This window comes from Haemaphysalis longicornis, unplaced genomic scaffold, assembly GCF_048455015.1.
Source record: "Haemaphysalis longicornis isolate Haplotype H1 unplaced genomic scaffold, Haemaphysalis longicornis Haplotype H1 scaffold_3, whole genome shotgun sequence".
NCBI classification, from domain to species: domain Eukaryota; kingdom Metazoa; phylum Arthropoda; class Arachnida; order Ixodida; family Ixodidae; genus Haemaphysalis; species Haemaphysalis longicornis.
In genome coordinates this window covers 2,612,398-2,680,083 of record NW_027526335.1, presented here as the reverse complement: position 1 = coordinate 2,680,083, position 67,686 = coordinate 2,612,398, and the positions used below count along the sequence as shown (strand labels likewise).

General features: G+C 50.0%; 2 protein-coding genes across 5 annotated transcripts in view; one reads left to right on the top strand and one right to left on the bottom strand.

The window, feature by feature from the left end:
* Positions 1-8,118: 8,118 nt before the first annotated feature.
* LOC144173851 (major facilitator superfamily domain-containing protein 6-like) lies at positions 8,119-45,946 on the top strand. Its single transcript, XM_077702128.1, has 4 exons — positions 8,119-8,630; positions 37,877-39,382; positions 42,634-42,846; positions 43,847-45,946. Exons 1-4 carry the CDS (start codon positions 8,543-8,545, stop codon positions 44,038-44,040), a joined length of 2,001 nt encoding a protein of 666 aa, XP_077558254.1. The 5' UTR covers positions 8,119-8,542; the 3' UTR covers positions 44,041-45,946.
* Positions 45,947-62,450: 16,504 nt separating this feature from the next.
* The window catches only part of LOC144173849 (uncharacterized), a 131,881-nt gene continuing 126,645 nt past the window's right edge, over positions 62,451-67,686 (bottom strand). For all 4 annotated transcript variants that reach the window (XM_077702125.1, XM_077702124.1, XM_077702126.1 and 1 more), the window contains 2 exons: positions 67,679-67,686; positions 62,451-62,590 (listed from right to left, as the gene is read on the bottom strand). The exon at positions 67,679-67,686 is cut by the window's right edge and continues 171 nt beyond it. The gene's annotated coding sequence lies outside the window, so the exon portion shown is untranslated. The remainder of the gene's footprint in view (positions 62,591-67,678) is intronic.

Below are 67,686 nucleotides of genomic sequence, written 5' to 3'. Positions count from 1 at the left end.
AACATTTATAAGGCTACAAAAACTAGCATGGTTATCAGAGAACGGATTGCAGAACGCGGGAAGACATGGCAAACAGGCAGAGAAGCTCTTATCCAGCATGCGCGCGAAGATATAGGCGAAACGTGAGCTCCTCTTATCCGGCCAGATGTGCGATTTCCTTATCCAGCAAAGCCACCGATGGTGTGCTCACGCATGACGATCCTCTGCTGTGAATGAGGAATGCCTCGCATATTTCACGCGTGCGCTGGCCTCTATACCTTTTCAGGACACGGCAGGCTTCAAAATCAGGCACGCACGAATTGCAAGTTTTCACATGCTGGACAAGCATGCATGCTGCCAGTCCCGGTTTTCAGCGAGTTGGCATATTCGCGCAGCCTGTCATTGAGGCATCGTCCCGTCTGGCCGATGTACGACTTTTTACAAGACAACGGTACTTCGTAAACGACCCCTTCTTCGCATTGGACGAAGGACGTGGCGTGGCTCCTAGTGCAGTGCTTGCGGGCTTCCTCCTGGTTGACTCTCTTGCAAAGCCCGCCCAGCTTGTTGGGCGCTGAAAACAGGAGAGCCACACCTGAGCGGCCGACGATCTTCTTCAGGTTATGACTTACGCCGTGCACGTAGGGAATGACAGCTCTCTTCTTATGCTCGTCTTGCGGGACCTTCTTTGTGGCCGTGTTGCGCAGATCGCCCATAATTCTGTTGGCTACGCTGTGTAGGAGCTGTTCTGGATACCCGGCGGAGCGGAGACGCTGGATTTGAGTTTGAAAACTAATTTCAACTGTGTGCTCACAGGACCTGAAGAGGGAACTCTTAAGAGCAGAGGTGGCTACCGCTCTCTTCACCAACTTGGAGTGGGCCGATGAGTGCGGTAGGAGGGCCTTCTTTGATCGAGGAGCGTACGTCCAGCAGACGTGCTGACGGTCTTGGCGCAGCCGTACATCGAGGAATTGAAGCTCACCATTTGTCGGTTCCTCTTTGGCCAGGTCGAATTCTCCGAGCACACCACAAAAAATCTTGTACAACTCCCGCACTTTCTGGGCACTGCTCCCGATGGCTGCTCGGAACATGATTATAAAATCGTCCACGAAGCGGAATACCTTCTGAAAAGCGGACTCCTTGAGTGCCTCCTGCAGCTTCCTGTCGAGTTGTGCCAACACCAAGTCGCTGAGGAGGGTGGCGAGGTACGAGCCAATACACACTCCCTTCTTCTGGACGAATAGATTATCTCTGAAGCGAACAAAGGTGGACTGCAGGTAGAACTCGAGCAATTCCAAAAAGCCGCCAATGCTTACGCCACAGGCATTCTGGAATTTGGTCGCACAGTACGAATCAATGCCGTCTCGTACTGCTTCAAAAGTAGTTTCGTGGGGCAACGATTAGTATAGGTCTCGGACATCGACAGAGAAGGCGTGTACTTGGGCTCTCTACCCTCAGAAAGTCTGACACTTCTTGCGGACGTCTCACGAGGAAGGGATCCTCTATGGCTAGTACGGAGAGTGACTTTTGTAGAAAGGTGCCTATGCACCGCATACATGTTCCCCTTTCTGACACAATTGCCCTGAAGGGGCAATCTGTTTTGTGGGTCTCGGCAGTGAAGAAAATGCTCAGGCTGGAGGCCTTGCTGCTCCTAACCGAGGCACCCAACTTCTCAAGGCCCATATTCTCACAAAGCTTGAGGGCCTGCTTCTTTACTTTGGATTCTTTCACGTTTTGGATTAGCTTAAAATTGCTCTGAATTGTGGCTTCTGCCTTCTGGTAGTAAATAATGTCCGGGGCCAACACAGCCCGCCTTCCTTGTCGGACTGCAGCAGTTCGAGGTTGTCCTGCCGCAGAAACTTGACAACGATATCGGTCCGCATACCTTTGTTGCTCTGCAGGGAGGATGTCGACGCCTTCGTTAACGCACCTGTCGACGTCTTGTGCAGTTGCCCTCGAAGCTGTGCTCCTCACCAGAGACAACAGTTCGTTCTTGTCCATCCTAGGCTGAACGCAGAACTTCGGTCCATGCTGCAGAATACTTTTTACACGATCCGGTACCTCAGCGCTGCCCAGCACGACTAGGGTGTGCGTGGTGGGTGGTGGACGCGTCTTTCTTGGGAGAGAGCACAGCAGCCTTTGCCAAGCGAACTCGGTGGCCTGTGATGCAATGCGAAGTTCTCGGGAGAAGCTCCGAAGGCCCCCACCAGCAGGGGCCTCTCGGAAGCATGCCACCCGCAGGCACTCCTTGAAGAACCTTATTTGGTGGTGGGTCTCGGAATGAATAATGCGACATATGCGTGGGCCGTGTCCTTGCGACGGCGCCAGAGGTCCAATCAGTTGCGCTACCACTGGAGGAATCAGGTGGTTCTTGATGCTGTAGCTAAACATCCGCGCTCGGCATGTAGAAGAAACAAGCAGATCTATACACTTATTGATGTCTTGAAGAAAAGGTGAAAGAATAGGGCCCGATGTGCGAGAAAGGAACTGTAGGAGGGGTTGTAACTGGGCTAGTTGGTTCTTTACATAAAGTTGAACAGCCGAGGGATGGGACTAAGGGCGGAGACGACAAACACCCTTATAAATGTTCTTTTCTTCCAAAAATAAACAGTTGTAAGTCAGCGCCCGTGTTTGTCGTCTCTGCACTTAGTCCCGTCCCTGCGCTGTTAAACTTCATGGTTTCTTAGACATTGTGACGGCAGGCATGTGCACTGCTCCGATACGTATACGCACATCAGTGTTTAAGATTGGAGTAGCCAGTTTTTTTTTCTTTTTCTTTTTTTTCTTTTTTTGCAGTAGTGCACGCCGCGATCCGTGGATGCACTAGACGTACTGCAAAGTACATTGACTTGTCAGGGCAGTCAATGTCAGTCAGAGATGCCATCGGTTCCAGACTGACGGCGTCAACGACTCGAATATCTTGCAGTAAACAAGCCCTCAACAACCCTGCTTGTCAGTTTTTTTTTTTTTTTGCGTTCCTTTATTTTCTGGCCTTTCTTAGCCACCTGTCACTGTTCTTTGCTGTGGAGAGCAATTCGGTTGGAATGAAGGATACACTTTGAAGGTCTTCTTATCTTTCAATATTTCAAAACGCAGCTCCTGCAAAAGAAAGCGTACTCCACCGATAATATATATAAAAAAAGAAAGAAATCCCGCATCGCCTCATGTCTTTGCTCGTAGAGCTGTCCCTTGTCTCCAACCTGTCTTTGTTCTGGGTCGAGTCCACGCGTTTCCTGTGCTCTCCATCAAAACATTCCCATTCCATGCTAAGACTATACGGCGCGGCCGCTCAGATAAGGCGGCCGTATCTCTGTACACTCCGGCGGTAGAAGGATGCCCCCCTTCTCGAGTTTTCTCGCTCCTTTCCGCGCAAGCACTATGAAAAATGCGATGACTTCAATGGAATGAAAACCGTTTCTGCGCTGTTTGGCAACCCCACATTAATATCCCCTAATATCCCCCTCGTACTGCAGAGAAAAGTGCCACCTCACCTCCCCCACCCCTCCTCCACACTCTCCATCCTATGCCAAATACAGTGAAATCGCCATTAGTCAGCAATTCGATGTGAACTGCAGTAGGTGGGACATGGTTGAGTTTACACCTCTAGCTTCACGGTATAGCGACAGTGATTATATATCTGTGCTAAAAACGTCGCCGCAGTGCTAATCATAATAGTAACAATACTTAATCGGCCAAAATTATATTCTGCCGTCGTCGTATTCAGACGTATAAAGGCCAGTTCACACTTGCGACGACAGCGAGCGAAAGTGACGGGAATCACGTCGCTTTGTCGCGCGACGGTCATTTTTGTCGAATGGTTGGGACCAATTTTCTTCGCAGCGATACAAAGCGCCCAGAATTCCCGTTGCTTTCGCTCGCTTTCGTCGCAACTGTGAACGGGCCTTAAAGGAGCCATGAAGACAAAATACAAGTTGGCTTTATTAGAAAGACTGCTTAGTCCCGATAGCAATGATACCAATATCATCGCAATCTTCGAACAAATAACGGAGATATTAAAGAAAACGTTTGAAGCAGTCGCGACCCCCTAGCCAATTTCTCGCAACTTTTCTATGACGTCACGGAACCTTGTTTGTGCGATTGGCGGCCGCCTAGGAGACCTGTCACTACGACACGTGACTGGACGTCTGTAATGGGGCCTCTAGTTCCATTTGACCGCATCACTTGAATGCTAGCGTGCAGTTAACGCACTGAAAATTGTGTTTTATTGTTGGCCCGTATGACGTCATTCTTGCTCATAACACGTCACTGTGGGGCAAAATTTGAAAGTTTTTAAATACCTCTTGCTTTTTTTTCGTTAAAAAAAACATATTTTGTGGCTCTAATGGAGCGAAGTGAGATACTGAATCTTAAACGAAGTTGTATTTTCTCTTCATGGCTCCTTTAAGTCAGCATTCCGAGGCATGACTGGGTGGCAGCTGCCGAAGGGTTGAAAAGGAAGTGGTTCCGGAGAGGCTGATGAGGACGAAAGTGGAGGAGGAGGGAATGCAATTACTTCTCATTCCCAGTGCCTGTTTGGAACTCTCGGTTGATTGCAGGGTTTAACGCGCCGACGCAACGCAGGCGACGAGGCGCGCCGTAGTGGAGGGCTCCGGATTAATTTTGACTACCTGGGGGTCTTTAACGTCTGTTTGTAACTCTCATATATAGGGCTGGGCACAAGTAATAAATTGGCAAGGAGAATATAAAGCCACCGAAGGAACTGGCGCTCAGGCACGCGCACGCGCACACGCACAAAAAGTGTCGAGATGGCTTTTTTTTAAACAGGAACAGCGGAAGCTATGCTCTGCTGGTGACCTGTCTTTTTCAGCCAAGGCTTCCAAGTCTGCGAATGTAATCTCACTAGAAACGCCACGGGCGGGGGAGGGAAATGGGTGGTAGCTTTTTTATTTGCCAACTTGACAACAAAAAATACTTTGGGTAAGAGCGTTTGAGGGATGGCCACATCGCTCACGCTCGGGCACCACAATAAGCACTGCGGCGTCACATTTGGTAAAACATTTTGAGATAATTGAGAATTGTTAATCCAATTGGTTGAAGGGTGGCTGACGTGTTGCGGCAAGTACATCGAAAAAAATCAGAAGTAGCGACGACGATGGTTGAGATGCGACGCTTTTTGTGCGTGCGAAAATTAAATGACGGTGTGCCAAATTCAAAGCCGCTGCAATCAAAGTCAAAGCGTCTACGATCAAAGTTGGCAATGCCTGCGAGTCAAAGTCCAAACTCAGACGACAGCAAACGAATGCCTCGTGAGTAAGCTGAGCGCACCTCCGTTATCGTCCAAAATCCGAACTTCCGAAGTCCAACGCAAAAGTCCACCTCAACTCAACCAAAGTCCAAATCCAAAGCCCACGCAAATAATCCAAGGCAAATGCTCAGCGACCCGAAAGCGGAAATGGCGCAGTCGCATAGACGTAGAATTCATAACACGGCGGATGCAGGTTCAATTCCTGCAAAGGTGGATGAGGAGGAGTGAAACTTTATTTTTGATCAGAATAAAAGGGAGTTAGGGCGTGTGGCCGCCCGCACAGGTGCAGTCCCTGTTCCGGGGCCCCGTTGGTCAAGGCCGCCGCTCTCACGCGTTGAGCCAGAGCCCTTTGAGACTCCAGCCCCGAGCAACTGAGCAGGGCTGCCTCCCATGCCTCTCTGGTAGGGGAAGGGTTGGGGGATAACGCAGGGTTGCGCTGGCATGCCCACACCATGTGGAAGGTGTCGGACACCTCCCCCCAGTGCAGACACCGCCCATCTGTTTTAGGGTCGAAATGCGTTGCTACTGCAGGGCACATAAATCTGTTCGTCTGCAGGCGCCGCAGTATTCGCTCATCGGCCTTGCTCAGACCCTTTGCAGGGGCTGGGTAAAGCCGGCGGTTATCGCAGTAATGTTTTACGATTTCTCTAAACCGCAGAAGTGGTTTGCTAATCTCCGAGCCGGGTGAGCATGGGTGAGACGCCCGGTGGGTAAGCGCTCGGGCAGCCGCGTGCGCGGCCTCGTTACCTCTCAGACCCTGATGCTCCGGAGACCGCACAATTTATTTAGGTGCGGGGTCTACGAACCGCATCACTCGTTTTGAAATACTGTAGGCCATCGGTGGCACCTTGCCGGCTAAATAGCTTTCACAGGCTCGTCGAGAGTCCGTGATTATAGTCCTCGATTTCGGGTCTGAGGCGGCAAGTGCAATGGCTATCGCCTCGGCTTGCGTGGAGGTAGGAGTCCGGTATAGGAGAGCCCATATCTATAGACTTGCTGGTTCCTGTGAATTACCGCGGCAGTGAAAAACCCTAGAGGCGACGGTCCTGCCACATCGACGTAGAACACGCCTCGCCCATTTCCGTGCTTCCATTCCAGGGTGCTTCCAGCGCGTGCTTCCCTCCTGCCTTCGTGGGTGCGCTTTTCCGTGTTACGCGGAAGTGGATGCACCCGGAGCCTGTGCCGCCGCAGCTCTGGCAGCTTGCATGTCTCCTCTGGAGTGCACTCGTGTTTGATTTGAAGGCGATCGAGCAAGTGGCGCGCCGACGCCGTCTGTGCGAGTCTCGTGTACTGATTTGTCGCATGGGCCTCTTTCAGCTCTTGATATGAATTGAGCACCCACGCGGATTCTCCGAAGCGCCACCTCCTACAAGCTCGACTTGCCTACTCAGTCTGATTAGCCGGCGACGATGAAAGCCGCCACCAGAAGGGAGGGAGGAAGCAAACTTCATTTTTTCGAGGGCGCCAAGGCTTCCTTCTTTTGCCCTGAACGTCAGCAGCTGCGTCGCTGCACCGGGGTCGGCCAGCTTTGCCTCTAGCTAGCATGGACTCATGACCGATTCACCGATTGCCACTGCCAGTGACGTCAACACAGCGACCCGCACATTCGCTTTCACAGCTCCACAAGAAGTGACGCTCACTCACGCAGCAGTCACGCTCACATCGTAAGGGCAAGGAATCGGGCGCCCCCGTAACTTTTCGGCAACAAACTGGGCGCCTTTTTAGGAAATTCCCAAAAGCTTTATCCGAAAAGGGCCATCGTCTGTGTTGTTGAGGGGGATGTACAATTGCCGCTCATTTATTTCATTTTTAGTTTTCAAATTAAGACTCTTTTTGTTGTTGTTGTTACTAGTGCAGTATATTGTCGGGAGTGCAGGACACGCGTTCGTGCTGGCAGCAGTTCATGACATTGTAAATATAGAGTACTCGTACCTTTTTTCTGTCTGCCCATCTCCCTGGCTCAAATTCATTCTATTCTATTATTAGCAGCGAGCTTTCTTATGGTAGTTATAGGTATTTTGGTTGGATATTTACTTCGTAATGGGTAGGTCTATGCTCCGCATTTGACTCTTGATCACCATAATGTCTGAACCACGATAAGTCGTACCTGGTGTATTACACCATTTTCCGCAGTTGGATGGTCGATGACTGAATACAACGTTCCATTCAACTGACCTAAAGCGAGGAAAAAGTTTTTTTCAGCAATATAGTAATCCGGAGTATAATTTCTGAAGATTAGAGTTGTAGATTTTTTGGCCACAAATGTACAACAGAACCTGCCGGCTATTGTTTATTGAATACGGCAGACACACGCTTCGCGCTAGCATGTCTATGAGGAACGTGTCATCAATTTAATTGGATTCTCTGAAAAATTACCTAACAATGCCTTGATAGTGTAGCTCATAGACCGATCGAAATTTGAGTGCAACTGCGCTAATATAATTTCGGTAGCACGGTTCATTCACGCATCGTTTCAGATTCAGTTTCAATTTATTAAGTTTTAGTGATCGATATGGTACATGAAAATACAGAAAGAGATACAGAGCTATTCGCTGTGGGTCGATTACGTGCTGATGAGTGCACACGACTAGTAAAGAATAGGCAATCGAAATAAATAAATACAAACACAATTGCCTAATCCCTGGTCGAAACAACACTGATTTGTACCGCATTGAGCGAAGCCTGTATCTGTGCGCGTGGCGCTGAGTGACTGCACCTCCCTGTTTCCAGGCCGCAGTATCCTCATGCCACAGAAGGATGGTCTGCGCCGTACTCTCACACTCCTTCGCGCCAAGCTGGCGCGCGCGCGACTCTCACAATCGATGACGACGGCGAGGGAAGCCACTTGAAGACAATACGCGCTCACCAGCGCGTCGCGCTGCTGCCAGAAGAGCGAGAGATAAACGCGACACGGGCCGGTCACGTGGAGTCCAGCGCGCGCCCTCGACTCCTGCTGCCGAATCCCCCCCACTCGCCGAAGCCACGGCCTCTCAGTCCGTGGGCCGCGCGGAGTTCTTGCCCAGTTGCCCCTGTCCTGGCCCCGAGCCCCGATGGACGACGCCGCACCTGGCAGCGCAGTAGCAGCTCGACGCCTTGTGATCCCTTCTTCGCGGCCGTCCCGGCGGCGCTGCTGAGCGAAAGACGGAAATAAGCGCGCCTCGGCGGAAGAGCCGGAACGGACACCTATGCGGCGGCATCGCGGTGGCGATATGACGACGGACAGCGGCTGAGCGCGCGAGTGGCGGCAAGTGTGGGTGTTCGGTCGGACTCCGGTGGCCATCTCGCCCCGCTGGTGGCAGCATGGCCGGCTCCGACGACGAAGCGGAGGCATGCAAGGCCAACACGGAGCTGGTGCCGCTCAAGATTGTGCTCTTCCTCTGGTACGGAGGTGGGTACGCGCACTGGAACTCCTCCCTCTAAAGTTGATGCTGCACCTCTCACACGGGGCTGCTGCTGTCATTCACCGGCCATCTGTCGTGTATGACTTCGCTTAGCAGAACCCGTTGAACAAACACCAACCAAAACATCGTTGACCTACGGATAAGGTTTCCTTTCCTGACAGGCACTGGAAAATTTCCTCTATCTTATATCTGAGGGGCCTCGAAAGTTTTGTTTAGATTTGATTTTGTAGCAAGGTCGCTGTGTACTCAGTATGTAGGTATGTTCAAACAGTAGCAAAGTTAGATTTTTAGAGAAGGGCGAATGTTTTCTCACTCGATTTGACAGCCACAAGTAACGAGCGTTTCATGTTATAAAATGAGCCGCTCTGTAAAGTGAAAATTTCATAAAATGGCTGGAAACGATAAGTTATTTCGGATGCCTCGAGACAATTTTACTCGCCGTGAAGCGCTTCGTTCCGCCGTTCTCCAAGAAACCTCCGGTCTATCGTTAAGGAACCATGAATTTAATATAAAGTTCCCACTTCTCCTTGACGCCACGAAGCATAGGGTGATAACTGTGCTTGAAGTGTGACTGAAAACTCAGCGTATGTGCGACATGCTGAATGGCGGATTTTTAAAGCGCAAACGTCCAAAGCGGCGCATAACTTGTTTTGTAGTGAAGAGGACGACAGACAGACAGACAGACAGACAGACAGACAGATAGATAGATAGATAGATAGATAGATAGATAGATAGATAGACAGACAGACAGACAGACAGATAGATAGATAGATAGATAGATAGATAGATAGATAGATAGATAGATAGATAGATAGATAGATAGATAGATAGATAGATAGATAGATAGATAGATAGATAGATAGATAGATAGATAGATAGATAGATAGATAGATAGATAGATAGATAGATAGATAGATATTTGAAGATAGAGAAAGAAAGGAATGAAGGAAGGAAGGCAAAAACACGAGTACGGAGTGATTCCGATAGAAGGAGGGGGCAGCAGAGCGGAAAGAGATAAACAACCTGTTACGTGAAGCGAAAACAATGAAAATATAATAATTACAGAAACGACCTTTCAAGGCGTGCGAGCTGTTGCCACATTTTCGCAATAATTCCGCGCTTTTCTTGCTGACAAATCCGCTGAAACCTATACGCGCGATTTATGTAAACTAAATGACCAAAATTGGAGCTTTTCTTTTGACTAGGAACAGCGAACGAATTGGTTTTCCGCGCTTTATTCCTGTATAACATATTCGAAGAGAAACGTGGAGCTCCTTACGTATGTCGTAGGCGGTAGCCTTATGTGTTTACTTGAAACAATGAGTGCGCCCATCATAATAAATCAGCGATGAGCTTCTAAGGGCAGGCGTCATCGTCACTGGCCGGTTACGTGGCAATCGAGGGTAAGGGAAAGTCATGACGGGGCAGCGAAATGGGAAATCGCGAATCGGCCGGGGGCTTCTGATCCCAGCTGTCATCGTCACCAGCCAAACCACCTGGGTGGGTGCATATGTTGACGTCTCAGCCAATAGAATTTCTGTTGCCCCCCCGTAGGCACGACGTCGGATTTTCGCATAACAGCCCATGTGAGGCCACCGCCTCAGAATCGAAACTTTCGTTGTGCACCTTGCGAAAGGCACGCCCCCTTTTCTGAACTTGTTTTCTCGCTTCAGTTCTTTCGACTTACTCTTCCTTGGGCCTCTGGGCGACTGTGCACTCCGACAAGCATTAGAACAAAAAGAAAGATCTTGCTCTCCGCTTATCAATCTCGTTTTGTACAACAAATGCCTCATGTCCAATTAGTTCACCTCACCGGTCGTCAGAAAACTGCCCCTAAAACAAAGAATATTATAAAAAAAAAGATCTTTCCTTCGAAAAAAACAACTGAGAAGTGTTTTAATGTAGTGAACTTTTATTCCATGTTTTCTTATACAACGGCAGCATTACTGCGTAACTGATCCTCTAGCGAGGCAAAATGTGTTTCCAAGTGGCGTAAAACTAAGTTTTCAATAGGTAATTAAAATGGGTCAAAATTGTTTTAATATTCCGGATGGTGCGAAACCTGAGCATGTCTAGGGAAACACTGCGACCAAACTTCTTTAGAGTAAATTTTGCGTGATCACGTTGTCAATTTTCAATTTCATAAAAAGCGTTATGACTTTTTCTGAGATGGCAGAGGTGGAATTCGTATCAACCGCCATTTTTTCACTTTACCTGGAAACAAAAATGGGGAAGAATGAGCGAACACGGGTGATTGCCACCGCATTGAACATAACAGCGCCGCAAAAGGAGAAAACTAGAAATCTTCGACGAAGAAGACATTGCTACAAAAATAATTGTCCAAAGAAATAGATCCAACACAATTTTTACGATAACCCTGCTTCAATAGTTTTTATCAAGGAAAACGGAACATCCAGGAATCATAACGGAAAAAGTACACATTCATCAGTGTACAGGCGTCCCAACTATCATGCAAGAATATTTAAAAAAAAAGAAATGGCGTTACTCGAGGAGAACCTACGGCATAATGTTCCCAGTATAGTTTGGTAGCGGCCAGTAATTTTTTCGTTAGTGGGATTTAAGTCGGTAATTGTAATTAATTATCTAACTCGAGAACTAACCTGCCGCGGTGACTCAGTGGCTAAGGCGTTGTACTGCCGAGCACGAGGACTCGGGTTCGATTCCCGGCCGCGGCGGCCGCTTTTCTGATGGAGGCAAAAAGCAAAAACGCCCGTGTGTACGAGATTTCGGCGGACGTTAAAGATCCCCAGGTGGTCAAAACTAATCCGTAGCCCCCCAATGCGGCGCGCCTCATCGCCTGCGTTGCGTTCGCGCGTTAAGCCCTACTATCAAATCAACTCTAGAACTACTGCTCCAATCGTTAACGTTCAAGGAGGCACTTGGAGGTGCCCACAAAGGACTGCGGCGTTTTCAGCAACGTCCTCATTGCGTACTAATTTCTTTTGACTGACGTAGAAATTCCACGGAATGTGAAACATACCCCGTGACGGCGCTCCCACCGGCATCATAATTAGCAGTTCCCTCGAACAGGCTTCGCCTGAGTTAGACAGAATAAAATAAAGGAAAGAAAGGAAGGAGAGAGAGACAGAAAACTTTATTCGTCATCTATGGAAAGAAAGAAAGAAAGAAAGAAAGAAAGAAAGAAAGAAAGAAAGAAAGAAAGAAAGGAGAGAGAGACAGAAAACTTTATTCGTCATCTATGGAAAGAAAGAAAGAAAGAAAGAAAGAAAGAAAGAAAGAAAGAAAGAAAGAAAGAGAGAAAGAAAGAAAGGAAGGAAAAATCGCGACCAAGTTTGGGCTTTATCTGTCACATGCGCCCTGCGAAACTTGCGGTTGCACCTCCTTCCATGCATTCCATTATAAAGGTGATGCGCTGTCTCTTCGGGTGTGTGACAGGCAGAGCAGCTGCTCTCCATTAGCTTATTTGACGGCGTTGCTTTATGATGCGGATGGGTACGCCGGCACGTAGTGTTTTCCGCATTTCGCTGGGTTTCTTAATCAGTCAGTGAAAATGAGTACGCAGTTAGTACGCCGCTGAAAATACCGCAGTTAGATGCCTCTCGTGGGTACCTCCAGGTGCTTTATTGACAATTTAATGGCTGGGGAGCACTTCTAGAGCTATATAATTAATTATAACTAATAACTGGGTCTCATTAACGAGAAAAAATAGTGGTGGCTTTACTGGTGGCTACTGCACCGGAAGCATTATGCATTAAGTTTTCTTTGCTCTTTTTTAAAAAAACCTTGATGCATGATTGTTTGGAAACCCTGTATATGCACAGTAATACCGTGCATACATGTTGGCTTCGAGCCGATTCGCTGAGAGTGATGAGGGAGCCTAACAAAATATAGCGGAGGCCGACAGAAATGAGTGTTCTATGGAGCCTAAAAAAAGGCAACGGAGACTTTACGTCCCGTGGAGGTTGTTCCGAAGATTAAAAAAAGATGAACTAAAAGGGTACAGAGAATCTGGACCGGTGGAGCGGTGTCGCTTACATTGGCACAGTTCCTACGCAAGCGCTTCCGAGCTGTGGGAAGCAAGGCGACACCGAAAGGCCCCCTCCTCCCGCTCACTTACCAAGTTTTTCGTTTTTTTTTTTTTTTTTTCCATGGGCTTTCGCCCATGTGGCGAGAAGCGAGAAGGGGCGAGAAGCGTAACTTGTGGTTTTATCCTTCGGGGAAAAGTGACTAACCACGCGGAGCAGACGAGGGCGAAGTTTGTACCAAATATAGCGCTTTCACCAGAGAAGTCGAGTGAAGGAACCCGCTAAAAAAGCAATGGCCGTTGCCCTTGTTTTGACTTCGGCCACCGTTCGTTCCTGGATTATTTCTCCCTCTCTCTCTCTCAAAAAGAAAAAAAAAGGCGGCATTTAGTGGATATCCTTCTCTAGAATTCTAAAGATTCGACTGAAACCGCAGGGGGAGATTTTTTTTTTATGTACAAAGGCCGTGCAATGAAATTCGTATACTTAGTGGCAGACAACATTTACACTAACGCAGGCTGGTGATCAGGGACTCCGTAATTTGTTGTAGCAAACTGACAGTAAGATAAGCAATAATTGCCATCCCTCTTTTTTTCTTTTTTCACTCCGTCGTGAGCAGTATAAGCCACGGTTAGTTCTCGCTTCTGAAGCTCCGTGTCGCTCCGTCTCTGCCGAGCGCGCGTCGCACAAATAACATTTCCGGTTCTGTTCATTTTGCTTCATTTTGTTCAATTCATTTCTAGTGAGCCCGAAAAACGCTTTCAAAAATCATTTTTTGCTTTTCCAGCACTATTTAGTTAGCTCATATGTGTATTTCAGAGACAAGTTCCGCTACCTTTCTGCGGTTTTGAAGGCACGTTTTACGGCACAGCCGGACTTGAAACTTTTCCTAATTCTGGCAGAATAAAAATGGCGCGTAAATAACAGGTATTAAGACATAGCTCAGTACTCCTCATGACATACCAAAATAAGAAGCAGAATAAGACTCCAACTTGCAATTTCTGTCCATTTCATTAACGGTACCACTAACTAGACGTTCTGTTTTCCCCTACGTGTTTTCGAGCTTTAAGTCTTCCGATTTCCAGCAATACACCACGACGCAATAAACCTGTTCGTAAATCTCATCGAGACGTTTATACGCACCGTGAGGAGGGGCGTCGTACGGGGTCGTGTACAGCTGAAGGCCGCCGCCGTAAACGATCCGAATGTAGGGAGAAAAAATTTCGCCATCTTCCCGTAGGGGAATATGCGAAGCAGCCATGGGGTCGACTGAAGTTCCCATTAGTTTTCAGTTCGTCGTTTCCGTTGACGTTCAGCTTCGCGTGCCGTCGTTGTATCAGTAGCTTCTTGACGAAGTTTGAATGAGTGAAGGACATAAGGCGCGTTCGTAGCACATGCTCCCGTCGCGGTTTGTAGCGCAGTGGGAAGAGCGCCACGTACCTCCCGTTGCGGCCAGAGAGTCGTGGGATCGAAACTGGGCACGGCCTAACTATTTCTTTTTATAGTGGACTGCGCTGACGTCCGCCCAGACGCTGACGGGGCTGAAGGCACGCGCATGCGCAGTACAGCGCGGATGGGGGACAACGACAACGAGGGAGGGAGGAGCCCCGAGCATGAGATGTTTCGCATCTAAAACGTAAACAGGAACAAATATACCCTCCAGCTGTTCAAAGTGACGCGTTAATGCAGCCCCGCACTCTCAGACAATCATGCGATTCATGTACGCCACAATGCACTCGACTGACCAATCCATGCAGCGAGAAGCGAGATTTCCGCGAGTGACGGTGTCGAGAAGGACCCAAAAGTTCGTTTCTGCGCTGTGGCACGACGCAATGCAAGCATGACGTCCTGCACTGCGCACTGCCTGAGCGCAGACGACGTTTTGAGTCATGTGGTGTGCATTCTCCGAATTTGCTTTTATAGCGAAAGCTTTCTTAGTGGGACCGGTGGCGTTCTGTCGAAAAACTGGTGCATTTCCCCACAGGTCGACCGAAAAGCTCCGATAAGATCTTGTGACACGCGGCGGCGCGTGCGTAAAACCAGGCTTCTATTGCGTCGAAACGGTTACTGGAAAATCGCGAAAAAGGAAAGCTTCTAGATAAGACAGCACACACGCATCGATGGTGAAGAAGGAGTGCAATTGTACACCTTTGTCTCATAAACCAAGTATCGGTGTACATTTAGATCGTTCGCCGGTGCGTTTGCTTAGGGCGTGAAAAATGGTCGTGTTCGTTCTTCGTTTGCCACATTTGGGTCTTTGAAGGGTTGACCATCGATTGGACGCACTTCCGGCGAAGGCTGGACGCAGTTTTAGTTTTCGCCCTTCTCTCGGCCTTCTTTGGGAAGGGATGGGGAGTTTCGTCAGCAGCACGCACAGTTCGCCCGAGCGCATTGTGGTGAAGCTGAACCACGAGATCGCTTCGAAGCGCCGCTACTTGGTTTCTGCCGCAAGTGGAAACTTGCGTCGTAATTGAGAGTTTTAGCATAGCGGCTCCCGTACGCTACGCTAAGGTTAGCGGGTAGCGGGACCGGACTGCGCATGCGCGCGCGGGGAGTGCGAGGAGGTTGCCCCTCAGCAGAAGGAAAGAGCGGGCATGGCGAAGGCAGGCCGCGCGGAACTAATCCACCCCACCGTGACGAATTTGCTCTTTCACGGTGGGGTGGATTAGTTCCGCGCGGCCTGCCTTTGCCATGCCCGCTCTTTCCCTCCGCTGAGGGGCAACCTCCTCGCACTCCCCGCGCGCGCATGCGCAGTCCGCTCCCGCTACCCGCTAACCTTTGCGTAGCGTACGGGAGCCGCTATGCTAAAACTCTCTATTATGCCTTGTACGTGCGGAATTTCCCCGATTCCACTACGCTACGCGCCGTCTGTGATGGTGCGACGCGGGCGATTTCACCCGTGTCATCCGGGGGAGGCTGACGCCGGCACACGGAGGAGGAAAGCTTGACGTTCGCGGTCAACTGTGCGCTCTCGCGTATAGCTTTTCCGGTGATGCGTGGCTCTGCACGCGTGATTGACTCATAGATGAGTGCCAGAAAAGCCTCAGGAGCTGCGTTGTATATGGCCTCGAAATCTGCAGAAAAAATGCGGGCATAGATAGCGTGGTATTGCGTTTTCTTAAAAATGAAGAATGGCTTGGTATTCCAGGCCAAACGTGGCAGATTCGGAGTGCCCTTGCCCTTCCGCATTTATACCAGTTCGGTGCACAGCCTTTCCTCTCCCCCGTTCTCCCATCCATGAATAAGAATTTCATGTTCCCGACTTAGTCGTAATTATCAACTCCTTCCAGTGTGCTACTTCGCCGGCTGTTGACTGCGTCCTATTGAGCGTGCGTGTCAAGACCAGCACGAGAACACTACGGTATTCTTTATCGTTTTACAGAAAATAATCGACACGAGTTTACGCATATCGTAAAGACCACAAGAGTCAGGTTAGTCAAGCTACGACACACGTTAAAAATCCCCTGGTGGTTAGTATTAATACCCGCCTCGGTGGCTCAGTGGCTAAGGCGTTGCGCTGCTGAGCACGAGGTCGCGGGTTCGGTTCCCGCCCGCGGCGGCCGCTTTTCTTATGGAGGCGAAAAGGAAAAACGCCCGTGTGTACGAGGTTTCGGAATCGGCGCACGTTAAAGAGCCCCAGGTGGTCGAATTTAATCCGGAGCCCTCCAATGCGGCGCGCCCTTCTTACTCCGTGGGCGCGCCTCATCGCCTGCGTTTCGTCGGCGCGTTAAACCCTACAATCAATCAATCAATCAATCAATCAATCAATCAATCAATCAATGGTAAGAATTAATCCGTAGCTTTCCGCTACGGCGCGCCTCATATCCCAGGTGCAGCTTCGGTGTGTCAAGCACCCGATTATATATCGACGTAGGCCGCACTCTCGTTGAGCTCCGATGGGTCAATGAGCTGCCGCCTCGCGGCGCGGATCTCGGGGAAAACACCTGTCCTCCGGGCGTTTGCAACGACTGCTGGGCGCTCGTACGGCACGCTGCTTATCGCAGCCTCGGCGGCAGTCCGCTGCGCTCTGGATATTGTCGGGCCGTCGCTGCCCGCTTTATCAGGAACGCATTCGCAGTGTCGCCAGTGGCTCAGCTGCGTCCTCGGGCGACAGTTGGCAGGTAGTAGCTGATAGCAATGCGTCGGGCCGTCTGCCGCGCTCACCGACCGGGGTTCCCGGAAGTGGGCAATTCGGGAATTGCGCTCCCAGAATGCCCCTAGCGATCGCCGTGTTGGTATATTCTCATGGAGCAAGGCCCGAGAAAATAAAGATAGCAACCCGAGGCTGACGGAGTACTTGCAAACGTTTGTGCAGAGCAAACGTCGGAGCTATCTGGAGTATGGAGACGCTCACTTCACTTGAGTGCTTGGTTAGATGCTCGATAAACCGAAACTAGATTCCTTCGCTAGCTGTTCGCCGTTTACAAATGCACGAGGGAGCTGAAGCCTATATGTGCAGTTCCTTGTTGGGCTAGTTGGTACCGCTTAAGTGAGGGTTAAAAAGCGAGACTGAAGACAAAGGACGTGCGCGAACCGAGTGAAATGTTCAACTGACTGACTTCTCGAAAAGAACACATACGTGTACCACCATGAAGGCACCCGCAATTGGCATTGAAAAGCGAGCCATGCAAAGCATCAGCTTTCAAGTGGTTAGAACAGCTGAATCGCACCCAAACATATCGGATACTTAGCGGCCGCCTCCCGAAACAACTTGAGGTGCAATCGAGAGGCACGCGTTAAGGAACGTATTTGTCCCGACTTTAGGAGCTTGCTTGTCGCTAATTCATGACTGCCACGGCTTATGGTTGCACCAGCTAGAGGGCATTTCTCGCACAGGCCGGTAACATTCCAGGTCAGCCTCGCAGCAGCTTTCCCCTCATCAGACTGCAGTTTCTCCTTTTCTCGGTGTCCTGCACTGATCTGAAGCCTCTGGACGCGTCCCCGATGCGGGAGATTTTCCGCTTTTGATTGCTCGAGATTGCTCAGAATCACTTGAGCAATGACAGCTACAAAGCGGACTGTTCGCGTAACTATGTTGTTATCGACAAAGGCTTACTATTTTTTTAGTGCGGAGCATTCTTAGCCGAGCACCCCCACAGCCAGGACCGTGTAACGCCCTGCATTTCCACAAAAATGCAGATTTGGCAAAAGTAACACCTATGATCGTTGTAATAGCGTAAATGGAGATAATTGGTCGGACAGAATGTTGAAAAACGAGAAATCAAGAAAAATAGAAAAGATAAAATTTTCACAAAAATGATCTGACCAGATCAAAAATATGCTTCTGATACATCTTCACCCAAAGCCGAAGAATAAGCAAAAAAGGTCCGCAAAAGAACGTTGGGAACGCGCATAAAAACAGGGTACATGGGCCAACTCCACAATACGCTTTGCATCTTCGGAAAGGAAACATACTTGGCGAAGTAAAGGAACTTCATCGCTATAATCGTATGTATTTACATCATTGGTGAAAAGAAACAGAAGAAAACTTAAAAATAATGAAATAATCCAACGTCTTTCATCAGTCACCGACACATTTGGCTGTAAAGAACTCACACTTTAGACAAGCGGCATAAGAATGCTACGCATCAGTAGACAATTCTCTGAATTTCTGCAGATATATATATTTTTTCAATAGATATAGCGAGCGGCGGTTCCTTGGCCCCGAATCTTGCACGTACACACAATCGCGCCTTTCTTTTTATTTCCTGCGTTCCCGCTTTTTCACAAAACGTTACGCGTTTTCGTACATGTCTAAACGAGACCTATTTTTATTAGGTGCTCCGCGTTTGCACAATACTCTTAGTTCCAAGTAGTCCTCCGGTGTCAAGGGCCATGAGGCACCCTGAAAGGCAACGCCCCCCTGCCTCCTAACGTATAACGCGAGGCATTTGCTTTGATGTCGACACTCAAAGCGGGGCAAGCGGCGAGGGTATGGTAGCAAACACTGACGATAACAGAAAAGTGCTTGCATCGGCCCGATTGCGCTCTCCTGCTCGCGTAGTTACTTCCAGCGCGGCCATTAAAAGCAATACGGAATGCGGCACAGAAGCGGAAAATTCTTGGATTCCACTACCGCCTTCCCGGAGCTTCCAGCGCGCCGCGTGCACGCACGGCCCTGCAGGGACACCGCGAGTGTTACTATGCACGTCTTGGTGGACAGGCTGCCCACAGCGATGCGCCTCCGGGGCGCCAATGAGGAAGTGGCCGGGGCCTCCGAAGAAGGTTCGATGCATTCGGCCGGCCTTCGTCACCAATCGACGGCGATGGCGCCGACAGCCGAGGAGACAACAGCCCGCTTGCCCAAGCGTCTCCCCGGGCCGAGGACAGCGGATGCCCTGCAGCTTCTTTTATCTTCGAGCCTGTGCACGCGACGCTCTCGCCCGGGAAAGATTGTGGGAAACTGCAAAGGCGCTATTCGATGTTGGCGATATGACCGCACACATTCGGTTGCTGGAGCTGCCGCCACAGTTGGTGCCGGAGGAGCTGCAGACGTAGCTGAGCTGGGTAGCCGCACAAGCGGCCGGACTGCGAAGCTATGCGCGGCGCGCGCTGAGGTCACGGGTTCTCTCATCATCAAAGCACAACTTTAAGCCTAACGTTGGTCCCAGCGTTATGTGCAATGGCGTCATCGTTGCTAAGGGCCTAGCCGAACCGCAGTGATAGGGAAAGGGACGCGGGTTTGTGCCGGCCTGGCGTTAGGCCAGCAGCGACCTCTCGAGGAACTTCGAAAAACAAGGTTCCTAACATGGGACTTCGTCATATCTCGGCAATATGAGCTGGATGTTTCTGTGGTCGAAATTGAAACGAACCCCGCAAGAACAGCGAAGTGCACTCAGGCTTACGCATCAACGCAGACGTCCTCCGCAATTTTTTTTTTTTTTTTGAGGCGCGGCGCCTGCTTGAAGCCACATGACGCGTTACAGGCATCATGTGGCTTCATAAGCCAGCTATATGTCTTCCCAACTTTTTTATAGAGAAGCTGTGCAGACCCTTTGCAAAATGGCTTGAGCACTAGCGGAGCACCAGTAAGCCACTCCGGCAGCACTGTGTACCGCCATCGTGAAGGAACCTTCGAGGCAGCAAACGAGAAAACAGCAAACCGTCCGCCGCGCATAACTGGGCGGGAAAATGATCTTGCTGCTCTTTCTTTGTTTGAAGAGCAGCGTACTCTGGACTTTTATTCGACGAGGTCGTCTACGGACAGTCCCTACGAGATCCAACAATTTCAGAGTGGAATACCGCCGTCTATGATGACGAACAGCAGCAAACGAATGCAGGATTTGTTACTAACAACAAATAGCCTTACTGCTGCCTACTTGCTATAGGTCGTCGAGTAGTATTTTTTTTTTTCAGTGCGCCCTTGCCCCGTGGCAGCAGCGTCTGGCTGCTATTGGAACGGACTATAAAAGACCAGTTCTTTGCTGAGCGCTCACTTTGCCACTGTTCAAACTTTCTAAACCATTGACGGAAAGGACAAAAGCATACATAAAGACAATGCTCTTGTATCTACGAAATGTTCCGAGCAAGATTTCGTTGCCTTGCACACAGTAAAATATTGTCCTTCATCTCTCTTGATTGCGGCGATCCACCTTTATTTCATCTGTGTGTCGGTGGGAAACTCCTGATATGACACCTGCGATTAAGTTATGCAAGTCATAAACATTTGATGCATCTTTCACCTATATCGGATAAACAAAATGCAAACAAGTGATCAGTTGTCATGACTATTTGATGCTTATTTCACCTGTATCGCATGAGCACTATAATTCGTACGTTGTGCAACAAACGTTATGTCCGTACATACATAGAAAATCAGGTTTCTGGTTTAGTTGGAGTACGGCTCGGTAGCTGCATAATACGCACCGTTAACGTCGCGGTAGAACAGAAAATAAAGTGCTAGTTCCCGTTCCCGGTCTACTGTCGCCGAAATGTCGAAACAAGCAAAGTGAAACACGCCTGCAAGCTCGAAGTTTTGGCTGCACCGACGCAACTCTCCTGCCCGAATGTTCGGCGTTAAACTTGCGGCACTCGTCACCCGCGCGTGAAGTACCACAAAACAGCTCTTCGCAAAGAAAAAAAAAAACAGGCGAGCGCGTTTGCAGTTCGCAGATGTCGAAACGTCCGTCAGCGCGGGCAGAGCGATGCACGTCAGCGTTTCGTCACTGCTGAAGTACTGATGTATGCCGACGACACCTGTACAATAATTACTGCCGACACCCTTAATGAACTTGAAACCATGGCAAACAAAGAATTGGACTCAGTGTTTAAGTGGATGATAACTAATAGGTCCACTATTAATGCCAAGAAAACCAAGTTCATCACCTTTCACTCCCGAAAAATACCTGTTGCCGCCAATTGTATTAATCTGTATATAAATAACCAAAAGCTAGAACAAGCTGTATCATTTAAATATCTCGGAGTTACTCTTGATAATCGTTTACACTGGCAGGACCACATTCATATCATCTGTCAGAAACTCGCTTCAGGTTGCCACGCCCTGCTACAGGCTCGAGATTATTTTGACCAAAATATACTGCGTATGTTGTACTTCGCCTTTATTCAGAGCCATATTTCTTATCGTATTGAATCTTGGGGGAGAACGTACAAAACATATTTGGATCCCATAAGGCAACTTCAGAAACGTTCGTTGAAAATTATAAACCATTCCGATTACTACGAATCCTGCAGACCACTCTTCCGAAAAATGAATGTTCTGCCTTTCGACCGCTTGTTGTGTTTGTAAATATCTATCTGTGTGCACAATGTTTTAACGTACAATCGGCCCTTTGATGCGTCTATGTTTCATCACCCGTTGCGTAACACCAGAAGTCTCTCGCTGGAGAACTTGAACCTTGCGCCAGTTTTCAATGTGTATGGAGAGCGGCTACTGCAGCTTAGCGGCGTTAAGACATGGAATGATGTACCGTACTTTGTCAATCTGTCTCCCCATTTTTCTCGAACCCCGAAAAAAACATTTATTAGATGAAGAATAAGGACTGTTTGAATGTCATTGTCTGTTTCTCGACAATTTCATATATAAGTGTGTTAATGCCTAAGCAACATGTTGTGAATTTGTGAACGTGTTGGCATTGCTCCATACGTATTCCCATGCATGTTTATTTTATTTCTTTATTTATTTATTCGAGTACCTACAGCGCCCAAATTTGGGCATTACAGTAGGGGGAAGGAGACATAAGACTTGAAATTTGATAAAGGGTATGAATACCGATAACAAAACAAGTAAGCATGCTCAGCTTATACAGTGCGTACACATTCTTGCGAACACGAGGCAATCAAGGAAAAGTAAAACACAAACAGAAATGCAGACAGAAATTGGCATCTTTCATTTCAACAAAAAATGTGATAGAGCATTTTGAAATGAGGGTGGCGGGGTGGATGCAATATATTCCGGTAGGTTGTTCCATTCGTGTGTGGTTTTCGGGAAGAAAGAGTTTTTGTAAGTATTTATACGACATCGGTATTCACGAACTTTGTGGGAGTGATCTAGGCGAGAGGATACATAAGTGGGATCTTTAAAGGGGCCGTGAAGACAAAATACAAGTTGGGTTTATTAGAAAGACTGCTTAGTCCCGATAACAATGATACCAATATCATCGCAATCTTCGAAAAAATAATGGAGATATTAAAGAAAACGTGTGAAGCAGTCGCGACCCCCTAGCCAATTTCCCGCAACTTTTCTATGACGTCACAGAACCTTGTTTGTGCGATTGGCGGCCGCCTAACTGACCTGTCGCGACGACACATGACTGGACGTCTGTAATGGGGCCTCTAGTTCTATTTGACCGCATCACTTGAATGCTAACGTGCACTTAACGCAATGAAAATTATGTTTTATTGTTGGCCCGTATGACGTCATTCTTGCTCATAACACGTCACTGTGGCGCAAAATTTGAAAGTTTTTAAATACTCCTTGCTTTTTTTTGTTAAAAAAACATCTTTTGTGGCTGTAATGGAGCTGAGTGAGATACTGAATCCTAGTTCTTTCAAATTAAACGAATTTGTATTTTCTCTTCACGGCTCCTTTAATGTACACGTCTTTATTTAAACCAGTGCTACCAATATAAATATTATGAAATAGATTTAATCTTAAGAATTTGCGTCTGTCCTGCAGGAGAGGCCAACCCAAATGTTTGCGAATACACGAAGAGCGGTTAGTGAAATCATAGTTACCAGACACAAATCGCGCTGCTCGTTTCTGAACCCTTTCTAGCGCATTAGTACATATTTTACGTGGTACACATGCATTAGAATGTGTACCACGTATAATGCTGTACTATCTTAAGTTATATATTACTAATATTTCAATATTCAGCATTATTTTTCTGTTAAAAATTCACCTCTATGTATTTACTTCGTTCGGACCCGAGACTAGCCTATGGCTATGGGTCCGCGCAGTGTTATGCGAATTTTTTTTTTTGTTACGCTTAGCTGAATAAAAGTGAAAAGTGAGTTGAACTCTGCTGCCTAAATTATCGGCGCTAATAATGGCGTCAGTCGTAACCAGCATGTGAAACGCAGCTCTCAAATAACGTATAAAAAGTGACGCACTGCTCTGAACATTAAAAATGGGAGGCGCTAAAGAGTCAAGACGCGCATCGTACGAACCTTTCGCCTGGCATCTTTCACGTATCCGTACCGCTAGAAAAGAGGCACACAGCAAAGCGTGGGAATCATGCTTTATAACACTACAAGAACTTTAGCAGCGTATACAAAACAACCAATAACAAAAATGGCAGCATCTCCACTCTGTGGATGATGGCGAGGGTGCGGAGTACGGGGACTCGAAATGACATCCAAGTTGCGTCCCGAGTGACATCCGATTTGCGCCCCGACCGTCATTCGATTTGAGCCCTGAGTTGCACCTTGACTATTCCCTAATTGAAACTGCAACTCACGGCGCAAATCGAATTTCGGTTAATTTTCGCTTGATAGTGGTGAGCGCACGGATGGACCCGGACGGACATTGGGAGGTCCTAAGGTACTCCGCACCGTTACAGAAGAGGGAGTAAGCCGTTTGACTCTCGGGTACTCAGTCACAGTCATAGCCCAGGGATTCTGCTTCCGGCCACCGCAGTGAACGGACGCAGGATGCAGGGCTCCTCGAGAGCGGTTAATGCGGCCAATGCTGGCCGCGGAAGCAGGATGTTCGCCGCTCAGGACGATAGTTATCAAGTTTCGTCGCTGACATTGCCTACAGGACGTATCGTTTTTAATACCGTTTTTTTGCACGGTGACATGCGTGCCCGCCCGTATCACGTTGAAGATTTCCGCGATACTTTGGCTCGGCTGGAATTGCTCCCTGAGGTGCTTGCCTTGGGGGCGTTCCAAATGAGTCACGTACGGGCGGTGACGTTCCAAGTCGGAGCAAGGCGTTAAGAAGATCTTGGAAGCAACGGAGCTTCACGTCAAAGGTCGACCCTGCCAACCAGGACCTGCGGCTGAAGCTCCACTGGCTCCTTCACAAAGTGACCGAGGAGTTGCGCTGGCTCCCTACGGGAGGGTCAGCGACGTTTCACGGGAGCGCTGGCGTGTACAAGGCGTCCATGGCAAGGGCTCGACGACGCGGCCCGTGACCCTCAAGCTCAACGCGGGCGTGAGGTCTGAGGACCTGCCTCACCAGCTTCGTGTCGCAGGCGAACAGGCGCTCGTGGTCGTGCCCGGCAGGGCCCCGCAGTGCCTTCGCTGCTCTGGCACGGGGCGCATGAGGCGCGACTGCAAGGTGCCGCGCTGCACTCTCTGCCGCCGCTTCGGTCACGAAGCGAACGAGTGCGTGCGGACGTACGCGAAGGTGGCCGGACCAACGAGGGATGTGGACCGAACGGAGCACATCATGGGCGAGGAGGAGGCGAGGCGGCTGCAGCAAGGGGCGGCGGAGACCCGGTGACGGAAGACGCGCCGCCTGAAAAGAGCGCTGACGTGAAGGAGTCGGTCGCCGTCGTAGTGCTACCTGCACAAAGTGCCAACGAAGGAGACCAGCTTACGTACGACGGCGACGGTGAGAGCTTGGTGAGCGTGGCGGGTCAGTTTCCGGCATTGGAAACTACCGCCCCCCAACAGGGCGTCGACTTGAGAACTGGCGACCAGGACCAGTCTGTGGCCAAGCGGCCGCGTCAAGGCAGTGTCGGGCAACGGGAAGGGGGGGACGGCTCCGTAGCGGTGGGGTCGGTGTGTGTGTGGGACCTACGTCGCGGCGCTCGAGCTTCAAGCCGAAGCTTAACACGCCCTACGACAGAGGACCCGCGGCAACAAAGAATGCGTAAGAACGCCATCCTTGCCTTCGCTTTCGGACTGCTAAAATTATTTTTAAATTGTCTTTGTGTGTCGTTGAAAAGCAAGGAAAGTGCAGGGCGTGTTCTAGTGATGGGCTTAAGCTCGTTAGTTGTATTACGTGGGTTTTTGGTTCTGTGTCGGGTGTCGAAGAGTTTTCCTTACGGTCATTGCATGTTTTCTTGGGGGGGGTGTGTTGGGTGTCGAAGAGTTCTTCCTTCGTGCCAGGGCGGGGGTTTGGGGTGTTTTGTATGTACGAGCGTCAAGTGAAACTCTCTCAACGGGCTCAAGTTGGATCCGTTTTTTTTTTGGGGGGGGGGGGGGGGGAGGGGTTGTTTTTGTCGTTTTACGTGGTGGTGGTGGCAAAACGTTTATTGAGCTTAAAGGGAAGGGGTATAAGGGCGTGGTTAACCTCCTAAGTCCAGGAGGCCTCTTGTCCGGGCTGCCTCCAGTGCGCGCCGCACCAAGGCGGCCTGGCGCTCCGGTGCGGAGCTGGTCAGCTCGGACTCCCACTGCTCAGGGGAAGGGGAGGGGTGGGGATGTGGGTGTTGGGGCAGGAGAAGACGAGGTGGTAGGTGTTGAGAGGGATGTGACAATGTGGGCAGTCGGGTGGAAAGAGAGAAGGAGAAATGTGGGATAGAATGATGTGGTTAAAGTAGGTTTCGGTCTGTAGTCGGCGGAGGATGTAGGCCTGTTGGGCGGTGAGGGAAGGGTGGGGGGGCGGGTATCGCCGTCGGGAGTTAGTGTGGTGGGAGAGGATGGAGTTGTACGTGGGGTCGAGAGGTGTCAGGGCTGCTGGGTCGGGGGGTGGGGGAGTTATTTGGTCGAGGCTAGGCGAGGGAAGTGCCCGGGTAATGAGTGCGCGGGCTGCGGCGTGGGCCGCTTCATTCCCTGCCAGGCCGGAGTGGCCGGGGGTCCAGACAATGGAGAGGTCAATGTCTTCAGGGAGGCGTTGAAGGAGGTGAATGGCTGCTGGTGGGGTAAGGCCGGCTTGATAGAGGCGGCAGGCTTGCTGCGAGTCGGTTATTATGGTCAGGTAGGGTTGGTGGCAGTGGGTCAGGGCAGCGTGGGCGATGGCGAGGGACTCGGCGGTGAGCGTGGGGATGTGGCGGTAGGAGGCCGCGGTGGGGAGGCGGCCCTCGTTGTTGAGGACTGCGATGGTGGTGCTGTGGCGGGTTGAGGACTGCGCTATGTCGGTATAGCGGGTGTTGGGATCCGAGCCGTAGCGTTTTTCGAGGAATCGGACGCGGGCGTAGCGGCGGCCTTGGTTGAAGATGGGGTGCATATGCTTGGGGACGGGAGGGACGTGGATGCGTTGACGAATGGAGAGGGGAATACGTTGGGGTGCGTGTGGGGTGGCAGGGGCCGTGCGTCCGATGACCTCAAGTACCCGTCGACCAGCCGGTGTGAGGGAGAGTCGGTGCAGGTGGGAAGTGCGTTGGGCTTCCAAGATTTCTGTGAGGGTATTGTGGAGGCCAAGCTGGAGAAGGCGTGTGTTGGAAGTAGGTAGGGAGGCCTAAGGCTGATTTGTAGGTCTTGCGGATCAGAGCGTCCAGCTTGTTAGCTTCCTGTGTCTTGAGGTTGACGAAAGGGCAACAGTATGTAAGGCGACTGATGAGGAGGGCTTGAACGAGTTTGCAGGTGTCGGATTCTTTGAGGCCGTAGGTGGAGCCGCGGATGCGCCGAATGAGGTGCGTAAATTGGGTGATTGTTTTGTGGAGCTGTGGGAGAAGAATTGCGCCGGAGCCGTCGTAGTGGAAAGGAACGCCGAGTACCCGAAGGGTGGTGACTTGGGGAATGGGTGAGCCGTGGATGGTCACTTGTGGGTCCGGGGTGGGCTGTGGGGGGCGGCCGCGGGTGCGGGCTCGGAGAACGAGGAGGGCAGACTTGCTTGGTTCGACCGTTAGGCCTCTGGGGTGGAGGTAGGCGACAGTGGTGTCGATGGCTTGCTGGAGGGCGTCTTGTTGCGCACCGCTGGAGCCACTGGTAGTCCATATAGTGAGGTCATCGGCATAAAGCGCATGGTGGATACCGGGGATGGCATTCAGGAGACTGGGGAGGTGGAGGAGGGCGATGTTAAAGAGTAAGGGCGAAATAACGGAGCCTTGCGGTGTGCCTTTGGCAGGGGTGTTGAAGGTAGGGGATTGGATAGGGCCGAGCCGGAGGGTGGCAGTGCGGTCCCGCAGGAACGCAGAGACGAATTGGTAGGCGCGGTGGCCGCAACCGGTGTGATTGAGGTTATCGAGGGTGTCTTGGTGCGTAACGTTGTCGAAGGCCCCTTTGGCATCAAGGGTGAGGAGTGTTTTGGGGGTGTCGCGGCTGAGGTGGTCGAGGAGCTGTTCTTTAATTTGTATTAGAACGTCTTGCGTGGAGAGATGTTGGCGGAAACCGAACATGGTAAGGGGGTACAGGTTACGGTCTTCGAGGTAGGTGGAGAGGCGCTGGTGAACTAAGTGTTCATAGATCTTGCCGAGGTAGGAGGTGAGGGCGATGGGTCGGAGGGTGGTGGCGGAGACTGGTTTGTTGGGCTTGGGGATAAGGGTGATGTCTGAGTGGCGCCACTGTGAGGGGTACGTGCCGGCTTCCCAGTTGCTGTTGTAATATGTGAGGAGGTCTTCAAGGGTGTCGCCCGGGAGTTTGCGAACAGTTCTATAGCTAATGTGGTCTCTGCCCGGGGTGGTGTTGCGGGTGAGGCGGGCAAGAATGGCGTGGAGTTCGGTCATGGTGAAGGGGAGGTCCATATCGGCGTTGGGGGGTCCGGTGTATTGAAGGTTTGGGGCAGGGGGATGAGTGACCGGATCACCAAAGAGATGCTGCCTGATGGTGCGGAGAAGCTCGCGAGGGGGTTGCGAATGGTTGCGGATGAGTTGATGGATGCGGTGCATTGATTGGCGTTGAGTAGAGTGGTTGTCCAGGAGGGAGCGGAGGAGGTGCCAGGTCTTGCGGGTGTTGAGGGTACCTTGCAGGCGGGTGCAGAAGTCCCGCCAGTTTTGGTTGTGAAGCTGGATGGAGTACGTTTGGATCTCTTGGTTCAGGCGGGCTATACGTTTCCTGAGGGTGTGGTTGTGGCGCTGGCGCTTCCATCTTTTAGAAAGGCCCTGACGGGCATCCCACATGTGGAGGAGGTGTGGATCAGCCGCCGCCGTGGCGTCTGTGAAGGCTATAGATTGAGTGTGGGCGCAAACCCTCTGCTCTAGGGCCTGTGCCCAGTCGTCCAGGTTGTCGCCAATGGGTGGTAAGGAGGTGGGATCCTTGCGAAAGTTGGGCCAGTTCGTGAGGTGTGCAGTGCCTCTGCGGAGGGGTTTGTGAACGAAGGGTACGCGGAGAGTTATGAGAAAGTGGTCGCTGCCGAGGTTTTCGTCAAGCCGGTGCCATTGGGCTGTGGGGCAGTGTCTGGTGAAGGTCAGATCGGGTATGGTGTCACGGCTAACGCTATTGCCGGTTCTAGTCGGGACGGTTAGGTCGTTTTGGAGTACGAGGTGATGATTTTGGCTGGCCCGGAGCAGCGCGGTACCCTTCTTTGAGGCGTAGCGGTAGCCCCAAGTCACGTGAGGGGCATTGAAGTCACCAAGGACAAGAAGGGGGTGGGATCCAGCTATCTGTACCGCTTCTTGAAAGAGGGTTTCTATGGTCTTGAGGTGGTCGTTAGGGGGGCTGTAGATGTTGAGGATGTATACGCTCGGGCGTGTGGGGCGAGTCGAGATGATTTCGACGAAGGTGTGGGGGATGGTTTGGCTGAGGCGGTGCGATTGTGCCGGGTGGGAGTTATGAACGAGGATGGCCGTGCGTAATTGGGGATCTTGCGTGAAGGCGTTGTATTGTGATAGGCGGGGGGTGGAGGTGTTGATTTCTTGCAGGGCGATGGCATCGGGGGGGTCGTTTTGGGTGAAGAGGGAGAGTTGATGACGTTTGCTGTTGAACGAGCGGCAGTTCCATTGATAGACAGTTATGGTGTCAATGGGGATGTTAGGCATGATACGGGTGGTGCTTGGGTTTCTTTGGGGGACTATCAGTGGAAAGGGACAGGGTGTCCGGGTTGCGTTGGAGGGCGAGTTCGAATTTGGCTTGGCGTTCTGTGAGAAGTTGGAAGCTCTTGACGAGAGGAGCATGGGTTTGGGCTTACGCGTTTAAAACTTTTGCTAGGGCATCTTCAATTTGGGCGGCCATGCGTGCACTGAAAATTTCAGTTACACGTTCGATGATGCGGTCCTCGGAGAGAAGGGGAAAGATGGGCTGGGGAGGGGGGAGTCGCATGAGGGTGTCAACTTGTTTTTTAAGTTCGTTAAGTTGTTTTTGGAAGTGTTGTTGGAATTTTTCGAGGGCGGCGGTGAGTGGGTCGGGGGAGGAAGAGGGGTGAGACGGGTTAGGGGGTGGTGGTGTAGGAGCAGTGGGAGGCGCGAGTAATTTAGCTGATCAGCTCACCTGTGGCAGGGGAGGCCCGGTAGGGTGTTGGTTGAGCGATGCCTGCGGTGGCGGGAGCGGCGGGAATTCGTGGGCATCGGTGCTCGGTCGGCTGGAGGTCTTGGTCAAGTCAAGCGGGCGCTGCTTCGATGGTGGAGGAGTGGGTCGGTAGCGCTTGGGGCAGTCGCGGTGGGCCGTTGGGTGGGGTCCGTCGCACAGCTTGCAGCGAGGAGTGCAGGTGTGTTGCGGTGTCGTATCGGGAGTGCCGCAGCTGTGGCATCGTGGCTTGTCGGGATGCGGGCAGACATCTTGGCGGTGCCCGATATCGCCGCAACATGAGCAGGTTTGGAGGGCTCGGCGGTATGGTCGGCAGCGGATCATTTCGCAGTCAAACTTAATATAGTAAGGAATGCGGGTTCCGGCGAAGGTGAGGAGAGCGGACGTGGTTTTGCCCATAAAGCGGGCATGGATGAGGTACGGGCGGTTCGTAGCCGTGAGTTCTATAAGTTGCTCCTGAGTGAGACCCCCAGGGACTCCGTGAATTACGCCACGTGCAGTGCCTGGCGGGGGCTTCATGTAGGCTGTGACAGCGTAGGGGGTCTGGCGGAGAGTTAGTTCGGTTATTCTGGAGAGTCGGTCGGCCAGGTGGGGGTTGGAAGTACCAGCCACGATGAGGTTGGTGTTGGGTTGCGCTTGGAGGGTGACGAGGGTGCGGAAGGTCGAGTCGGGTATGTTACTTGCGGCGGCGAGGCCTCGCGCTAGGTCGCTGGTCGACCAGTCGCCGACACGAAGGCCGTCATGTGGGCGGACGACAGTGAGGTAGTGGGTCGGCGGGAAGCGCGGTGGTGGTATGGTACGCACCGCTTTTGGAGGCGTCTCGGTGGCAGGGGGTGACGTGGGCGTAGATGTTGACGGCTTCTTTCGGCGTGCGTAGATGACCTCCATCCAGGGGTTCGGGCGGGGGCACGTTCGGCCGCTGAGGTGGTCATAGTCCATTTGTTGAGCGGCGTCTTCTTCTGTTGAGGTGGCGGGCGGCGGGTTGGTGCTTGGCGGCGGGAGATCGACGCCGGCGTCGGCAGGCGTAGGTTCACTATGGGAGTCGGAGCCCGTTTCCATCTCAGTGGAGGCGGCGGGTGGCATGTGTTGCACGTGCTCCGGTGGCGTGGCGGAGGGCGCGAGCAGGTGTTCTTGCTGCGTCATGGCTGGAGAGCGGCCGCTCGTGCTAGGCCTGAAGGTAGGCCCAGCAGCGGCGGTGACGCTGGCAGACTTCGCGGTTGGCTTGTGTCGCTGCTGATGGTCGGAGTGGGCTAAGCGTGGTGTCCGTCGGTTCCTGAGATGCTTAGGAATCGATCGATGGTGGTGGCTAGCGCGTGCACGTCGAGTGATCGCGTATAGAAGGCGAAAAGCGGGAGACGAAACGAGGCGTGGGCGCCTGTGTCGGCCCCCTGGCGGCGATCCCCTGTCGTTTTACGGTATTTTTTTTTCAAATGTGCCAGCGTTAATGCTTTGTGGTCTGTTTCTTTTCTCTCTTAACCTGGTGTATTTAAACACGCCAATCCGTATTGCCACGCTTAACGTCAGGGGGCTTGCTGACAGGAGACGGCAGAATCAGTTGTATCGTTTAGTGACCGAACAGGACCTGGATATAGTGGCGGTACAAGAAACGAAGGTTGAGAGAGGAGCAGACAGATCGTATGGTGCGCCCGTTTGCGTCGGGGTACGACGTGTGCGTTGCTCACGCGGTCGGGATGTCTGCGGGCGTTGCCCTGTTGGTACGAAGGAGTTTGGGGGCAATCCTAGAGACCGTCACCGCGTCCGAGTGTCTTCAAGCGAATGGCGCTTGATCTGTGTGTACGCGCCCACAAAGGCAGCGGAAAGGAAGGGTTTTTTGAGGATGTTCGCGGGTTTTGCGGTACGGAGAGGCTCGTTATCTTACTTGGCGACTTCAATTGCGTATGTTCCGCGCAAGACAAAAGTAGCTCGACAAGATTCCGCGATGCGAGTACGATAGTTTTAACTGATATCGTCGCTGACTTTGCGCTGAAAGATGTGGGCGATAGCCTTGGCAGTAGCGGCACCGTTCGCTACACACACTTCCAGGGCAGCAGTCATGCGCGTCTCGACAGAGAGTATGTTTCGTCAGAGATTCTGCCGGAGTGTGATAGCCACCGAGTCTCCCACGTTTCCTTCAGCGATCACTGCCTTCTGGCCGCACATTTAGGTGGATGTCAAACTTTCCTTTACAGAAACTTACTCCACCTTCGGGATTTCCCCTAAATGTGGTCGATTAACACCTGTCCTTCACTTCGAGTTGTTGATCAATTGGCTTTCGCGCTGCTAACAACTAGCCTTCTGGTTAGCTCAGTTGGTAGAGCGACTGCTCCGGTTAAGCAGTGGTCCCGGGTTCGAATTCTGGACCAGGGCGAATTTTTCTTCAACTGCGAAGTTTCCGAGAAAGCTGTATAGCTTTCCTTCGTAGCCGTATGGCTGCATTTAGGTGGATGTCAAACTTTCCTTTATAGAAACTTACTCCACCTTGGGGATTTTCCCTAAATCTGGTCGATTAACATCCGTTGGTAGAACTGCAAAACCAGGCAACTCGTTCTGTTGGGGGCTTTGGAAGCTAATAACCAGCTGCTTCAGAACGAACATTTCACTGAGGCCGTTAACGCATGCGCACGGACGTTTTTCGGTGGAAAAGAGAACGTTAACTTTACGCTCAATTGGGAGCTCTTCAAACAAGAAGTTAAGTTAAAGACCCTTGAAAGATCATCCGCAATCAAATACGACGAGAAGCAAAGAGAAGCCTGGTTACGAAGTACCCTGAACGTTTACGTTAAGGAAGAGTGTGAATCGCCCTGGGCGTTGAAGGATGACATTAGAGGATTAAAAGCGCAGCTCGAAGTAATAGATAAAGAGAAGTATGAGGGTGCGCTTGTGCGCGCAAGAGCTGAACGATTTTTGCACGGGGAAGCGCCGACTAAAAGAACGTTCAGCGCGGAAAAAAAGAATGCTCGCAGAAATGCGATAGTGGAAATTGAAGCCGAAGGTGTGGTTTATAGTGACCAGGCTAATATAGAGCGGTGTTTTTGTGACTTTTATAAAAAATTTGTTTTCTTGTCATCCTGTCGATGCCGTCAAGTTTAGAGAAGAGTTTACGTCTTTGTTACCGTGCTTAGACGAGGAAGTTATGGCGCATCTCGAAAGAGATATTACAGTAGAAGAGATACGCGGCGCTATCGACGAGTTGAGCCCAGGGAAGACGCCGGGCCCTGATGGCCTGAGCGCCGCTTTCTACAATGCTTTTAAAGGAGTACTGACACGAAATTTTTATGTTACGTTTTTTTTCGCTGCTATGCGTGCCTACCAGCCCACTAATCATAGAATGACAGATCAGACGGTCGAGCGCAGCGTAAACATTCATTTACGGCGTCGTTTATTCGTGCCAGTTTCGGTTTCGACAAAAAAAAAATTCCCCCGCATTTCCCCGAGGGGGAGAATGTGAAAGTGCGAATACACGGTTGTCGGCCCGCTTGCGGCGCTTGCGCTCGGCCCCCGCAGCCCACCGCCTCGCCGCCTTCTCTTCCATCTCTTGCATCGGGTTTGTAGTATCACGTGTACACCACGCAGTTATCAAGCCGCTATAACGCCGCTGAGTCGCCAACGCACGCCGCTGACGACGTAGTTTGAATGCGTTAAAGATATAAGGCGCGTCAACACTGATATCACCGTCGCGTCCGTGGCTTGATCGGTAGAGCGTCGCGCTGCGGCCGCAAAGTCCGCGGATCGAAACCTGGCGCCGGATGCTGTTTTTCTTTATAGAGGATCACTGCGGACGCCGCCGACGCCGCCGCCGCCGCCGCCGGCGGTGGATGGTTTGGGGTCGCTTATAAAGTGTATTCACACTTAAAAAACGCCGAGCGGCCGCCATGACAGCATGTATCACATGGCGTCACCATTCTTGCCGTATCGCTGCCTCTCTGGAAGCGCGCGTGAGCGAGCGCACGCGCGCGCCCAGACCGGCCGAGGTTTTCGCCGTCCCCACAGGCCCGGGCAGCATGACGTCAGTCCCAAAACCATGACGTGTACACACTCCCGAGCAGCGCGCGCCAACCACAGCCAGCGCGTCAGCTTCATCACGGGAGCCCCGACGTCGGCAGTTTGGGGCACGTAGCAGATGATGTCACGTCGGCCCGCTCTGGGCTTTCTCGTGCGGGCGAAGATTAAAATGGATTTTAAATATGTTTCGCTGAACGGTTGCTGTTGAAACTTGCTGGGAGATATCTCCTGATAAAAAGGAAGCGTTTTACATAGTTATCTCAGCTTTGAAATTTTGTGTCAGTACTCCTTTAAGGGTGACATCAGCCCGGTCCTATGTAAAGTTTACTCTGAGGCGTACCACAAAGGTGTGCTGCTTTTCTCTTGTCGCACACTGTGTTTATACCGAAATCGGAGGAGGTGGCGAAACTCAGGCAGATCCCTGGGTATCGTCCTATTAGTCTGACCAATGTCGATTATAAGGTTTTAATGAAAATATTGGCTAGCCGCTTACAGACTGTCATAAAGGACGTGGTAGGGCCGCATCAAACGTGCGGGATCAAAGGGCGGTCGATAATTACAAATATTAATACTGCCCGAAGTGTTCTCGAGTGTTGTGACGCCATGCAAGGGACTTTGGCAATGCTCCAGGTAGACATGGCTAAAGCCTTCGATCAGGTGTCGCACGAACTTTTGTTAAATATGTTGGAACACGTGAATGTTGGTTCTGTTATTGGTGTGCGCATGGCGTACACTGGGTGTTCTGCTAGGCTTGCTATTAACAAAACGATCGGCACACCCGTTCTTGTTCAACGTGCCGTTCGTCAGGGTTGCCCATTATCTCCGTTGCTTTTTTGTTTGTACATTGAAGCGTTTTGTTGAAGTGTAATCAGGAGCGAAGACGTCCAAGGGTTTAAACTTCAGTCGTGTGAAGTGCGGGTGTTAGCTTACGCTGACGACATTGCTCTTTTTTTTTGTTGATAGGAGAAGCATAAGCATTGCTGTAAACACCTTGAAAATTTTTTGTAAGTACGGTGCCAGTGGTGTTAATTGGCAGAAATGTCTAGGCTTCTGGCATGGCCAGTGGGACAGTACGCCTAGTGTTTTCGAGTGTATCAGCTGGCAGACGACTCCGGTGAAGTACTTGGGAGCGCCCCTCGAGAATTATGTAGACAGCGACCCTTATTGGCGCAGTCAAACAGTCGAATTGCGTGAAAAGGCCGAGAAATGGAAGGGTAGCGGACTTTCAATATTTGCGAGGGCCTCAGTGTGTAATGTGTTTTTAATTAGCAAACTGTGGTACGTCCTACAGGTGTTGCATTGTTCGCGGGCACATGTACAGGCCTTGCACCGAGTTTTCGCTCTGTTGATTTGGGAGTCGCCATGAGAGAGAACCAGCCGCACGAACCTGTTTCGGCGCGTGCGTCTTGGTGGCCTGTCATTATCGCATCTGTTTTTGCGTCAAGTGGTAAATCGTTTTTTGTTTCTTCGGAATGTGAAGGACCTCTTTTTGCGCACTGTGTGTCAGGTGAAGTTGGCCAGAGCGCTTCCTGATTTTGTTGTAACGCCAGTTTCTTTTTCTTTTGGCGCAACGAAAGGCTACTTCCGTGAGGTGGTACAAGCCACCATGTTTTTGCGTGCACGCTTCACACTAGAGTACTTATCTAGTGTGACGCGTAAAAGATTGTATAATGACCTCGTTGATTTCGTACTTCCCGTTCCTTTGTATAGATCGCTGTACCGTGTAGGGCCAGGACAGGATGTGCTTAAGCGTGTGAAACGTATGGCGATTGGCCCATGGGTTAAGGCGTTTTTCTTTAAACTTCACTCGGGCGTCCTTGATGTGAAAACGTGGCAGAAGGAAAATGGAATGTTTTTGCCGGGTGGGGTGGACTGCTACCCGTGCAGAAAACCCGAGACTATAGAACACGTGTTTTTGGACTGCTGGGACGGTGTCTTCTTTTGGGACGTGCTTCAGCGGACCCTCAAAAAAGATTTCCCCCTGGACGCTCACGGCATTAGGTTTTTACCAATTGAGAGTGACGAAGTACCTTACGACCTCGTGATGGTCCTGGCCCTACATGCAGTTCGGAAATCCCTCATGGCCATACGCCATAGGGACGTTGACGCTAAATGGTCAAGACAATATTTCGGTGATTCAATGCGTATGATTATTGAAGTGTGGAGGGCTCAGCATGAGCCTCCAGAGTGGTTGCCTGTGATGGAAACACTGTACCTCAAACAATTTTAATCGTTTTTCTGCTGGCAAGGTGATGACTAGCAGTTTTATCGTTGCAGTTTTTTGTTTGATGGTGCTTGTTTTGTAGTGAAATATATTGCAATAAAGAAAAAAAAACGGTCATAGCTCAGTGGGTAAGACGACTGACACTAACTGTGTCTGTCTACGAGACACAGGGTCGAATCCTGCCGGTGCCTGTGTGATTTTTTCGCGATAGTAAATGCTGTGCGCACGGATGCGGGCGGACATTGTGCGGTCCTAAGGTACTCCGCATCTAAACAAAAATCATGCATCTGCAGACTGGTGAAGCGATGGGCCGAAACATACACCCGAAACGGCGCCCCTGCGCGACGCCGCCTTTATCGTGACGTCGTCGCGTTAACCACGAGTGTTGCCACCGCTCAGTGTTCAATGTTGCCCGGCGTTTTGCAAAGTCTCGGTTTCCCCGTAAAGCGTACACGGACAAATCGGCGTAGAACGGAAATTTTCCAGCGATGCTGTAGATACCTCGGTTTCCATATAACGTGCGCGTGCGGCGTTGAACGGAAATTCTTCGTCTCCATAGCTAGTGTTTTGTGTTGCCTCCTTCAAGGGCTCCTGGAGGGGCGTTTTGGCCGGTGTCTTTCCAGTCCCGAAACGAGCCCATTGAAGGGCTTGACGGGCAGCTACGTTTCACGGTTTAAATGTGGACGTCTCACGGCCCGATACGACCACTGACCTCCGCGGTCAAGCGGTTCTGGTTGGTGTGTTACACGGCCAGCAGGGTGCGCATACGACGCGGGAGGAAAACGGGCAGCCGCTAAAATACTTCCACGTTTCATCAGGCTGATTGGAAGTGCGGTCACTCCTCGCAAGTTACAAGCAAGCGAGTTTTGTTTCGTTCACTCCTTGGACAGCGTCCAGCTTCGTGGCCCAGTCATGCAAGTCGTCCTTCTTTACAGAGTGGAAAGGCACTAAATTTTTTTAACTATATATGCTCTTTTAAAATTTTAATCTACATCTGCACTCGTTGACTTCTATAAAAAAAACCTAATAGTATCGGCAAAGCAAAACACTTCAAAATTTACAAAAACTGTAGATAGACTCGTTTCAAGGATATGTAATTAGGATCATTTTATCTTCACCATTGCTGTTTGATTGGAAGACACGTCGACGAACCGATCGCCACAAAATTTACGTCGGTTCAAGAATTTTTAAGCATATTCCAGCACGTAAAATTGGAACGCCCAAAAATGTCTAATATGAACCCTTGCATTATTTTGCTTCCTACATTGGACGGTTTACTGCAAATAGCACTCAACGTAAGACAGTGAAGCGAAAAAACGCCAATGCAAGCGTCGTCCTTTGTACTTGTGTAGTATTTTAGTGGGAAAGTCGAAGAAATGAGTTATCGAAAACAAGCAGCCGAAGCAGTATTGAATCAAGAAGTCCGATTTCCGACATCTTCTTGTCTCGGACTCCTTCTTAGAAGCAACATCTTGCAGTGTCGTGTCGACGGTATGGCCCTATCTAGCCAAGATACATATAGGCCGGAGCCTGATATTACCGGCGCCACCATATCATGATCTTCAGCTTTGAACAGTCTGACGGCATTGTGAGTGGCTCATCGTCCAAGAAAGTGCTAGAAGGTCATATGACCTCTGCCGCAGTGTACATTGTAGTGCGTTTTTTTATATGAGCCAATTAAACTACTGTCTATGCGGTGGTCAGAAGATTGTCCGTACAAAAAACGCACTCTGTGGTTTAGTGAAGGTCAATGCGTAAACAAAATTAGAAGGCCGAAAAAGCGTTTATCTCACCCTTTCTAGTGTTTTTTTTTTAATTCAAGGGATCGCAGTAAGCAACCTGTCTGCGTTCGGATTTTTTTTTCAGGTGTTACCCATCCAACAAGTCCCAAGCAAAAGCTTCGTCATCCAAAATTCTTGCAAAATGGGGCTGTACGTGCTGGCGATACACCTGGGTTCTCAAGAGTGTTGCAGTTGACGGCTACTGATGGTTTTAAACCAGCAGTAAATCTGCGACGAAATTTCGTACACATCATTATTTTCCCTTCAGCCACCCCCCTACCGTCAGGTTTGCAGCCTCTACGGCCAGTGCAATAATTAACGGTGATGACTTCAATTCAGCTTATTTTCCTGTTCGGAGTCGCTCGTCATTCTACGCGGATACAGAAAAGGGCGAGCATTGTGGCTAGAGCCGCACTCAGTTGTTGAATCTCGGGAGGAATTGCTAACACGCGCAGCGCTCACCCTCGCTGCAGGAACGGCCTGCCTGCTGCCTTTCCTGACGGTGCACATGCGCCAGCTGGGGCTGAGCGTCGAGGAGACGGCCGTCATGTACAGCCTGGTGCCCTTCGCCCAGCTGCTGGGGCCGTACGCGGCCGCCTACCTGGGCGACCGGTACGGCAGCTACAAGTGCGCCCTGCTGGGCTGCCTCATGCTCACGGCCCTCTCCGGCACCAGCCTGCTGCTGGTGCCGCAGGCCCTGGGCCCACCCGTTCCACCGCCGGCGATCCACTTGCACTGCGGCCCGTCGCTGCAGCTCGAGGTCGTCGTCGACCACTGCGGCGACGAGCACGGCGCCTGTCCCGAGCCTTCGTCGGGGCTCGCGCTGCCCGTGCTGCTGTCGGACTGCAGCCTGGAGTGTCCGGACGGGGACTGGCCGCACGCCATCGAGGAGACGGGCATCTGCTTCACCGACGACTACGCCAACAAGGAGTGTCACGTGGTGAGCGAGAACGACACCCTGGCCAGGAGCACATCCCTGGGCCTCTACCTGGAACCCGCCAGGGATCCCGACCTCCTCTGCCTGCACCCGGTGACCGCGATCACGTGGGAGAGCCGCATCTTCCACAACGTGTCCTGCCTCAAGCACCTTCCCGACCACGACCACAGCAACTGCTCGCTCAAGTGCACCGTCGAGGACGTCCTCGAGGTGGATGCCGTTTCGGCGGCGGACTTCTGGCACGCCGAGTGTACGCCGCCGGAAGGCAGTGACCGCCGCATCACGATTTCCGTCTACTTTGTGCTCCGGATCATATTCCAAGTGCTCGTATCCATCTGCTTCACGCTCCTGGACGCGACGACGGTGTCGATGGTTCACGCCCACGATGGGCGCTTCGCCTGGCAGCGTTTTTGGGCCATCGTGGGGTCGGTATTTTCAGCGCCCCTGTCGGGATTCTTCATCGACCTCAGCAGCGAGCACGTGATCACCGGCTTTGACTACTCTCCCGCCTTCTACATGTTCAACGTGTTCACAGTGCTCACGGCTATCTTCACGTACGTGCTCGAAATTCAAGTGGCCACACCCGGGAAGAACGCCTTCCACCACATACGCCCTCTGTTGAGGCTACCGCAGTGCCTAAGCCTTTTTGCCCTCGTCCTGTGCCTCGGGAGTGTGTACGGGTTCCTCGAGTACTTTCTGTTTTGGTACCTTCTGGACTTGGGCGCGCCCAACTATTTGCTAGGCCTGACCATCTCTATTGGTGGCGTGGCCGGCTTCGTGTTCCTCTACGAGACTAAGTGGTTCATGGACAAGCTGGGTCCTGTCAACATCATCGCGCTCACCGGGCTTGTGTACTGTGCTAGGCTCGTGGGCTACTCGTACATCGGCAAGCACCCGCTGTGGTGCATTCCTCTGGAAGGACTCGAGGCCATGACTTTTCACCTATTGTGGGTCGCCATCCACACGTACGGCGCCCACATCGCTCCGAGAGGACTCAAACCGACGCTGCAGAGCTGCGTGGGTGGAATCTATTTTGGCTTGGGTAAGTAGCCTACTTCTGTGCAAGACATGTATGAATAAGCTTGCGGGGCATGCTACCGGGAGTGGTCCTACGGCTTGGATGTAAAGGTGGGTTTGGTTTTCGGGTATGCTGCAGGCAGTGTTCTGTGCGGCAAGGCGTCAGCGGCCGTCGTTTGCATTATTGTGGACAATGCATGGTTACTGAGGTAGTGACGGAGACTGCTCTGCTTTTATAGGCAGGGTAAAGCGCGTTATCTACGTCACCCTTAAAACTGCATCCCGATCAGCTATGCCCTGTGGCAAGCGGAAAAGCTTATGGTCCAGGGTTCAGCGCCGCCATTGCTCGTAGCCAACTCTTAGCTCACAAACTGCGTGGCGTGAGCCAGCGAAACACAAGTCGTCGAAAGCGAGTGCATCCCGCGAATCCTGCCTCGTGACCGATAAGTGGGCAGTCCCGCACGCGGACTCCGACCCTGAGTGCCGCCGTTCGGGCGACCTGTGCCGCGCCAGCTTGTTTTCGCCGACCGCGGCGGGCGCTGCGTTGACGTCCTGTTTGCCGTGGCTGCAGGGAGGCGGTGCTATCGGCCGTTTTCACCGACAGGTATGTCTTTGGCGGCACAAAAACACGCGACGTGCCGGCAGCGTGTTAACACCTCTGTGATAAGGGCTGGCCGGCGGTGAACGCTCTCCTCTTCGTGGAATGCTTCGATACGCCTTCGTCGGGGGAGAAGAAGCGGCTGGAAGGGGACGCCAAGAGCAGCCGGTCGATCATCGCCGGAGTGCGCAGGGTTCGGAAGCGAACAGTATACCCCACGATGCATTCTTCGGAGTCACAACTGCAAACTGCTAGGTCAATATACACGCTACGTCGTTTATCTTCGCTACGTCGTTTATCTTCAGAGATGATACGGCTTGGCTATATGGGCCCCTGCCAGGTCCCACAGATTTAGGTCAACTCGTTTGGCAGTTTCTTGACGCCAAGCATATGCCTTATAGCATTCAGTTTTGGATACATGCATCTGAACAAGTAATTTAAGGACCAATGCAACTTCAGGTCCTGATAACATTTCAAACCCTTTCTTGCACCGTTATGCTGAGATGCTTTCTCACTTTGTTGTCATTTTTCGTACATCATTCAATTCAGGCGTTCTACCATTTGAATGGAAAATAGGGAGCGTACTACCGGTCTTAAAGAAAGATGACAGTGCAGTTTTCAGTAACTATCGTCCCATATCACTAACTTCATCATGCTGCAAGAGGCTTGAGCACGTTATAGCTACTTACATTACAACGTTCCTGAATGACAATGTTGTACTTTCTTCCTTCCAACATGGATTTCGCAAAGGCTTTTCTACGGTCACTCAGTTAACATCAGTGGTTCATAGCTGTGTCCTGGTTCTTGATAAATGGGGCCAAATTGACTTTATTTTTGTTATCTTTGTAAGGCCTTTTATCTTGTCCCACACGTCAAACTACTGTACAAGCTGAAATCTATTGGCTTCCACCTTTCATTAATTAACCAGTTTTTTGCATGTTTGTCTAACCGCGTTCAATTTGAAAGCATTGATGGTCATAATTCTGATGAACTCCCTGTCACTTCCGGCGTTCCCCAGGGAAGCGTCTTAGGTTCCTTACTTTTTTAATTTATATAAATGACCTTCCTAACGTTATCCCTGACTCTGCACAAATTAGGCTATTTACTGATGATTGTGTTTTGTTTAAGGAAATTTCTAACCATGATGACCAACGACTACTTAACTCCTCCTTGCATAACATTATTGCATGGTGTAATGAAGGGGGGATGCTGCTGAATCCAGATAAAACTGTTTTCATTAAAATTACTAACAAAACAAATATCCTTTCCGTCCCATACCGTCTTCCTGCTCGTCCACTTTCAGAAATTAACGAATATAAATACTTAGGTGTAACTTTAACTAATAACCTTAGTTGGAATAAACACGTTAAACTATTTGCTCATCCGCCTTTCGTAAACTCTGTTTCTTGAGACATAAACTGCGCCATGCTCCTGCTAAAGTTAAGCTCCTCGCTTATACTTCCATAATACGGGCAAAATTAGAGTATGCGTGTTCGGTATGGGACCCTTACACAAAAATTAGCATCGATGTCCTTGAAATGATCCAACGTAAAGCTGTCCGATTTATATTCTCTAATTACCGTGCAACTGACTCTCCTACCCACTTGTTGAAGAAACATGGAATTCCTACGCGGCAAATTCGAAGAAAAATGTTACGGCTAAAATTCCTGTTTCTACTAAAAAACAACAAATCATCTCTGCAACCTGACCCTTGCATCAAGCCATCCACAGCCCGGTTATCAAGAAATAGGCAGGCACCTCCAATCACTATGCCTGAACTAACATCTTCAAATACTATTTTTTCCCTCGAACCATAACAGAGTGGAACGAGCTTTCACACTCAAACGTTGCAAACCTTGATGCCATCCAACAAACTGTTTGCTGATATGTGTTTTCAGGTGCACCTTGATGTCATGCCCCTCCTGCTTGGGCCCTTAAATGGCCTGCAGTATGTAATAAATAAATAAATAAATAAATAAATAAATAAATAAATAAATAAATAAATAAATTTTTGTTGTTGGTATTTCTGGTGCTTCCTTATAAAGAATCTATGTAAGGTCCATAAGCATCAATACGTATTCGGCTTCCAGTAGGTATACAAGGACTACCCGTTCAACGTGGCCCCCTCTAACATTCTCAAGCGATTGCACATGCAATTGCGTTTTACACAACCCCTAAATCTGGAGTGCTGTCTGGTCTGTCAGAAACGATAACGCCAGTTATCAGCGAGGCTAAACTAGACAAGTGCAACCATGCTAGGATGACCTGGGACAGAAACAGCGCTCCCTCACGAGAACAAGATTTGGCCACCCTGGTGTCGTATTTGGCTGCAACTTTCCATATTCAGAGATGCCTTCGTCCTGCATAGGCTGATGAATGAATGAATGAATGAATGAACGAACGAACGAACTTTGTTTCTGTTGCACGTTATGTACAAATAACTGAATGTTTTCGTAATGTCCCAGCTCCAAGTATGCCTCTTTGTCTGCCTTCTTTTCTCTCTACTTCCGTGAACAGCCTAACCATGTCGTAGGTAGGCACTCCGTTCGTTGCTGACGTCGTCCATACTGCAACCATTCCAGGCGTCCGATAGAGGTAGACACCTGCTGCGCCGCCATTGTTCGCGGCGGTGTCGCGGCCTGCGGTCACACGAGGCGTGCGCGTTTCTCTGCGCGCAGGTCGCAGCACGGGCAGCCTGGTGGGCGGCACCGCCATGTACTTCCTGGGTGCCGAGACGGCCTTCCGCATCATGGGCGGGGTCGCGGCGGTGGCCTCGCTCTCCTACGCCTGCTTCTACTTCGGCTACGTACGGGGCTTCGCCTGCTGCATCAAGCCCGAGGCTCCGGCCAGGCCGCCCGCACCAGCGGCCTCGCAACACGGCAAGCCTCCGGGTGCGCCGCATTCGCATTCCCCGTTCCCTGCACGAGTCTCGTAACTAACAGGAGGAAATACTATCGCACGAAAACCCGGTTCCTCAGGATCTGGGCGAGAGAAAAATCTAGAAAAAGAACTCTGCTGAAGTTTCAGCAGCTCCTCCTGTCTGCCTCAAACGCCCTCGGTTAAGAGAAAACTTTGACTGGACTGCAAAGCTTGGATTTAGACAAAACTGTTACGTCCAAGTGCAAAGTTCCTGCATTTTGTGTACGCGAAGTTTCGCCCGGTTACCCTTTCGGGCTCATGCCCCAGCTTCTGTGCGTAGCGCTGCGCATCAATCTTCCGCCATACAGCCAGACATACGCTGACGGGCCTGCGCAAAGAATCGCACGACGCTGGCTCAAACAAGCATTGACCTCCCATATTAACTGCCATGCTCTGAGAAAGTACAGAACCGCGATTGCGAGTATTTACAGGTAGAAACACAGTATGCGCGGAGAAAAAAAACTGAGACATTTACACGAGTCCCCAGACATAATGGCGTACGCCAATGCCTTAAGCGCACACGATTCTCCTGTAATACACGCTGTTAACTATTACGGCTAAGTGAAAATTTTCCCTAAAAGAAAATCTTCAAATGTCATTTCCCTCTTAGGAGACGATGCCATCTTTTCTGTTCAGCGCACCTTTAAGTTCCTATCAGAAGTTCACTTCTTACAACTCATCTCATACCACCCATAGTTTTACCCCTGGTCCTATACACCAACCACCTCATTTTTCTTTTAACCACTCTTGTTCTTCACCATGGCCCTTTACACCAGCCGTGCTCATAGTTTTTAACTGATTTTATTTCGTGTTCCCTCCTCATCAAATAACTTTTTGTTTGGCGCTCTTTGCCCATCTCGGCCTTGCGCCAATAAAATCAAACCATCATCATCATCAAATGTCATTTCCCTACGTACTGTGTTTAACGTTTACGACTCATGACATGCAAAATTACTTTCAATCCACTCGCAGAGAAAGCGACTTCGTTGCCGACCGATCCCGAGCCAGCGGCCACCGCGTCCAACGGAGCGCCCAGCTCCCGGGAGGTCGTGGTCAAAGTGGACGTTATTCCGCCTCGTGGCGACCACAATGTGCCAGCGGCATCCGAGGGCCTCGACAGCGCCCCAGTCGGTGCAGAGGACAGGACAGAACCCAAGGGATCCTAGCGGATGGAGGACGCCTCCAGGAGACGGGCAGCCAACAGCCACAAGCACAACGAAGCACGTGGGAAGAGGATTTCGCTGTTCAAGCAATTAACTACAAGAAATTGAGTTCAATTCTTTGTCTGTGACATAATGCGGGTACGCCGAAGCGTATGGGTCAGTGGCAGCCGGTCCGGTGGGCGCTGACCTGTCACACAGAAAGCAACGGTTGAGGATGCCGAAGGAGCAAAAGCAGGCAAAGGGACGCCGGCCCACGCCAAGGCAACCGATGTTGCCGAAATGTTTTCGGAAGCATAAAAGGACATCCCAAAAGGGGACACAGACGTCTGGTAAACGAGTCTCCTACTTTCCAGCGGGGCAATTTATGTCAACAGAACCATGCTCACCAACCCACGAAGTCACCAGTGTCAGGGCTGGTCAACTCGCATCGTTTGACTAGAGGCTGGAGCGAATAAGACAAACTTTTGCAGCAGGTGTCGGCGTAAGATAGAGTGACAATGACAGTTCGCGTTGTTCGCTGCATCTGTTCGCGATCCTCTTCTTACCTAAACATCAATGGTAGCGTGTCTGAAGTGTGCAGCGCATTCTACTTTGAGGACGGCATACTCCACATCTGCTGCGGTGTTTCCAGGGGCCTCCGGAAAAAGGTGTTCCTTGACGACTAGCGGAAATCTGCCAAGAGCTTTCATCGGGTGTGCGTGGCATGTTCTGAAAAGACTTGACACACCGCCAATCGCAAATGCAAAACAGTATGTCAGGTTTATACTCGTACTGCAATCAGAGAGCAGGCATCCATCCTAGAGCTGCCCCTTCCCTCCACAAAAGAAAAAGAAAGAACGTTTCTGTTACTAAATTCACGTTCGAGTTTGATTGTTCTTATCGTGGTATTAACATTACGCCCGAAGGCAATTCTTCGGCACTTACCGCTAGGAGGTATAATTTTATAGCTCACTCATCGGGCTGCTTGATTTGAACGCAGGGGGCACACGAACGTCTTTAGATAAAAGATTGACCTTACAAGCACCCAAACTCGGTATCGTTACGCTCAAACAGATATGTTAGTGATATATGTTAGAACACCTGCAGTGGCAGACGTCGTCTGAGTGCCTCATGGTAGTCAAAACTATGCTGTGCCCCGACGAAACCGGACAAGGGCTGAGAACGATATTCCAAGCGCTGAGTGAATAGCGTGCAGTACGCTGCGACCTGGTCTCGTCGTAACCAACGTTTCGTCCATTTTTATCCCGACTAACAACGCCCTGTATACGAACACAGACTAACGTATACCGGCCGTGACCTACCCACTTGTGCCTACGTTGTTGCGAGGCGCTAACTATGATAAGCTGCTCTTTCGTAATATGCCCTGTGCAACGACAATAACTAGAAGATGGCCTTCCAGTCTAAACTCTAACCCGCACAGAATTGTTACTGTTGATTAGTGAAGCGGATTAAGTCCATCAGAAACACCGGTGTATGCCTTAATGTGCCATAACAGCTAACTGCTAAGACGGAGATTGCTGACATGGCACAACACGCCTTAAACTATTACCCCCGCGTCCTCCTTCCTTTAGGAGGTTAGATGAAGTGTGGCAAATTGCACAAAATTTCCAAGTCTGCCTTTGGGACACCTCGTCAGAGACTCGTGGTGTGTATAGGACAGCCAACAAAGCTCCGAAGACTCTACTGCGTCGCATCTTCGCGGGCAACCTCGAGGACGTTAAGACATCACCGTTTGCAGGTATGTGCACCGAGGCAGCGATGCGTGCCGACAGAGCGAGCTGATCCTCGTGGGAAAGCGAGCGTACTCACGGAGTGTCGGTGGTGGTGACTGTGACGTTCCAACGGCGCCATTCTACTGTCGACCTGCGATAAGCTTCCCAGTAAACAGAGACTTGTGCGCGAACGAAAAGGCGTCTTGTGATCTTTTTTTCCTTTCGCCTGTCTCGTGAGTGGTGTAGAGTTGTTGAAGCTTTTTATCGTAAATGAAGCCAAAACTGGACGCCCTGCGGATCTATTGAGACAATTCATACAACGCGCAGTAAGTACACTGGGCGTTTAGCTTTTGCATTATGCCTACGCAGTTTTTGGCGCTCTTTTGAACATGAAGCCCGAGGCGCATGGTTTGTATGTTCTAAAGAACCTAAAATTACCTTTAAAGGCTTGATACTCTTGGTGGTACATTTAAAACACGGCAGTGTTAAGTGGAGTCCATCACATTTCTATATTTTCCAGCAATCGTTTATCGAATGCCTAGTCTGTACCGGGTTGCCATGTGTGCACATGTTTCATTCTATTATATATGAGAGCGAGATAAATTCTCTTTTTGGTAAATTCTTTTATGCCATTGACGAAAGGGCGAGGGAATCCAAATAGCCCAAGTGTTGCATTAGCAGTGATTCTGGGAAACCAAATGTAAAATCTAACGCCAGAAAAGCATTTTTGTGATTGTAATACTTTCATCCAGATTGTCGTCATTGATAAGGATGATGGCGGGTAGGGTTTACGAAACGGAGGAAAACGGAGCTGGGCGAAGCGCTCCTAATTTATAACTCTGTTTTAGTGTGGTGGTGCTATCAAACCAAATACAGAATTAGCAAGTTTTAGTATGGCCACGCTTGTAAACTATGAACCTCAAATAGCAATGCGACGAGGTAAGAAAAGGTTATCTTACAGGTACAACAGTCAGTGCCTCTTTTAACCACCCAATTAAATGAAGGAAACAAAGACAGGCAAGTTCCACGGATAGGTCAAGAAAGTAACAAACATTCACGAAAGGAACAAGTAATATCGAGCACACAGCTCCCTTGTTTACCACTGGATGTCTTAGTCATGGTGTGGTTGCTCATGCCCTTGCGCGCGTACTCAAATCCATTGCGTACACAACATGAACAGCATTCAAATTAAGAAAGAATCATCTCAGATGTGACCCACCACACCCATTCCAGCTTTAGTTTTAGTTTACCTTGCTGTGTAACGATTCTAATTCTTCGAAATTACGGCTGTATGTATGTCCAGCTTTTCTACTTATTGCATGACTTTTATTATAGATTGATAGAGCGTTTATGAGTGCTTTGCAAAGTTATCGAGCAATGTTATAATTAAGGGAAAAACTGTTTGGCGCTTGACACCACGTTTATGAGATGGTCCTGCCATGCTCCACAGAGCCAGAAGCCGCCAGGCCTAACTTTGCAGGCCGCTTGACCAGTTGAAACAGAAATACGAATGAACAATACAGGATAATCAAACGATATAATGTATACTATAAGTACGACGACGAACACGATAAGTAAACTGAAATAAACCCCATAAGTTAATGCGGCGTCAGGAGTAAGCAACATACTAACCTCATCAAAAAAGAGATACAAAAACTTTAGCCGGGCTAGGCTTACACCTTTTATAAGCACTCCTGGGCATGTGTGCGATACAATCCGCCCACCGCTCACACTGTTTTGTTCCTTTAGCAATTGAATGTGCGCCGCATGCCCTGCACGATAACAATTCGGAGACAGGTCTCAAGTCTTGTTACAGGAGTAATTTCGTATTTGTTATCCCCGCTTTCAGACAAAATTAGCAAGTACTTCATAATCAATTAGCAGCATGCTAATCTCGAAAGCAGGGTCACTGTCCTTCGCGATGTTGGAAGTGCCTGCTGCTGGTCACGACGCAGCGATCGGAACAGCGGGGTATCAGCGAGGGCCCTGAGGCGTCGCGTGCCTGTCCGCGAGAATTGCATTGTGTTGTCAGTAAGCTGCTTTCTTGTGTCATGTACGCAAAAACAACGCGTGGGGCACGCGCGCAGGCCACGACTCCGATCTTGTGGTCAAACAAGCGGAGGTACCGCGATGAGCTAGCAGACGACGTAACCCGGCATCTCAACGCTGACATCACACGCAGATGGCGCCACGGTATGTTCTCGAGAGCAATTTTCAGTGATAGGTGAGGGTGGCGCGTACGCAGTCGCTACGATCATCCTGCTCCGGCCAAAGCCCGTTCACTCGGTTCGCTTTGAGTGGACACCTGGTTCGCCCAGGGAAACACTTCGCGCAATGCAGCGGATGCTGTGTTACTAAAGTTTGCTTCGCCGGGAGAATACCAGGGGTGCGGTGGTGCACCCTTTACAGGGGTCATAGTTGGCTTGCAGCCTTGCAGTGGTACGAGGATTACCCAATGCAGCCCTCCAAACGTAGCTGGTGGCACCAGTTACGTTTGGAGGGCTGCATTGGGTAAACCTCGTACCACTCCAGGGTGACGAACCGGAATTTTGGGGGGTTCGGTTCGGGTTCGAGTTCAGACCTTTCGGGTTCGGTTCGGGTTTGGTTCCGGAGCACCATTCCGTTCCGGTTCAAACCGATTCAAATCTGTTCGAACCGGTTCAAACGGGTTCGGAGAAAAAAAAGCAGGAGTGTTTTTATGTTAATTTTCTTGTGCTTGGTTTTAGATGCATAGCATCTCTTGCTCTCGGCTCCGTCGTCCGTCGTCCGTCAGCCATTCATCCGCCGGCCCAGGAAGACACCGGCAACACTGCCGCTCGAGGAGCCCTTTAAGGGGAAGCGTGCTCGTCTTGTGCCGGCCCAGGGAGACACCGGCAACACCATCGCTCCAGCATCTCATGGTCGGGGCTATGTCCCTCCCTTGTTGTGGCGCCGTCCACGCCCCCACTGCGCATGCTCGGCTCATCTCGGGCCGGCCCAGGAGGACACCGGTAACACTGTCGCTCCAGGAGCTATTAAAGGGTAAGACACCATCGGGTGTTCAGCAAGCCGAGCATGCGCAGGGGGGGTGTGGACGGCGCAACAACGACAAGGGAGGGACATAGCCCCGTCGCATCTAATAAAATTACACCATCTTCCCGTAGGAACACTGAGTAGTATGTGAAACAGCCATGGGCTCAACGCAATTTCCCATTTCGTAGTTCCGGTAAGTGAAAAGTGTGGTAGTTACCATAGAAACCAAACTGTAATATAACGGTAGCTACGTACCTCAACCTAACGGAAACGAGGAACTGAAAACTAATGGGCTCTTGTATCGACCCCATGGCTGCTTTGCATACTACTCAGGTTCCCCTACGGGAAGATGGTGTAATTTTTTTTTGTTTCCTTGTCAAGTCGGTATAAAAACAGTCGCAATGTAGGTTTCTTTGTGCAAATGTTTTGTCTTAACCAAATTAAAGCGACCCTGCAACACTTTTTTTAACTTTTTTCTAAATCTTGAATGCTTGCAGAAAGTAATCAACGAACACATCCAGTACTTAGATTGGGGGGTCGCTAAGTGTCTGCGCCAAAAACTACTGCTGTCCGTCAGATAACTTAGAAACTTGCTTAAAATATTTTTTCCTCCTTCCCGGTCGTGGCGTTCTTCTACCGCTGGAATGATGTCATTACAACGGTGTAGTGGCTATTTTCCGGCTTTCCTTAGGTTGCAGCAAAGAACGCATTTGGTAGCCACTTTAAAAAGAAAGCCATAAAAGCGAAGCAGACACGGGAGGCATATCCGCAGTGACGAGCAAATCACGCACTGCTACTGTGTGCTGGCAATAGCTATAGCTTTCGCAGTGCTTCCAGATGCGAAGAAAAGAGTGAAAGCGTATATTGAAAGTGTTGAAGAGTTCTTTTAACTGTACAATCTACTGCAAATTTTTTTATATTGTAGGCCAACGATTACAACACTAACTGAAATGAAATAAAAGGTTCTCCGGGACACTTAAGGCTGCTTATTTGTACGAATGTGAAAGCATTACTCTTTATTGCCGCAAGTTTTCTGTTTATTAATTTAGTTTCGTTCATTTTTAAATTTTAATGAAATTTTATTTTTTATACCCTGCTTTGTGTTTTATACCCTACAGTTGTGTTGTCGAGGAAACAAAAAAACTGGAGCGGACCTTTACGATCCTCGCTAATGCAAAATTTGAGTGCAGCGCGAACTGTAGTCTTCTCCGCGATGGCGCATAGCTGATGTGTGTCAGAAAGTGATCGCGTGATCAGCAAATGCACAACAGCGCGCGCTATTCTGTGTTGTTATATCGTAAGGCGTCGCCACCATGGAGCACGTCCCGGGCGATCTCGGAATTCTGTCCTCCCCCTCACACTTTCGTCATCCTTTCATCCTCCGATTTCCCGCTCGCTCTATCTTCGGTGGCCTCTTCGTTCTCTCGGTTACAACGAGGCCGACGCTGAGGCACTACGCGAAACCACAGGAGCGGGCGCTTAAGGGCTGCGCTCTAACGCATGGCTCTACGTAGCCTCCGCTATGCCACCCTGTGATCCACTCCCTTCACCGACCACTGACAGGCCGCACATTGTCTGCAAATAATGCATCCTCGCCACAGTCTTCTGGATGCCAAACATGTAGCCTCCTGGCCAGTGGGCAGCGCCCCGGTGCCCCTGACGCCTCCTCCCTCGGTGCATCCCCGCCAGAATCTTCTGGCAATGGGCAGCCTCCCTGCAGGCTGCCCGTTGCCCCGTCCTACTAAGCAGACGCCCCGTCCGTCCACAATCATTTTTGGTACCCTCGAGTGTCGCCGGGGGGAGGCATTTTGCGTCCCCTCCTCCTCCCCCGAGCTCCTGGGGCCGCCCCACGTCCCCAAATCACGCATTCTCGCCGGAATCTTCTGCCTGGCTGGCAGACAGGTAGTTGACTGGCAAATGGGCAGTCTGGCAGGCCGGAGAACCTGCGCGCCCGCCATCTTATATAAATCCAATAAATATCTATGCACGCATGCGCGCACAAAACCCGATTTTCGCGCAATGAGGAAAAAAAATGTATTGTAAATAAATTGGTTGGTCTGCCGCGCTTTTCATGTACCCCGAGTTTCAACGGGGCTTTAGCTTTAACACGAAAGCATTAGCAGTGCTAGAAGTCGAAAACAGTCCGGCGTCGGCGTCCACCTCCGACTGGCCAACGTGGCAGGTGGCGTTTAGAGCGATTTCCTTCTGCGCATTATTTATCTGCTAAAAGACCGGTTAGAAAGAAAGAATGGCTATAATGACTCACTGGACGCCGTGTATATGACGGCATTGGATAGAAACCACCGGAGATGGAACTTGATAATGGCACTTCAGTGACAGGTGACAGAGATTTGGCTCTTGGAAATATAGTGAAAGATAGCTTGGGCTTAGTGAAGTCACAAGCAGCAGTAATGATCCCTCGTAGAGAGAGAGAACATTAACTTTGATTAAATCGAAAAAAAAGTTTCAAAGAGGCGTCTTCATTCAAGGGGGCCCAGTCAACAGCCGTTTCCGTCAACAGCAGCTGATATTCCAGGCCGGAGCTGGCCAAAGCTCTCTCCCAAATCTCTATGGAAACGTGCAGGTTGGGTGGATTTAGGGTAGACCTGTCGCAGCCGCCTGCTATGTGTATGAGCTGCCCAGATCCTCCACAGAAGCGACGAAATTGAGAGAATTGTGTCGGGTCAAAGAGGTAAATCTGGTGGGGTGTGTGAAGGTGTTAACCCGCAGGGCGCGGAATAATCTTTCCTGGTTAATCGGTAGTGATTTCTGCGGGGAGGAATGCGTTCTACGGGAGAGCCTATAGTGCTAAATAATTTCCTGGTATGTGACTACAGGATGCATGCGCTCGGGCTCGGCTTCATCAGAGCTGGCTAAGCGTGTCAAATCTTGAGCCACGAGATTCGTGATTTCATTTGCCGGGTATGCGAGTATGAGCTGGTGCCCGTACAATCCTGGCTGGCCTTGTTGGTGGTCTCTGATTGATCATTCGAAGTGTTGTAACATGCAATCGACCGTTGGCAAAGTTGCGCCACCCCAGCTAAGAGTCTATTATAAGAGTTTTGGCACCGCTTTGGCTAAGCGCACATGGTATCGCCGCTTCCTCAGCTTGGAGGAGGCTGTGTTCGGAGTTTGAGATGTTACACCCTTGGAAGGCTGCAGAACGGTAGCACAAAGAAAGAGAATGAATTGAAGAATGCTACCGGGTGTCTTTCGCATCAAACCAGTTGATCGTTCCTCTTTTTATTTCAGTTTAGTTGCTTCCTACAGTTTTACCATAATGTAAGAACACCAGAGGCTATTTACAAAGGGTCCACAGGTACCATCACCCTCCATAAGGAGGCGGAGGAGAAAAGCGAAAGGAAAGGCAGAGAGGTTATCTAGGCTTAGAGCCCACATTGCTACTCAGCACTGCGGAAGGGGTGTTCAGGCGATAAAAGAGGGAAGGCGAAAAAGCGGGGATAGGAGCATGGTCGCGCACAAACTTTAGCTCCTTCGTGGCGCTATAGCCTTTCGTCCAAGCGTGGGGCCTTCATGAAACGCAGAAGGGCTTCTTTTGCCTTCCGCAAAGTCGATTGTAGGGGGCATTGTTCTAGAATAGTCTCTAGTTTGAACTGTTGATTGTTCAATCGGCTGAGCTCGGCTGTCAAAACGCGTCTTTCCGATGAATACTGAGGGCAACGACAAAGCACACGCTCGATTGTCTCTTCAACCTCCCAGGCGTCGCAGTGGGCACTACTGGCCATCCCGATGAGGAAGGAGTAGGCTTTCGTGAAGGCCACTCCCAAGCACAGCCTACAAAGTAAAGTAGACTGTGATCGAGACACCCCACACGGAAGACGACGCTGGAGTAAAGGGTCCTGGTTGAGGAGAGCAGTAAAATACCTATAAGGAAGAGCGTCAGACAAGGCGACACAATCTCTCCAATGTTATTCACAGCATGTTTACACGAAGTGTTCAGAACATTGGATTGGGAGCAGTGTGGGAGCAAGGGTTACTGGAGAATACCTCAGTAACCTCAGATTTGCTGATGACGTTGCTTTTCTAAGTAACTCGGGGGACGAATTGCAAAGCATGATTACCGCACTGTACAAACAGAGTAGAACCGTGGGCCTGAAAATTAATATGCAGAAAACTAAAGTATTGATCAATAACCTCGGTAGAGCACAGCAGTTTGAGAGAGGTGGTGAGGCAGTGGAAGTGGTAAGCGAATATATCTACTTAGGCCAAGGGGTGACCCCGGATCCCAACCATGAGGCAGAGGTAATTAGAAGAATAAGAATGGGGTGGAATGCATTTGGAAGGCATTCTCAGATAATGAATGGCAGCCTACCATTGTCCCTGAAGAAGAAACTGTATGTCCGCTACATCTTACTTGTACTCACCTACGGGGCAGAAACTTGAAGGCTCACTAAGAGGGTTCAACTTAAATTGAGGACGACTCAGTGAGCAATGGAACGGAAGATGATAGGTATAACATTAAGGACAAGAAGAGAGTGGAGTGGGTCAGGGAACAAACGCGTGTTAATGACATAATGATTAGTAGAAATTAAGAAGAAGCAGACGTGAACAGGGCACGTAATGCGAAGGCAAGATAACTGTTGTTCATTACGGGTAACAGAGTGGATCCCTAGAGAAGGCAAGCGTGGCAGGTGACGGCAGAAATTTAAATGGTCAGATGAGATCAAGAAGTTTGTGGGGATAAATTGGTTGCAGTTAGCACAAGACCGGGATAATTGGAGATTAATGGGAGAGGCCTTTACCCTTCAGTGGGCGCAGATAGGAGGAATATGATGATGATGATGACAGTTTTACATCACATATATACACGTTTTGAAAACCCTTTGACGAATATAAAATATGCATTAGGCAATTAGTTCTTAATCTCAGTGCGAGATGTCAATCTTATGGTAGAAACAACATAACAGCCTACTACGTCCATAAAGAAACACCATTTATAGCATTCAAGTGGTCGTCACATAACTTTCCGGCTATTTTATGCGTAAGTAAATTTCCTGATTGGTCGAGGAGGAGAACGCTGAAAAGTGTCCAAATGCCAAGGACCCCAAAGATACATGTTTAGACCGACACTCTAATACACCTTAACTGACCCGCTAATTCCTCTAATCCAAATGTATCAGCACACCAGTCCCACTAATTCACATTACTTCATTCACTCATACCATTCATCCACCTCAGCCTACCCACTCATCCGCATTAATCGGCTTTATTCCATGCATCCCTTAATTTGAAGGTTGAGCAGGTTCAAGATAACATGAAAATGCTATCGCATCTACTTTAAAAGTGGAATGAGAAGGCCCCAAATCTTTTTTTTCAATTCTCATGTTCTCCTAGAGCAGTAACCAAACCACACAACGGCACTGTACAGGAAAAAGTGACGGTGACGTTGAGAACTGCGAGTGTTTGTGTCTCTGTGCTGTTTGTATATAACTGCCCATTCAACTAAAATAAGTGGAAGATATGGATTTATAGCTGATAGTGTTCCTGAAGGCCTTCACAAGCGGACAGGGATGCATTCGAATTAACAGCACATTGAAAACTTCACACGACTTTAAACACCCTGCAGATAGAAACCATGAAGAATATTCGATGATAGGTTGCCTAGGAATATGCGTTCTAACTTAAGGTATTCTAAATGTAAAAGATAATTGGGGAAGATGGACAGTACCTAACGCGAACTGATTCTATATATACGGACAGCTTTACATTAAATTCATGGCAATAATAAGAAGAGAAGCTAATGAGCCTTGGGAACTGCAGACTACGCAAGATATTTCGTGTTGCTGTCGGGCGAGTGATAAAAATATCTTCAGCCGCAAGGTAGGGTGCCGGAATGGAAAACTAGAAATTACAGTTTTGAGGCCCCGGAACCGGTTCGGAACGGTTCCTTTGATTCGTTCCCGTTCGGGTTCAGTTCCAAAATGGCGGAAAAAATACGGTTCCTGTTCAGCTCCGGTTCCGGGCAAAAATTCGGGTTCCGTTCCGGTTCCGGTTCCGGTTCGACACCCTGGCTGGTGCTGCAAAAGGTCTAGCGTGCAAGTGCGGCAAGCATGGCGGGAAAGGCTTGCAGCAACAGACTGGACGCCTTTTGGAGACGCGTGCTGCCTTTCAGATTGTCAGTGGCCTGCCTGTGGCATTAGAAAGGTCCGGGAAGGTGTTCTTGAGTTCATTGGTTCCTCCAACTGTAGCTGAGGTATCGCTGAGGCACGCCAAGGTGTCGCGCACTTGTAGCAGCGGAGCTATTCAAGCTTGAGTGAAATCGGCGCCCGGCATCGCTCGAAACTCGGCGCAGCGAAATGGAGAGCTGGGCCAACAAGTGTCGGGGAAAGTGGCGAGGGGGCAAGAAGCCGACGAGCCGATGTGGCGAGTGCGCACGCCAAGAAAAGAAAATAATCAACTACCCCTCTGTCCGGCGACAACGATATGAAAACGCGAAGCTTTAGTCGTTGAGTTTTAAGTGCGAATGCACTTTATAAGCGACCCCAAACCTTCCACCGCCGGCGGCGGCGGCGTCCGCAGTCCTCCTCTCCCTAGCAACGGCGTGGAGCGGAGAGGAGCGTCGGTAGCAACGGCGCGGTGACGTCACTTCACCACGTGACCGCGCTCGCTCCGCCTCCTCGCCGTGGCTGCGCGGGTGCGCGCCGCTCCCCGCACCGCTCCTCGCGCCGTGACGTCATGGTATGACGTCACAGCGCGCCTCCTCTCCCCAGCAGCTGCCGCGCGCCTCTCTCTCCACCGTGACGTCACACTCTCTCCTCTCCCCCTCGCTCGGCTGCAGCTGCCGTGCGCCGCTGTCCCTCTCCCCTTGCGCTCGCCTCCTCTCTCAGCCACCTGGCTCGGCGCGCTCGGCGCGGCGTACCCCCCTATATATGCAGCGATAAACTGCCAGACCTCCGTGGGTCGGCTCGCGCGCGCTCACGGGCGAATGCCAACGGATTTTAACTTTACTCCCCCTCATAGCATCACCCCGTGCATTCGCACTTAACCATGTTCACCCTCGGGGAAATGCTTGGAAGTTTTTTTCGTTTGATAGTGGAGTTTGATCGTGTGCTTGGCTCGGATTTAGCACTGCTTCGGCGGGTTCAACTCGCGTAGACGCTCTAAGCTTCGCGTTTTCCCGCCGTTGTCGTTGCACAGAAGGGTAGTTGATTTGTTTGAAGTAAGGTGAGAGAATGAGGGCTGAGCGTGGTGCTCGCGAATCCCGTCGACCGCCTTGTTGCGCTGATCGTTCGAACGTATGCCTGACAGCGGAGACTCTTGGTTGTCGTACCGCAGTACTCTACCGCACACTTGGCACAGTGTTCCAAAGTCTTCTTCGCGAAACTCGCTCTTGAACCGATTTATGGCTCCTGCAAAGGTCTCCTTCAGGTCCCTCTCCGCCGACGATGACGACGACGATGACGATGCTGTATTCGAGCTGGTGCGGGGCGTCGCATCGTCCGATGGTTCACCCTTGCGTCTCTTATGGCGGAGCTGCCGAAGCTCATTATCCCTCTTGCGAACCTCAGGATTTTCTCGACGTTGCTTGGCCTCTACCGTTTCGGCGAAGCAAAACTGCGGATCCTCCCGACAAGCACGGGCGCACTCGCGTCTTAGAGGGATTGCTGCTTAGAGGCAGCTTGCTCTTCTCCTGAACGAGCAACCACACGCGGTATACCTATTCTTACACTGCGAGTATGAGCTTTTCTGCAGGTACTCACCGCTTTGGTATCCAACCGAAGAATCCTTCACAATGACCATCGTCGTCATTAAACTCAGCGATCAAACGACAAGCTTCCTGTTTCCCCATCGTTGACGCTAAACGGAGGGGTTTGCTTCTTTCGCTTCACCCACGACCATTCATCAACGTCGCCAGAAAAAGTTGGCTTTACTGCGGGCCATTTTGACGTACAACGGCGTCAGTGGAAGCAATAAAGCTTCGCTTTAAAAGAGGCGTGATCCGAATCGAACCTCGGTTCTCGCGTTATGAAACCGACGTCTATCCGACTGCGCTATTATCGCATTCGGGACGCTCAGCATTGCCTCTGGGTCCGCAGCGCGGGTGTTGGCTTCGGACTTCGGCTGAGTTGAAGTGGATTTTGGCAGTTTGGATTACGATCGGTCGATAAGACTTGGCTTAAGAAAAGCTAGTTGAAGCCAGTGAAGACCACCAGCTCCACTGTTTTCTCGGTCTTCGAATCTCAATGGCGAAGGTGGCCGAATTCTTTAATAAGTAATGGCTCTCAACATCCCGCACTGCCCGAAGGAGTGTCACGTGTAACGCAATACATGCAGCTGTGTATTCGTGTAATATGACCTTTGTGCAGGTGAGGCGTTTTTCTACAGATAAGGGTAGTTGAGCATAAAGGAACAGATCTCGGGCGTGCTTGTCATCAGACGACGTGTGGTGACGCATCTGCGGCGTGAGATTTGCGATAACCACGTGGTCAACGTTAACATCAAGCATCTTATGTTGGAAAGACTATGTACCTTTTTCATGCATCAAAATATTCACTACGTAACAAAATCACGACATAAAGTGCACTTTTGGCCTGCTTGGTCGACCTTTTCGGCTGCCTAAAGGCGATTTCGTGCACGCTTTTCATTTTCCCGTGAGATCACAGCCCAGCGTCTCGCGTCACCTGGGAACATGCGACAGCATGGAGCTTAAGCCGGGCCCTGAGAGTCATCTTAATCGGCAGAGCAAACACGCTCGCTCTGGACAAGAGTCCAATAAAGAACACGGTTGGTCCCTGCGGTACCGCGCTTGTTTTCTGCTTCTGCGACGCACTCAAAGGCTAGCCCAGTTGACGCGTAGCAAAGCCTCATCGCCAAAGTTGTTGTATTTCAGGAAATCGTAACATTTGTTTTCACGCTGTAGTGTTTTAGCAGAATTAAACAAGCGAAGCAAAAGCGCAAAAAGAAAGCAACAGCATGGTTGAAACACCGATGCACTTCCACGTAGACAGCATTTTAACCTAATAATACTAGCGAAAACAAATTCTAGTTACCTGACACAACAGGAAGGGTTGTAATCAAGTGAAAGAGCTATTGCAGTCAATCTGCGCCGATGGTTAGAATGCGAGGCGGTTCTCGTTATACACTTATACTATTGCTGCTTTTATTTTGATAAAAAAAGGCTCTGAACATGAAACATTTGTATTTTCTGGAGCAAAGTTCACCAAGAAATCAGCGCTTGTTTCCCGTCCCTTCTTTTCATGCTGTTCTTTTTAACTGGGTTGTAAAAAGCAGCCCATCGCTTGAAAACGCTGCTCACCATGTGGTCCTCTGGTTGCACTGTGAGACGGCCACAGACCACACGAAAACATTTCTAGTCACATTTGTCGGAGCGACTACGTTCTATTTGAAGCTCGAAATGATTTGTCATTTGTTTTCATACACTCCCAATAACGTTTTCACAATTGCACCAGTTCTTTCCGGGCTGTATTGTTTCTAAACCTTGCCTTAAGAAATGTATTTGGGTTGCGGCTTACAAACATTGGGTTAACGTCACCCCCTGTTGTTGAAAAATAGTGAGTAAATGAAGTAATTCGTTTGTGCTGTATTAAGTTTTACAAGCTCAACTTTGGGCATGTTCGCAAGATTGTGAATAAGGCCATTCCTAGCGATTCGAAAAAAAAAATCACTGACTGAAGAAATTTGGTCTGCAGCTCTGCAAGTACTAACTCACTGTACGAAGCAGTAGGAATTCGCCTCGCATTGCGAAAAAGGGTCGGCGAGGTTTGCAGGGGCCAACATTCGCTGTAATACGGGAAAAATCCAGAGCTTGGGCATATTCAGTGTGTGCATGGGTGGGGAATGCTCCAAGGAATTTAATCGCAGATTTCCAAAGTGATCTAGAGCTTTCGAAAACACGCTTCAGCTCCCTTTACTCCTTCAGAGGCATATTGTCCAAAAACACAGCCTTAGTGAGCCATGAAGGGGATGTGCTCCCGATATTTCCACTCTTGGCTGGGTTTCCACAGCCAGTCATGTATAGATATTCTCTACGAGCTTTCCAATACTCGCTCACCGAGTTCACACAACTGCACAAGTGCGGGTACATCCTAGCATGATCTAGCTCAATCAAGCGACTAGCACTAGAGCAAAAAACCGCAGCGCGTGCTCCCCCAATATACCCGAGTATTTCTTCAAGCTTGAGCGACTTGAGGAATTCCAGCATACGCGCAGAGGCCCCAGACAGCGCCCACCGCGGTACACCGTGAAATATTGGCCTTGCCATTTTTGGAATAGAAGTGTGTCGTGCAAGAGTCGGTATAGGTATGGCGTACCAGCGGCATGACGTAATCTCGTCGTTTCTTTACGCGGCTGTATGTAGTTGCAGCGATCAATTTTTAATGTACCTTCTGTTCTTCGAACACGCCATAAAGAAACCCGGCAATTATTTTGATAATCAGCAGGCCCAGTGGTGTTTGCGATTCCTGCTTCGGAAGCAGAGCACCCTTGGTTCGACTCCTGCTTATCCACGCATGCGCAGTGGTACCCGTGCAGAGCACGGCGGTCATGGACACATTGTTCCAGCGCCGCGCCAAGAAAGCTGTCAAAGGTACAGGCAACCGCTTTTTGTGGAGGGCATGCCGTCTAGCTCGTATGAAAGACTCTGTTTGATTTAGTGGGTAACCACAAGAAATGTCCAGATACACTGGCAGAAGTAGTTCCGATTTGGCACTAAACTTATTGAAACCCGAAAGGCGGCGCCATGCAGTGTATACAAACAACTCCGTCGGTTTGAATGCGTCACTCAAAAATCCCATCCAGGAATAGGAAATACAGCGCGTCATTATTTCTTTAGCTGGAGACGCGTTTTTAAATGCCTCTCTTCGCGTTGCTACACGGCTCGCTGTCATCATGGTGCCAGCACACGTGACGCCCGCAGCTGCGAAAATTCCGCTTTCAAACACAGTGTCAGGAAAACCGTTTCGGCTCAAGGTGTTTCAAGTGATGCCCTTTCATTTGCAGTGCACACAAGTGCGTGCCACAGATGGTGAATACCCGAGGAAGAAAGAGGCTGCCCGTAAGGGCGACGACGAAGATGTAACATATGTTTATTTGCGTGTGATGAACATAGCATCTTATGTACAACACGGTTCACAACACGGGTCCTCCTTGACCCGTGCGCACGGGACACGCGTTGGGGGCGTGGTCAACACGCTGCCCCTACAAGACTGAAGCACTGGTGCAACACTAGACCGGCAGTGCGAGACGACAACTGCGGAACACCGTACGAGTGACGCTCGTTCGTCGAAACGCTCATGCATTTGAATACAGCGCAGGGTCATCGAGGCGTCGTCAACAGTAGACGACAGGCGTTTAGTTCTTCAGTGCGTATGGGTTGCGGGAACACAAGCGTGGATTGAACGGGTGCACTTTTATTGGCATGGCTGAGGTGGAAGGGCGTCGCGGCAACTATTCTTTTCAGCCATAGAATGGGGACACGTCATTTCGGTATACTGCAGTGTGCTTGGTGCTACTGCGGTTATAGTTTACATTTATTCCTCTTAAACACGAAACATAAAGACTTTATTGAATGCATCGTGAGAAGGAATTTTCGTTTCCACTAAAGGGGATCGAATGGGAATTCCGGTGCACATTCAAATTCCGCACATTAGAAGCTTAGAGTGCACGAGAAACTTCTGTTGAGGACGAGGCGTATACTTCGAACGGGTGCGAACGAAACAGCAGTCATGACGTTTTAATTTTCGACATCAGTAACAATTTGTCGGAAAAGTAATTCCTTATCACTTACTTTGTTAAAAGTTTGTCAAGGGCAGGACGTCGGGAACCAACTTTCGGGTTCCCGTCAGAAACAATCTCATTTTTTCTGCTTTCGCATATTTTCGCAAATATTTCTTCCGTATTTGAGAATGCCCGTAAAAAGGCGCTTTTCCCAATGCCCTCCTCTGCATTCGTGCCTCTTCACTGTCAATTATTCTCGCAACGATCCCTTCATTCTCAGTGACAATCATCCGAGTAAAACTTCGGACTCGCCATAAAAGCATCTGCCTTGCGTGCCCGCTATTCGTTTTGCAAAGCTCGTTTCGCCGGTCCTTTTAAGAGGTCGTTTCAGAGGCGCATCCCAGTTTCATTCACGCAAAAACAACAAAAAACCATAGCGGCTACTCGCCGTCTGAGTGATTTTTAAAAATCATATTCTATCAACATTTGAGCCCTATGAAAACATTCTTACCACAGAGAACGACGTAGCCACGCTAACCTCTGGGCCGGGTGAAGCCGACATCGGCGCAGGTCACTCGGGGGTTGGCCCTTTCTCGCTGAAAGCAGGCTCAGCAGATGTGCCGCCTGAACAGGCTTAGCCTCGTCTTTCTTTCTTCTCTCCCTCTTCGAAAGCCAAGTTAAGAAAACAAGCTGTGGGCAAGCACTCGTGCAGGTGGTAAAGGCGAAGGAGCCGATGAAGCGGCAAGAACAAGGAAATCAAGCTGAGGCGGACAATTCGGAGTAGGCGGCGCGCTCGGTGGCGCTCCAGCTGACTTCGAAATGGTCCCGCGAGCGGGCTTCGGCTACTGGACATCGCAATCACCAGTGATACTAGGGATTGTGTTCGGAAGCTGTTTCCATGCGCTTGCTTTCAACCGCAACCAAGCATCAAGAGCAACAGAGGAAGAAGTTTAACAAACCCACTTACAGGGAATCGACGCATCCGATAAGCAGTGCTTTGACCGCTCCACTAAACAAAGGCAGGAGTAACTACACACGCAAAAGACGTTGGCCAGTTCCAGGCCTCAACTTTGTAATGTAAGCATAACGAAACAATTCCTGCACATTTGGTAGAATACTTTGGAAGGAGCGATGGATGTTCTTAGAGATGACGTGAAGCCAGAAAAACCTGCGAATGAAACGTAAAAAAAAAAAACAACAAAAACCGGGCGCGTTGGGCTTCGTGCCAGGCTACACAAATTCATTGCAGTTCTTTGTCATTCATTTCATTCATAACAGCTACAGCCAGCGCAGCACTGATGATAAAGATGTCTCGTGAACGGCTCCACCTCATTCGCCCGTGATGTCAAGGGAATGCAAGCATTTGATAACGTAGGGATATAGTAACGAAAAAAATCTTCCTTTGTGATTATCTAAAGCTCTTTGAAATCTTCATATGCGTTCCCCAAGGCTATCGGTGATTTCCATCGCACGAGACTTTTCATATATATTATGCTACTGATCTTACGCCGTTTAGTGTGAGGCTCCATCTCACACGAAAAAAAAAACACTATGCGTTCTACTCTCAGGTCTCAAAAACGTTTCCAGCAGAAGCTAGTTTTGCCCTTTGGTGATAAAAGCGAGCAGTGGTGACAAAACATGACTGCGACATTGTCATTCTACGCGAAAGGAAATGCTGATATGTCGGGAGTCACTCGTGTGATCTCGTTTTGCCGAAATACTGCAGCAGCTGTGGCGTTCCCGTTTGATCTAGAGAATCCACGTTGAAATGAATCGGCGCCATGCGCGTACATTCCTGTTCCCCTTTTGATATTGACGCAGTGTTGGTTTCTTAGCCCCAGGCTTACCGCACTGCGACTTCTTTTTTTCGCATTTTGCACCTACATAGCGGAATGTGGGCACGCATTTCTGTCCACGCGAATGCAGTTATGTGCACTGGAAACGCACTCGTGCAGTGCCGAGGGGAAGACGAGGTGCCACTGCGTTCGGCGGGGGTGGACAGGCAACAGCAGCTGCAGCCACGCTACTCGACGAGACAACGGCGAGGTGCGTGCCGTTCGGCGATGGGGCGCCAGGGAGCCGTATCCGTACATCGACGACGGGGAAAGCGCTGATAGAAGGCTGGTAGACCTCTGGAAAAAAGGAAGAAGAAAAGTTGAACGGTGAACTAGTGAACGCATTCGACTTCCGCGTGGTTGGATCGCTGTTGAGGTCGCAATGAAAATCATCCAAAAGGGCGTGAATCAAAAACACAAGTGCGAGTCTAAGCTGCAAGGCCCGGTGGTTGACATTCGTTCGTTAGCAGCACTTCCTTGTACCTCACTTTCAACGCTTTTTGTTTGCCCTCTGGCTACTGCGCCTGTTGAGAAAGGAAGATGCGCGGGCGGGGAGGGGGAGGAGGATCGAGGGGCCTCCTCGATAGTCGACATCCAGCACCCGGAAGCCAGACGCTGGTCTTCTTTCGCTACAGTGCCCGCAATGCCCAACATTCACCCCACCTGACTGCAGTCACCCCCATCTGGCGTAGCAAGCCCGGCCGCGAGCAAGGCTGACCTCACCACTTCACTTCACTACCCCCCCCCCTCTCTCTCTCTCTCTCTCTCTCTCTCTCTCTCTCTCTCTCTCTCTCTCTCTCTCTCTCTCTCTCTCTCTCTCTCTCTCTCTCTCTCTCTCTCTCTCTCTCTCTCTCTCTCTCTCTCTCTCTCTCGCACTCGCACTCGCACTCGCACTCGCACTCGCACACGCACACGCACACACACACACACACACACACACAGTCGCACCGACTGTGACGCGAAAGTGCTGCACGATTGAGAAATCCCCACACTCGCGGTTTCGTCACGGGAAATGTGACTGTCAGAGCCGTTTATATCCCGGAGTCGATGCTGCGGACCGCTTATACATGGAGCGTTATCCGTGTCGCAACTAAGAGTGTACAGAAACCATGACAAAGATAGAAAAAAACTTAACGGGCGTGAAGCCGAACGAGACAACAACCGGGCGTCCGAGGAGTGCTGCCGTTGTAAGCTTTCATTTCAGACCACGAGATGCTGACGGCAGCAAATGCAAACACAGAGCTGCTGGGCATAGTTCCCTTACGGGAGAACATTTACGCAACTGCTCGCTGCCTTGGGTTTTTTCTCATTCCAGTATATCTACCCACTACTGTACCGCTGTTCAAGTATTATTCCTTCAAAATCATGCGTATAATCTATTCCCGTTATATAATATGCCAATACAGAGCAGCTTTCAAACTTGTCGGCGTTAAAATGCACTATAGCAAACGCACGCGAGAACTAAAACGTTCTTACACATTTCTGAAAGTCGAGAAAACTTCGCGACGGTAAAGCAAAAAAATATTAGTCACTTAGCTTATTCTTTGGAAAATTTGCAGCCCGGTTAGCTTGCTTGTCCATTAGATCTATCTTATAACGCATCCACAATAAAATTGGCTACAACAAAGATGGCGCCACTACGTTGCTGCCCCCCCCCCCCTTCCCCTTAGTCAGTTATCGTGGAAGTATCTCCAAGCTTCTCTAGGGGGCGCTTGCTACATGTACTTACGTTGAAAACAAGTGGGTAAGGGCAACGGAAAGTCCAAAGCTACGAGACGTGTGCAGTTCGTTTGTTAGGGCGGTGTCCGGAGTCCGGAGCAATGACTGAAGCAAACATGTGATCTATCGTCGTAATTCATAAATTTGGGTCTCATACTCTTGTCAAAAAAAGATAAGACAGAGGGGCAAAACACGACGTAAAAAAGAGCGCAAAAATCGTCGCAGAAAGGAAGGGGAGGGAATACAAAATTGAGAATAGCGAGACAAGCACAGAAAGAGGTGCACCGAGTGAAAAGAACAATTTAGGAGCCGTTCGAGCGGTCAATAAGTGACTCCTGAGACGAATCGGGCTGAAAGTGACAGGCGTGCGCGTATACACGCCAAACGGATCGATGCCCCGCAGCTGGTGACATGAAACGGCCGCGCTCGATTTGTGATCATCATTGCGGCGTCCGTGAAATGGCCGTTTTGGGGAAAGACGCGGGAACAGCGTCGGGTGAAAGAGTGATCCGGAGGAGGCGATTTACTTCTTCGAAATCTCCATATCCTGGCGAGTAAGGCCGCTACTAGTTATACGTAACTTATGACTTACACGTGGAGCATCATCATGATCATCATCACTGCACTACACTACAGTGATGATGAGGTGGCGCCCACGGCAGGGCAAAGGCCTCTCCCATTAATCTCCAATCACCCCGGTCCTGTGCTAACTGCGACCAATTTATCCCCGCAAACTCCTTGATCTCATCTGCTCATCTAACTTGCTGCCAACCCCTGAAACGCTTGCCTTTTCTAGGGATCCATTCTCTTTTAATGACCAACGGTTATCTTATTACATGCCCTGTCCACGTCCATTTCTCCTTCTTAATTTCTACTAATATGTCCTTAACACGCGTTTGTTCCCTGACCCACTCCGCTCTTTTCTTGTCCTTTAATATTACACCTATCATCTTTCTCTCCCTTGCCCGCGGCGTCGTTATCAATTTAAGTTGAACCCTCTTAGTGAGCCCCCACGTTTCTGCCCCGTATACGTGAGTACCGCTGTCATACCCTTTCTTCTTCGGGGACAATGTTAGGGGGCCATTCATTATCTGAGAATGTATGCCATATGCAGTCCACCCCATTCTTATCCTTCTAATTACCTCTGCCTCATGGTTGGGATCCGGGGTCACAACTTGGCCTAAGTAGATATATTCGCTTACCACTTCCACTGCCTCGCCACTTATCTCAAACCGCTGTGCTGTCCCGAAGTTATTGATCATTACTTTGGTTTTCTGCATATTAATTTTCAGGCCCACGGTTGTACTATGTTTGTCCAGTGTGGAAAGCATGCTTTGTAATTCGTCCCCCGAGTTACTTAGCAAGGCAACGTCATCAGCAAATGTGAGGTTACTGAGGTACTCGCCATTAAACCTTACTCCCACACTGCTCCCAATCCAATGTTCTGAATACTTCTTGTAAACATGCTGTGAATAACATTGAAGAGATTGTGTCTCCTTGTCTGACGCCCTTCCATATAGGTATTTTACTGCTCTCCTTATGGAGGATCATGGTGGGTGTGGACATAATGCTCGTCTTATTCTTACATAATGCTCGTCTACACCCTGTTTCCGTAATGCCTGAATGACTGCTGAGGTTTCACCCGAGTCAAATGCTTTCTCATAATCTATGAAGGCTATATATAGAGGTTCAGTATACTCAGCGCACTTCTCTATCACCTGATTTATCGTGTGAATATGGTCCACTGTTGAATAACCTTTACGGGACCCTTCTCGTTCTTTAGGTTGACGGAAATCTAAGGTTTCAGAAATTCTGTTAGCGATTACCTTGGTAAGTACCTTGAAGACGACTGACAGTAAGCTGATCGGCCTGTAATTTTTCAAGTCCTCCATGTCACCTTTCTTATGGATTAGGGTGATGCTCGCGTTCTTCCAAGATTCCGGTACACTTGCGGTCATTAGGCATTGCGTATACAGGTTTGCCAGTTTTTCCAATTAAGGACCCTTGTTCCACGTGTGTGTGTCACACGTGGAGCAAGGGTCCTCAATTAGAGAGCGAGCTCTCACACGCGGCGAAAGCGCACGATAAATTTGGGAGGCACTAAAGAAAGCGAGTGTATGCATGCACGTGGTGAAGCATTTGCCCACTTTGCATGCCTCTATACAGGACCTGTATGAATCATATGAAATCCCGTATGTCTATCTCTGCATAGGATCAGCATGAGCTCGAAGAAATCCTGCACTAGCGCAAAAATTAACAAGATGGGTATCATTCCCAAACAATCCTTTATCACTGATACAGAAGTCGTTATGGACAGGTGTAACTTCTATAACCAATGCATCCTGCCGGCGATGACACATGGAGCGGAGGCCTGGTGCCTTATCTAAACAACTAGAAGGAAAACGTAGGTCGGCTCAACGGGCCATGGCCACAGTAACACTTAGGGACAGAAAACGAGCTAAACCTAGCAATGGACCATATACAAACGATCAATCAGGTGATAGAGAAGTGCGCGGAGTATACTGAACCCCTATATATGTATAGCCTTCATGGATTATGAGAAAGCATTTATCTCGGTCGAAACCTCAGCAGTCATTCAAGCATTACGGAACCAAGGTGCAGTTGAGCATTATGTAATATAGAGGATATTTACAATGGGTCCACAGCTACCATTATCCTCCATAAGGAGAGTAGTAAAATACCTATAAGGAAGGGCGTCAGACAAGGAGGCACAATCTCTCCAATGTTATTCAGAGCATGTTTACAAGAAGTATTCAGAACATTGGATTGGGAGCAGGTAGGAGTAAGGGTTAATGGAGAATACCTCAGTAACCTCAGATTTGCTGATGACGTTGCCTTGCTAAGTAACTCAGGGGGGGGGGGGGGGGGGGGGGACGAATTACAAAGCATGCTTACCGCACTGGACAAACAGAGTAGAACTGTGGGCCTGAAAATTAATATGCAGAAAACTAAAGTAATGATCAATAACCTCGGGACAGCACAGCGATTTGAGATAAGTGGCGAGGCAGTGGAAGTGGTAAGCCAATATATTTACTTAGGCCAAGTTCTGACCGCGGATCCCAACCATGAGGCAGAGATAATTAGAAGGATCAGAATGGGGTGGAGTGCATTCGGCAGGCATTCTCAGATAATGAATGGCCTTGCCCCTGAAGAAGAAAGTGTATGACAGCTGCATCTTACCGGTACTCACCCACGGGGCAGAAACTTGGAGGCTCAATAAGAGGGTTCAACTTAAACTGAGAACGACTCAGCGGGCAATGGAACGGAAGATGATAGGCGTAACATTAAGGGACAAGAAGAGAGCGGAGTGGGTCAGGGAACAAATGCGCGTTAAGGACATATTAGTAGAAATTAAGATGAAGAAATGGACGTGGGCAGGGCGTGTAATGTGAAGGCAAGATAACCATTGGTCATTGAGGGTAACAGAGTGGATCCCTAGAGAAGGCAAGCGTTGCAAGGGGCGGCAGAAAGTTAGATGGGCAGATGAGATCAAGAAGTTTGCGGGGATAAATTGGGCGCAGTTAGCAGAGGACCGGGGCAATTGGAGTAGGATGGGAGAGGCATTTGCCCTGCAGTGGGCGTAGATATGCTGGTGATGATGATGATGAAGCCTAGCCAGCTAGAGGAGGAGCCTTTCGGCAGTACCGGGCGAG

Bases quoted from the DNA above. Each gene is read 5' to 3' on its own strand.
- LOC144173851 (XM_077702128.1), top strand. From the start codon at position 8,543: ATGGCCGGCTCCGACGACGAAGCGGAGGCATGCAAGGCCAACACGGAG. The intron at 39,383-42,633 runs GTAAGTAGCCTA...CTCTGCGCGCAG, and splicing joins TGGAATCTATTTTGGCTTGG to GTCGCAGCACGGGCAGCCTG. The intron at 42,847-43,846 runs GTGCGCCGCATT...ATCCACTCGCAG, and splicing joins GCAACACGGCAAGCCTCCGG to AGAAAGCGACTTCGTTGCCG.